Source organism: Astatotilapia calliptera, chromosome 3 (assembly GCF_900246225.1).
Source record: "Astatotilapia calliptera chromosome 3, fAstCal1.2, whole genome shotgun sequence".
Taxonomy (NCBI): Eukaryota; Metazoa; Chordata; class Actinopteri; order Cichliformes; family Cichlidae; genus Astatotilapia; species Astatotilapia calliptera.
Window position 1 is genome coordinate 39,685,455 of NC_039304.1, and position 72,089 is coordinate 39,757,543.

The following is a 72,089-nucleotide window of genomic DNA, read 5'->3' on the forward strand; positions in this document are numbered from 1 at the left end:
TGGGTGATCAGAAATGAGAAGGTAATAGGCCTTAGCCTTGACAAGGTAAATAGCATCATAGAACCTTGACAACCACTTGTTTAAACACTTTAGTATATGTCTATATTTGAGCCCTTATGTACAATTTTGACTCTGTGGACCAGAGAAAATCTAAAATAAAAATTGTGCACTACAAGTCATTCAAGATATTTGTGATGCAATCATTCCACCCTGGAAAAAGAATAGTTTAAAGAAATCATTACCAAACCACAAAATTACACAAAATTAAATGTTAATGCTTATGATGACCATATGTAAACTTACAACAACAGTATGACAGTAACTGATATTCAAATCAAGAGTTTCTTACACATTAGTTGTAAGGTTGCATCCGCAAACAAAACCCTTTGATTCCCAGTCTTTCGAGTCTCCCTCCACACCAGCACACTCAAAATGCAGACATTTTTTGCAGACAGTGCACAGTAGCCACATACATTGATTTCTGTGGTCATGAAAAACACTGTAGAAAATCAAAGTGAATTTTAAATTTCTACCATGTTTTAAAAAAAAGAATAACTTTCATTCTGAAATGTTTGATACATAAATAATGTTTAGTTGTCAGTGTTGTTATGCACACCTGGTTTTCCCAGTCACTCTCTGGAACAAGCATGCCTTTATTTGCATGGCCATGCAATGAATCCCTGAGTCGGTCTGTTCAACTCCAGCTTCTTGTATTTCCATTTCTTTCTGTCGAATCTTCAACATGTCTTCCATAGTCGGTGGGAAATCCTAAATAACAAAACCCTTAATATTATCACACAATATTTCATATACTACCAGTAAAGATTTTGTTATACTCAGATATCTATTTCTCTAACCTCAGCTTTCACATTTTTCAGCATTTGTGTAGCGTGGTGCAGACGAAGAATCCTGCACTCACTAAGGGTCAGAGCATCATCAGTGACCTTGTGATGTAGGACTTCATTTTCTGCAGCCTAGTTTGAAATAAAATTAACAATGATGACCCAACACGTGAGCAACCAATAAATCATGCAAAAGTAGCAGCTCCCAGGACAGCAAACTCACCGAACACACAAAAACACCACAATTAACAGAGTCCTCCTGCTTCCACTGTGGAGGATATTTGACTGTCCAACCTTGAAGCCCACCAGAAAACCTGAAGACGTTTCTAAAAAAGAGAGTGGCAGCAGTTCAGCTCCATCAGTATCGCATTCATTTACCTGCAAACTAAAACTGTAGCACAAAATCTCCTTTTACCTGAGCAGGTCCATGTCATCATCACTGATGCTGCTGGAAGTCATCAGTGAGTCGTATATTCTAATCTGTTTGGCTTTGAAGTCAAACACCTACAAACATATATAATCTTAAATGCTCAGAAAAATATAAAAAGAGTAAATGTTATAGGCTGAAATCTCTTTCCTAAAATGTTTTGGCTCACCCAAAGGATGAAATGGTTGCCTGTCTCTGGTGAAGAATGACCCACAATTCTGGGAAGGAATATCTTTCCTGAGTCCTGTAGCACAAACGTAACAGTTGTAGGTGCACACGGGTCATGTAGCATGTAAAAAGCAATATTGTTTTTGTAAATTTATGTTTGGGATTTTTTATTTATTTATTGTTTTTATGTTTTTAATTATGCAAAAAGGACCTACCGGAATGCATTTGGCAACTTCATCACTGACTGCTCCAGATTCGGTCCATTCCCGGTGCCACAAAGTGAAATCAAAGGTGCCTAAAGCACCACACTGTCAAATAGAACATCTCATTAAGCATTTCATAAATACTCATTGACCAATGAAAATATCATAAAGGAAACAAATGAAAATGAGTCACCTTGTTTTCTTGAGCGAGCTGCCCCACCCGATAGTTAACAGCCTGGAATGTTTACGAAAACAAGATTTGTGGCTGGCAGATGATTTCTTAAAAAACAAAGCTCTTAATTGTGGTAAAAAACAAAAACAATTTTATTTTTCAGCACTTACATCATCTGTCAACCACGGCGATGACAATGATGACTGAAGCAACAAGTCTAGTGGGCAAACGCTGCTAATGTCTTTTATTGAGACTGGAAATATTCGTGAAACATAAGCCAGGGCTTGAGTTTCATCACGGGATCCAGAGAGTAGCTGATTGAGTTTCTCCTTTATGCGCACAGAAAGATAGCATACTAACTCTTAAGAACTTTAATAATGTTCTGTATGTCAACATCAAAGTGCAATACGAGGGTTTTTTTTACCTTCTCATCATCACTTGTGGCATATAATTGTGATATGGATGAGGATTTCAACACACTGTGTTCCTCCCCTTCTAAAAAACAAAACAAAACTGAGCAATGATCTATCGTCTAAACAACGCATTTCATGTTTTTCAAGCACTCAAACTGTTTGCTTACTACAAGGCTCGAACTCAAAAATTCATACAATTTTTTTCCCCAAACACACTAACACAAAAAACCAACACCATTGACTGAGGGAGCCGGGGAATAACACAATAGCCTTCTCACTAGTAGATGACATCCTCTACCTTCCCAGCCAAAGACACCTGTGCTTACAAAACTGTGATATTTTTATGAGTTATTATTATATCATATATCAGTCAAACCTACCAGCAGTATGAAATCCCAACATCCCATGCAGTCCAACAGACAATTGTGTGTTGCCCAAAGCCTCCATCTCAGCCTTAAATGTCCTGTTAATTTTTTCATTGTGTAGTTCAATCAACACTCTCACAGTCTGTTTGAAGTGGGATTCATTCATTTGGCACAAAGATTGCCAAATGGATTCAAGCTCTTGATTGAACTGTTTTGCTACTGCAGAGTTGACCTCTCGTCGAAGTGTTGGGCAGATGACGAGGCTTCTTAAATCATCTTCTGGATGTCTTGGATTTATTTGGTGGAATTGATCATACAGTGAATACCTGTCAGATGTCCTTGTGATTGGATGTACTGCTGGTGTTCCATTTATATTTTGCTGTAACTTCACTGGTAATGGAAATCTGAGGTTCTTCACCCATTGCATTTCAACCTTTAGTTCATTTTTGGTTGCTAGTTTTAGATTATCTGTGGTTGGTGCACAAAGTCTTCCATCGTGTGGCTTAAAAAACATCTGATTAGTTTGGTCATTAGTGTGGCTGGCAACCTCACCGGCCATGTCAGAAATGTAACAGGTTGGAATGTGCTTAAAACTTAGCAAGCCATCTGCATGGTCCCTTGCTGACTCCATCCAGAAAAGAAAATTGATATAATAAACAACACCATGGACACAGGAGAAATGAAGTACACCACCTAAAAAATATATAAATTACAAAAAATTATATGTCAAAAGTACTTTTTTAAAAATTTGAGGATGTTCAAAGAGAAAAAAAAACTCATCACCTGTTTTTTGAAGTTTCTTGGAAAGTTTTGGGTGTAGTTCCTTGAATCCATTAATCATACCCAGTGCATTCTGGGATTCTTTTTTCTGGTTCTATAAAAAGAAAGATCCACAGTAACAATGACAAAAGTAAATGTTAAAAAAAACAACAAATAGAAATTTGATTAGTTTTACCTTCTCTGAGTCAGTGGTTTGAAGTATTATGTCTTCAATTATTTGTTCTGGTGAATGTTTGTTCTGATCATTTTTTTCTTTCAGTGCCTTTTTAATCTCAGTTTTTGGAAGGATATCCCTCAATCTAGTGTGCTTTCCCATCCATGGTGCCATAGTAGACTGGTGAACAGATTTGCAGTATGGGTTTGCAACAGATGTTCCTATTTGGAAGACACAGTCTTTTGATTTGTACAAATATTCATAATAGAGACAGTGTTGTGCTTTATAATTCTAGACGGTCCTAAAACTATTGTTGTGTAAAGTTCTCACACTATAACAAACCTGCTATAAGGCCTTCTGCTATGAGTGATTTGTCCAGATCTGTCCATGCCTTGACGATATCCACTTCAAGATCCTTGTCAGATATGGTATCTGGATCTGGCCTTTCAAATGATCCAACTTCAAATGAAATTAAACACAGTTAACAATGCAGTTTTACCAAATTCTTCACCGAAATTTAGTAGTTTACACATTTCCAAGAGAAAAGACATTGTCCTTACGAGGTACATCAAAGCCTAGTTTCCAGTTGCCATCTGCCACAACCACAGCTGGGTGGTGTCCACACTGGTAGCAAAAGAAGTTGAAGTCAAAGTCTGATAATGACAAAAAGTGGTGGAATGCCTTCTTCACCATTTGGTGGTGGTAGCGATTGTCATTAAGTACTGACAGAGTGTCCAGCATACGTCCACTGGTTGTCTTGTTCTGCAATTAAACAACATATAGAATTGGCTTTCAATGTCCAAACATGTTGAGATTAATTTTCTCAAAATATGGATATGTTTTGTTATTGTTGTTATTTGTAATAAACTTCCTTAATGCACTTTCCAAATAGTGGTTCCACAATTCATTGTTAGTTGGCTTACCTCCAAACCTGACAGCAGGAGTTCACATAGAGGTAGTGTTAATAAGATGTGGTTGTTAAAATTGTGGAAACCAGAGGAATACTCCTGAAATCTCACAGTGTTAGCACACCGTGGGCACTCTTTCATAGCAACGGAGACACCTGATAATTAAAGAAAAGTACTTTGTAATAGGTTGAAGATAGTTGTATGCCAAAGGCATACACATAACACTGTTTGCATGTTTTGTTGTTGTTGTGACTTACCTTTGTGGAAATTGCTAAGACCATATATCACAGCTTGGTTGGTGATAACTTTTGGGGCGTTAAGCTGAGGAGGGGTCGGCCCTGGACAGTAGGGACAGGTGTTTTCCCAAGGAACAAAAGATGGCGGTGGTTTTTCCTCTTGAGTGCCTAACTTCAGGTCCTTCGGACGTGGAATACGCTTTTTGGTGTAAATATATTCTGTCATCCTACATATTTTTGCTGTGGATATATTTTTTGATGTCTCACTAATAATGCTGTTCTCTGATGTCTCCTGGAAAATCCACCACATTCCCATCATTACGTGGATACATTGCTGAGATCGTTCTGTTCCCTGACACTGGCAATTCCATTTTCTAGTTACTGAATCAAATGTCACCCTTGTCCTCTGGAACTGACACCAGTGGTCAGTTTCATTTGTAAAAACTGAGAAAAAATACCACTGTTGTGAGGGCCCCTGATCTTCATAACACACAGGAAATACGCTATCAACACCACATTGTTTGGCAGCACTGTCGAGTGCCTCACATTTTGCGCCCCACTCAGATGACATTAGCCCTCTGCTCAACATGTCCTGAAGTGATTTTGATGTAAGGACTGCTGGCTTAACATATGGCTTGGCATTTTTTGTTCTTTCTAAATGAACACATTCTTTTCCCGGATTTCCCGAAAATCGAGCCATCTGCATGAACCTGCGACACTTCTCAACCTCACAGTCTATTTGTGGTGGATTAGCAGACTTCATGACGTGAATTGGAAAAGCTGGACTGTGTTGTGTTTCTGTGTGTTCTGGTGTGACATAAATGCCATTTATAACATCAATACATGTCATCGGTGCAGAGTCCAGGTGATGTACTTCTCTGATGGGTCTTTTTATGTGTGGCTGTTTACTCATCATAGCTGTGCAGGGGGTGCATAAAAATTGTTCAGGCTTTGAATCTGAGTCCTCTGGGGAATCATCACTAATGTTTTCAGCCTTTCTTTTTAAAGAGCTTGGGGTTTCTATGCAAAAAAAAAAAAAAAAAAAAACAGCTGTTAATCACATCATTCTAAAATCTAATAAAGATGCTTTTGTTTCATTCTGAAAATAAATTATTGCCATGAACTGATGTTGCTTTTTTCAAGGTATAGGCACAAGAGTGGGTTCAAAGATGGGGAACAACTATGACAGTGAGGTAATTGCATCACTGTTATCTATCTATCTGTATATCAAAGTATAACAGTATGATCATAAAATAAAATAGTGTTAAATTACCTTGTTTTTTGCTTGATTTGATACCTGCAGAATAAAGAAATTGAAAAAATAAGGCACAAAGTATGTTATATATTGGTATAATAATATGGATGTCTTTTCGTGTAAATTTAACTTTAAAGACCTCTATAAAAAAGAACATGCTTTAATGATGTCGTGCATCTTCACTAAAAGACAGCTATTCTCCCCCTTCTTGGTAGTTATATGCTGAGAAGATCTGTGGATATTTGCGGATGCCATAGCAGAACTCTTACCATGTCTGTCTTTTAAATGTTTCGAGAAGATAGAAGATCGTGTTAAAATTGCAAAGTTACACAACGGACAATGATAATGGCTTCTCTTTGCTCCTTTGACATCCTTGCAATAGCAGGCCACCACAAATTTCTCTGAAAAACAAGCGAGTAAATGCTTTTCAGTACATGAAATGGTTAATACAAAGTCACCTAGTCAGTGACACCTTGGGGAGAAAGGCATACTGGCAATCCAGGGACCAAAAAAGCCAGTTGAAAAGAAAAAGTATTCATACTGGATATTTGCACTGATATGGACTAGGCAATATGTTAGGAATGAAAGGCTGGCACAACATTTTAATGGCACTGAAAATAATCAACTAAGGGCTCTACTCTGATACATATTTCTTTAATTATTTTGAGCAACGCACATAAACTAATACACATATTTTATCACACACAGCATGACAAACATCCAAATTGGCCAAAAGATTTTTTTTCTGGAGACACACATACACACACTAGACTAGACTTCGAAAAGAGACATGCAAATAATAAGAGCAGAATGAGATTACGTGGGTTTATCCATGTGGGGCAGACCTACAAATAATTAAACTAGACTAAACACACATCATTGGACTCTGTAACTTTTTATACACCACAATTCATATTTACACAGCTGTGCACCTATAATACCTGGCATATGATTTAGAAATAGCACTGTTAATACTCGTGTCCCTTTTTTCTTAAGAGAAGACTAAAAAGGAACACAAGCAGATTACTAACAGCAAACAAATTAAGCCAAATAAACAAATATGCCTCGAGAAAATCAGGGGAATTATAAACTGATTTAAATAATGACAAACTAATAACCAAGACAAACATTTAAATACTAAATTGAAGAATAGTGTAGTGTGTAGTAATCCCCAAGTCCACTTTGTTTACACGTACATCTAGTCCTTACCTTGTTTTTTTTCCAAAAAATAAATTCCATCTTTGAGATGCTTTTTGTGAAGGTGATCCTTGTTTGCACGTTCTTTCTTTTGACAAAACACACATTTATCACCAGCAAGGGCCATCAGTGATGCAACATCACTGAATACCTGATGTGCACCTGTGAAGAACAGAAACGACAAAATTTATACAGAAAGTAAACGCTCTGAAACATTTTAGGTTTTCAAATACCGGAATTTTTTTTTTCAGGTTTGATGCAAATGACTCAATATTGCACTTTAAAAATGTGAATTTGTGTTCTGTGTGAATTATTATGTGTTGAGCTTCTCACCTTCCTTTTTGTCCATGTTTTAAGAAGATGCAAACACACCCAGGAATCAAGAGAAGAGCCTGGAGACACATTAAACTAATTTAGAGAACAATGTTAGACAATTGGACTTAAGAATAAAAAGCTTGGTGTAGATGTAGATCAGCAGGCAATGCACCACTTATTCTATGTATACTCAGTGTTTGTGTATTTGGTTACATTCAAATTTCAGTATAAAATTCTGAACTGGTTAAAGCAATTGTAATTGTCACTTTAGAAAAAAAAAGGTAAGTATACTAAGGTGCATGTTTTACGACATCTTCAAAATTAACCTTTAATGTTTTCTAATATTTTTCTAACTGGGTCAGTATTTAAGGCACTTACCGTTGTTCTGAAGAGATCTCATAAAACACAAGCACTCTTCTAAGCATCAGGATGAAAAAAAATTGTCCACTAAAAGATAAGAAAGTTTAAATTACTCCAGCTGTTTCCCTTTTTTTAAATAAATAAATAAAATAAATAAAAGATGTCAGTCTCTTTAAGAACCACTCAGCCGGGACAGGTACAGTCAGCTGTTTTGCTATAGAATACCTGTCCAAACCTGCCAACAGTTTAAGCACCGTTCAAGCAACCACTGGGTGTGTCTATAAGGAGTGGCAACCTCTTTCATAGCAATACACACACATTGATTGTGAACCAGGAAGAGGTTTATTAAACAAAGAACAAAATTCTTCCTCTCTGACTGTGGGTTGTAGATGAAGCTTCTCTTTCGCTTTATTTCTGTGCCTGTATTTTTTATGTATTTATTTATTGTCCATGGACCAGCAGATGGAGCAGAAGCGAGACGATCCGAGTAGGTACTAAAAGAAAAGGACTCAACGCTCTGTTTGTGATCTATTGTACTGCTATGTCAACACATTGTGGCTTTGTGCTTTGTATGTATGGCATATGTGACATTGAGACAAGGGTGTTACATTACCCTTTACATTGCCTTTACATTACCTGTCAGATTTTCAATGTGGTTTCATAACATGTGTTTTAAAAACTGACTTAAGATATGCTAATTATTTAAATATTTATATATTATTTAATTATTTCTTTGCACATTTATAAAACTAAAGAAGATCTTATTTCTTGGAAGTTGTGTTTATAATTTGCTCTCCTTCCACTAAATGGGAATGTAACATTTGCCTCTCAATAGTACTCCATAAAGCTCCATAGCATTTTTGGGTTTTTTCTGTGTTTTAACCCTGTCCAGGCAGACATTGCAGATTTGCAACAGTTAAAAACTAACAACCTGATTACTCCACATACATATTTTTTGAGTTTCTTTTACTCACAAGTACCACTGCAGGACTTGGTTGTGCATTAGCAACAGAAAACTTAATTTGGGCCTGAGAGGGTTAACTTCAAAATATATGGTCGTGAAATTTATCAAGCACCAAAACTACAACTTGTCAAAATGTCCTACAGTTCCTACCGTTCAGTTCTTTGAAGTCTTATTTTCCTAATATCATGGAGCAAGGTTAATTCTAAAATTGAGTGCCCCTGGGTGCTTACTTTTGCTAAAATTCCCTGTTAGTGTTGGCATAAAAGAGCAGATATTAAAATAACAACTGTAATAATTGTTGGAATTCTGTAGTTTGGTTTATTGATACATATTGTCACATCATCATTACGAAACAAAACTGGAAAGACATTAAGACATTATTCTTGTCCAACTGAATTTAATATGTCATTTCGTGTCATAGCTAGTGTTCCTCTTTTCATTCGTTTATTTACTTTCAGAATATTAAACAGGAAAGATAAAAGGAATACGTGTGAATAACTTACACTAAAACAAGGTGATGCGATATATCTGTGAAGGTTCTCAATCATCCAGGTCATCGTAGTCTAAGAAGCTTGGAAAGAAAAGTGTCTGGACTTCTTTAAGTTGCTTGAAGACGTTTCACCTCTCATCCGAGAAGCTTCTTCAGTTCTAGGGTCAAATGGTGGAGAGTCCCAGATTAGCTTTGAGATCCCTTCGCAGACGCCTCAACGCCCACTCACATCCTGGGCCATCTGACCTCAGGAAATAACATGATAGGGTGGGACTAGGTTCCACAATGAGCTCACCCAAAACCTTGGCTGATTGTGACCCACACCCGCTTTCACACCTTGGCTCATGTGATTAATTAGAGGATCATTTAGGGGATCAAATCCCTCTCGGTGGGTTACTCCCACAGGGCTTATAACTGGGACTCACCACCATTTGACCTTAGAACTGAAGAAGCTTCTCGGATGAGAGGTGAAACATCTTCAAGCAACTTAAAGAAGTCCAGACTTTTCTTTCCAAGCTACTTGGACAAGGTGGATGCGATCAATTCCTAAAGGTTATGTCATATGACACACAAGCACTGATGCACACTGAGAAGCACCGAGAAATCTTTCAATTCATGCTGTGAACATGAACTCAAGACCCCTGACCTCTGAATTGTCATTCACTGCCCTGACAACAACTAGACATAACACAGAAGAGGAAGCACTTTCTGCACTCACTCGAAAGAGCACCATCAGCAGTATTAGTTTGTTTTCTAACAACAAAATCTCAACTCAAGAGGAAAAACTTCAAGGCCAATATCAAAACAAGGCTTACTTGTTTTTACATTGAAAGTAGATTTGTGTGTGTTAGAAGAAGCTTTGTTGGAATTTCTTTGATGTGTTGGTCACAATCCTAAATAACAGTGCTTTGATGTCACTTGTTTCAAGTATGTCTGTTTTACACTATAATTTACGCCAATAAACATAAACAGCTTCTGAGTGTATGTCGGGAAACGGGGAGAATCCCAGAGATGGTGGAGTCTGTTGTTTGTCTTTGAAGATGGGGAAGAGGCAAAATGCTTTCTCTGCAATTAGAACAACACATATTTTTAGCCTATCATTTAGAGCAATGCCTTTATTTCTCTTATGTCCTGCATGAAGAAAGACAGTGAAGGTGGCACTGAGAGCGGTCTCTGAAAATGAACAGTCCAGGTACCTTTTAAATACAGTCAACAGAATAATTCCGCAGTTGTTGTTTGATTTTTTGTTCTTTGATCTCCTCCTTCAAAATCCCATATTACCTTCTATATGTTGAAAATATGCATGACACTTTTGAGAACCATACTTTCCAAGCTATAATACTTTTCAACCAATTAAGTTGACCTTGAACACCTTTGTGAGTAGGGCAGATTTTAATGAACTGCTAACACGACCCTGCTCTGAAACGCTACAGTTTTATCAGAATTCATTGAAAACTTTTGTAGCTATTGTATTTACACACATTGCAAACTCTATCAGAAACATAACCTTCTTGGTGAAGGTAATAAAGCTGAAAGCCACTGAGTGTGAGAACAGGGAGAAATAAAGCAGGTCTAAGTCACTTCTGAGGCTGTTTTGAACCACTTACTGTTGTTCTGAAGAGATCTCTTAAAACGTCCAAGACTCTTCAGAAAAAGAAATGTCCACTGAAAAGGTTTGAATCCATTCCCGGAGTTGTCATCCCTCTTTGCATTAAATATGTCAGTCTGTTTGCGTAGGACTCAGCAGGATGCCGGTATACTATCTGCTGTGCAGGTTCATTGAGTAAGTTTCCCTTTAGTTCGAACCATTCTGATCAGACTTTGTAAATGACTGCTTCCTGAAATGTTGTGTATCCTTCTGATTGGGTGTGGAAGATATGAAAACATCCCTACGATAGTGTCATACTCTCCATACCTGTCTACCACCAGGCATGTCTTTATTTTTATGTTTCTTGCTTTCATTTTGTCCACGTTAGATACTGTCAACCGTTCTGCACCATATCTCTGATGTTTTGTCTAACCGGTTGAGCCAGTTGATACAGGTTTTATCTGAGCTGGAATCAGTCCAAACAAACAGCTGAATATGTGATTCTACTGGCACGTACAACAAATCTAATCACTTGAACATAACGAGCAAAAGAATAAAACCTGGCTTTCTCAAATTGTAACTTTCTAGCAAGAGACAAGAGATGATTTAATTATCATTATTTCAGAACAAGTATGACTGCAGGACCTAAACATGTTTAAATTGTGACCCTAGAACCATTTGTGTGAACCAGGACGATGTTTTAACAAAGAACAGAGTTCAGAGTTCTTCCTCTTTAACTGAAGGATCAGATATATAACAGGTGACTGCTTTTTGCTTTAACTGTGTTTTTTTCTTTTATATGTAAACCAACAAACAAAACCATTTTTAACTCAGTTTATTATGTTTATGTCTCCTAAATGTCCTTGTGGTTATGCCAGATAGGTGAGAATTCCAAGGAATTTTCTATATATATATGTATGTGCCCTTATCTTAAACACGTCACTTGCAGCCCAGTGGATGTTAAAAACCCAAGTTCCTGATAGCCTCTGCTGTTGTTTTAAAAAGTGCAAGGCATGGTATTCGATTCAAAATTCAAGAAGATAAAAAGAACAAAAACATAGGCATAAATAATCACCCAGTAGGAAAAAAATATCTAGGTATAATAACATAAGTTAATTAGTAAAACAAAAATTAACAATAGAGTATAACGTGTGATTGTAACAGTAGCAGAGTGCAAACAAAGTGTTGTAGTTTTAAGAGTCCATTTTGGCAGAAGCTGCTTATCAGCTTTTTTGGTGTGTCAGTGGAAAATCCTGAAACGCCTTCCTGAGTGGAGTCATCAGTAATAATACCGGCGCTACCACCTAGACCACTGTTGTCTTCAACAGGACGCATTTATGGGTCAATGATGACTGTTTTCTGCAGTCCTTTCGACATCTGTTTGCCTTGTGTTGCTGTTTACTTCAGCTGTCATACCATACCAAAGCTGTGATGCAAGTGAGAACACGGTCTGCAGTATATCGGTAAAAGCTGAGGATGTGTTGTAACAGTCCGATTCTCCCCAGGGTAAATAAAAGTAGAGGTGTTGTGCTTTGCAGATGTCAGCAGAGGTGTGATTAGACCAGGGGAGGGCCTCTGTGATGTTGGAGCTCTCACCAGAGTTATGAAGCTGAGGGTTTGCTGCCCGTGGTCGCTCAGGTCGCTGCTTCTTTCTGAAATACGCCACAATCTCCTTTATTTTCTGGGTGTTGAGGATAAGATAATTCAGAGCTGCCAGATTTAGCAGTGATCCCAGTATGGCATCTCATTATTATAGATGATCAAACCACTGACTGTTGTGTCATCTGCAAATTTGCTAATGGTGTTTTCTGCATGGAGAGCTTGGTAGTCATGGGTAGAAATCATACAGGGAAAGGCTCAATGCATACTCCCAAGGTAGGCCAGTTTAACCTGAAATTCAGTGGACTCTTCGTCAGGAAGTTATGAATGGAAGATGCTATATTATGTAAAAATGTCAGTGTTTGTTATCCTTGAAGACTTCAGGTCACAGAGTGTTTGTCTCATTATAAGAGACAAAGGAAAATGTATACATTTCTGTTCTTCTGTTAAAACATTGATAAAAAACGAAAATGTAACTTTAAGACAGTGAAATTAAAACAATGCGCAAACATAAAGTACTAAAAAAGGAAGTTTAAAGATCTTGTTTTTATGAAATATAAACAAGACAATGTTTAGTGTCGGTGAATGTCTCTTTTCCTGTTTCATTCCTGTCAAGAGTTCACAATTGAAGTCTACTTCAAATTTGAACTTGAAGTAGACTGGATGAATGTTTACTGATGGATGAATATTTACTGATGAGACGGATAACAAAGGTCATAGGTGTGTACTTCTTCCCACTTCTTTTCAAAACTTAAACAAAAGCAATAGGTGAAGCGTTACTGGTCTTAAACACTGTTGTTCTGAAGAGATCTTGCAAAACTGGAACTGATTTTCTGAGCTGCATTCCTGTTTTTCAGTTAAGCCTGTTTGAGCACCACTCAGCATCAGTTTGGTTTCTGGTCAGACAACTTAAGCAGTGACGGTTTATAGATAAAGGCGCCTAATTTGTTAGTCAAACATCATTATGGTGCATATGTCATACTTCCTGTTCCTGTATCTCGGAGCCAGCTGGGATGTGACATAGATGTAAAGTGTTACCTAAGGCTTGCCCAGCTTAGTCGCCTTTATCGAATTCACAGTATGATCACTTTTGACCTACGTACAAGAATTGCCTCCGAATTCATGCTATTTAAGATAAGATACGATAAGTCTTTATTGTCATTGCACAGTTATACATAGTACAATAGTACAATGGAATTGGAAAACCACATCGGCACTGCGTACAACACAACACAGTAAACTAATTTCAGTTATGAAAAGAAGAAGAGTGTATTTATTGCACCTTGTTATTAATATTATTATTGTTACTAGGAAGCAGTCTCGACGTTATAATTTCCATTATAGCTTTAGGAAACAGACTGTTCTATTCTATTAAAGTGCAAGACTTCACAGCTTTAAATGTTCATTTGAGATATGACCTATTGCAAGTTCCTGTTTTATAGTTTAGTGAGATGCTCGTTTCTGCTCTTTCAGCATACCTCATACACCTGTTAAGTTCACGTTGTTTGGTCCTGGAAAGGTTGATAAGGAAGTATGTCTATGTATGGTATGGCTGAAAACACACACACATGCATCCACACACACACACTGAATACAGATAACGATGTTGCTCAGATATGCCTGCTTAAGACTGTCATGTGTATTTGTAATTGCATATTCATGTATGACCGCTTGTTGACAATAACAGGGAGTCAGTTGAAGTTGGCTAAGGACAGGTGAAGAAAGGAAGGTGAACTTGGCCTTGACTGACTTCCCACGCGGCCCACGAGACAAAGAGCTCTGACTTGTGTCTTGTTTTTGCCGTGCAGTTGGTGGTCTTGTGTTCCAGTGGGGTTTTGTACTTTAACCCTTTAAAACCGATCGGAGCGGGCACGCTCTGTTTTGCATAACTATTTTAAAATCCCGGTAGCACTGCAACGGCGTAAGCTAGCGCAAAAATTTTTTTTGCATATGAAACCGGAGGAGTTGTACTTACATCTTATGCCATCAGCTTGTCCTAGGTCACGGTTTCCTTCCACATATAGCTTTGCAAAAACTGCATAAAAAGCGCTTGCAGCAACAAAAACATAATATTCCAGAAACACGCTTTGCCGATCCGATCAGCTGTTCGTAACACTTCCTACGTTGGAATAGACGTCAGCGCGAACTTTCACATGTCCGCCATGACCTGCCCAAAACCGGAAGTGATGTCATTTTTGCAGAAATGTATTTTTTACCATCATGGCCTCATAACCCTATACTAGTGTTTTTTAAAGTTATGTTTGACTTTCTGACTTTCTGTGTTGTTTCTGGGATGCTTAGGACTCATATTGCACTGCTGGAAATAGTTTATTTTGATGCATATGCTGCTTTTTTGCAAATTTGCACTATAATATTTATTTTTGTTTTTCCTGCAGTATATAAAAATTGGTGTATTTCAAAAATAAAACTATGAAGACACTCAAAATAAATTTTCTGTGGTGGGAAACTATTTTGTGCAACTTTTTTGTATTTACAGTTTTGAGGGATAAGCCTCTTAAATTTCTCTAACTAGAAATATATGTTAAAAAACAAAACGATTTTCAATTTTTTTGTAGTTTATTGCACTTTTTGCAATTTATGTAATTACGATACACTTAATGCAGACATATTAAAATCTGGGTTATAATTGTTGTATTGATGTATAGCAACTTGAAATGCTCCCAAAAATGGCTCCACAGCATGTAAAAATATAATATAAGCTCTGGCGGACTTGGTTCTATGGTAGGTCTTAAAGGGTTAATAAACCCAACAATGTGATTTCCTGAGGTCAGATGGCCCAGGAGGTTAGTGGGCATTAAGGCGTCTGGGAAGGGATCTCAGAACTGGATTATAGATAGCAGAGAGTCTGTTCTGTCTCTTTGTCTGTGAAGGTTTTCAGTCATCCAGGTCATCGTAGTCAAAAGAGCTTGCAAAGAAAAGCGTCTGGACTTCTTCAAGTTACTTGAAGACGTTTCACCTCTCATCCAAGAAGCTTCTTCAGTTCTAAGGTCAAATGGTGGGGAGTCCCAGATTTAAACCTACACATCATTTTAACAACTGTGGTCCGTGTGTTGGGACAAAACTTGGCCCGCAGATCTGTGTGTACACTGTCACACACACTTTCTATGTTTTCTAATGTCTATGTACCTTGCACTGGCCTTCACACTTGCATCCTCTTACTGAGCCCTCTTGTGACAATTTTACATCTAATTTACATTCAAGTTTGCAAGTTTAAATCAAATCCTTCTTCCTGTAAATGCAACAAAATTTTGCAGCCAATCAGGAAACAGCAACTTAGCTTGTAGCTAAAACAGGGAATACCAACTAAAAACAAAATCCACGAACAAAGAATTTGTAACAGTCTCTGTTTATAAGACTGTGACTGGCTCACTGATGGCTAATAATTTCTTTCTTTTTTTTTTTTTTTAATAAATTGCTGGTTGTTTTCCAGTGTGATGTTTTCCGTATACATATATCTATTTTTAAGTGAACACAATATTTTAACATATAGATATTTAGAAGTAATCTTTGAAAATTGCATGAAGTTCTCACTAACAGTGAATACTGTTAGTGAGTATTTTAACATGCTGCCAATAAAAGACTCAATGAAAATCTTTCCCATCCAGGCAGTTTTAAACCAAAACTCTAGACCTGGTCAGGAACAAGTTATATTAAGTGTTCAGCGTAACTTACAATGATGATTTATCCAGGTAAACAGAGATATACGTTGTACCTTGCTAAGCCATTGATCTGAGTTCATTGTACACCCCTCCGCTCTAATTACACTCCCTGCAATTAAAAAACGAAAGAAACACTCAAAATAGCAAAAATTCTTCTTGATAGTTTGTGTTTTTATTTATTACATGTCAGCACGACTCCAGTCCAGCTCGAGCTTGTACTAACAGAATATACATAGTTAAGATCAATTAAAAGGTGACAGAGTGATGCTTAAAAATGCCATTATAAAAAGAACATTAAACATGACAAGTACACTCGAAACTTTACATGTTGCTGAAAAATAAAGTGATTAGATATATACATATATATATTACACTGTGATTAATGATGTGTCTGTGCTAATGATTTTGAAAACATACAAAAATACAAAATATTTGCATAGAAAAATAACACAGATTAAGGCTTCACAGGTTTAAACATACAGCGCTGGTCCTTTTTACTCTTGATATCAGCAACATGTCCTCTGATAATGAACCTGTGCTGACCTTTATTTCACTAAAATAAACTTATTTTTGGTAGTGATTGATTAATAAAATGTGGTATGTGGGTTTAAACACTTTAGAAGAAGTAAACCACTGCCCCGTGCAGACGAGCTACAACAGTGACCTCTGTAATAAACTGAGAGGTAGCAGCTTTGACAGCAGACTCTGAGGCTTTAGCCTTTTTGGCAGAACTGGACTGATGTCAGGGAAGGGGGCAGGCTGACTGGCTGTAGAGGTAATAAGTGAAGATCTTCAAATACTTAATAATGTGCGTAACAACCTGTATAATTTACAGGTCACGACCCATAACGATAGTTTGCCCACACTACTACCTTTCCTAACTTGACAAGAGAATCTGATTTGTGAGAGTAACCTGTGCAGATATTTATTATCGTGGTTAAACTGCATTTTAAACCATCATAAATGGACAAAAACAAGATTAATGCAGCATGGATCTCTAGTAGTCTTACAAAGATGTTTTCATTTCTGTGCAACAGCAGGACCCACAGTCATTCAGGAGGAAAGAAGTAAGGATTCAGATCTGCTATTTAGTGGCTTTTCAGGACTTTTCATGCATTTTTTTAGTCTTTTGTAGATAATTACACCAGCAGGTATAGCAAAAATAAAAAAAGTGATCGGCACACCAGTTATCAGTGAAAGATACCAATTACTCTTTCCTCCATCCTTCTCTACTCTGACCTTCTCTTCTCGAACCTTTTCTCCTCCATTCTCGGTGTCTTCGTCCGTGAAACCTGCAGAGCAGAAAGAGTGTGCAGACAGAGTTAGCAGACACTCTAAAATATATCTTCAGGTCATTCAGAGGCTCTGGCAGCACATGGGTTAGCCTCCCTTTATTCATAATAACTCTGAGTACAGCCAACCTCACTCCTACTGAAAAAGCTATGATATATTTTGGTCATTGCTGGATAATGTGCTTTGGTAGTTTTGAAATAGCTTTTGAAACATCATGCTTTCATTAAAAGATTAATTACTTTGGGATTCTCCTTCTTCCAAAAAGCTTTCTTAGTCATCAAGCTGAAGTAAACCAGAACCATCCTAGGAGGAAAAGATTTTGGTAGATCCAAAATTTACTTGATCTTTTAATTTGTTTTCATTTTTGTTGGAAGCCTAACATGTAGAATAATCTGAAAAATCGGATTATTCTGATAAGAAATAAATGAATGTGCAGCTGCACCAGTAATAACTGCTGAACAACACAGGAGCGTGATCACAACGTCTTTTAGAATAAGAGCAACACAAAAACATAAATTATACAAACTCACAGTTAATTAAGTGTTAAAAATCAAGTGACCACAGAGAGGAAGACCAGGGCTTAATCGCCAAATACTGAATTTTGGGAATGTGTGGGTTAGAAAAAAAAGAAAAAAGAAAAATATGATACCAAAAACTGCCAAGGACGTCATTTTGCCTCTACAGATGTGAATGTAAAACCACTAATGCTGCACACCAGGTTGCCTAGCAGCACAACTGTTTGCACACATTTTAAAGTGAAGGCTGCTGTAACCAGAGCTAGCTAGATGTGGTTGATAAATAAATATATAGAGTACTGTATTTAGATAACAGCTGAATAATTACTGCCGGGCTGGCAATGGGATGTTGAGCCAGGGGAGAGTGTGAGAAATGTGTGAGAACCGAACAGGTTGCTGGCTGTGCTGCACAGCAGGGGAACAGACAGACCAGCATGTGGAGAACTTATCTGAGCAAATACAGAATGAAATCCAGAGCAGAGCATCGAAACAGCTTTCAGACCTGAGCAGGAGAGCTGAGGAGGTGAAGGTGCAGACTTAGGCAGAACAGTGTGGACTGCTCTACTTTACTATTATCACTTAGAATGTGTTTCTAATGTTTTTTTAAGCCACCTGTGACGTCACAGCCCCCAAAACAACCCTTAAATACTCATTTGTCCAATCTTACTTAAAATTGGATAAAAATTAACAATTGACCTTATTTAAGAAATAACATCTTTGCCATTACTTCTGTTACTGCTGCACTGCTATTAGGGCTGGGCTATATCACGGTAATACCGGTGTAATGTTGGGCAACGATAGGAAAATGACATATCGTGATAGAATATGGGTAAAACGCGCATGCGCAGTGCCTATGTTTACATACGCACATGGCGGCGACGCAGAATGAGAAGAGCGAAAGCGGATCGTTGAATGAAACAGATGAACCAGAATTGGTTTGTAAAAATGCTGCAACTTCAGTGGTGTGGAACTGCTTTAGCTTTCATCCGTCAGATACACAACAAAGCACTATTTTTGGTAGCGTATGCTAGCAGGCCGTCGTTATTACCGTGTTTTTTGGAAAACACGGCACACTTAAAATCAATCCTTTGATTATTCTGAAAATCGACAGTGCCCCTTATAATCCCGTGTGCCTTATGTATGAATTCTGGTTGTGTTTACTGACCTCGAAACGATTTTGTCGTACACGGTGCTCGAAAATCTGTCAAATGTTTAGCACGACTTTGCTAAACTATGAAGCTGCACCGCTTGATGGGTTGTCGGAGCATTACGGCTATCGTAGGCAGGAGCCTCGCGGAGTGATACAAACTGTGCTTCAACATAATATTACCGTGTTGTGTGTGTATAACCTCTTTTTAAGTTTTGTGGATATTATACATGGTTATGCTGAGGATATGTCGGCCAATTTCCACTGGAAATGCCTTTTGGTTAAACTGTCAGCAAGGATTTTGCATTTACACTGTTAAATTTTTATATAACTTTAATGCAGATAAAAAACAGCTGCTTGTTTAAGTGAAAATACATTGATGTTTTTCTTTTTGCACTAATAAAGTTGTGGAGTTGTAAAGTGTTTTGTCTAGTGTCAATTATATCGTCAGTTATATCGTTATTGCAAATTTTTAAATGTATATCGTGATAAATATTTTTGGTCATATCGCCCTGCTCTAACTGCTATCATTTGCCACCAGGAGGGGTCATGTTATTATCTGCCCTCTCTTGTAGACTGTCTGATCTCACCACAGCATCAATTATGGAATGTGCACAGGAACTGTAAAGGCTCTTTTAAAATGTATTCTGTTAACGTCTAATCTGGTCTTGCTGGTCTTGAGTGTAATCTTCATTTGCACCTTGTTGTAAACACTTCTATTTCCAACATAAAGGCTTGCCTTCATTGCAGAACTTGACATTGAGATTGCTGTCTCTCCTTGAGAGACGGGCCAAGGCTTTTTTTTTCTTTTTTAAAAACAATTGAAATAATTCTGTCATCATCTACTTTAGTTGTGCCTCAAGACACTTCACCCGTTGCCTACTGGTGGTGGTCAGAGGGCCCGGTGGCGCCAGTGTCCGGCAGCCTCGCCTCTGTCAGTGCGCCCCAGGGTGGCTGTGGCTGCAATGTAGCTTGCCATCGCCAGTGTGTGAATGTGTGTGTGAATGGGTGGATGACTGGATGTGTAAAACGCTTTGGGGTCCTTAGGGACTAGTAAAGCGCTATACAAATACAGGCCGTTTACCATTTACCATAGTTGTTTTCTGTGGTCTTTCAGGCCCTTTGGTGTTGCTGAACTGGTCAGTATAGGGCTGCGCGATATGACAATATATATCAGATGATTAAATTAAAATGTCTATCGCCTCATATCATAAGCTATCGCTTGTTTCGTGGTGTCGCATAATATTGTTTACGGCAATATTTTTTCATTGTTTCGATGGTCACCATGTGGATGCAGGCACAGAGAATACCAGCATGACCAGTTAAGATGAGGCAGAACCAGGTAGCTCCAAACAGAAGGACCAGTCAAAACAAATGGAGGACTTATTCCTAAAGGCAAGAGGCTACCTCTGTAGCATGGACATGGTTTGGTTATGCAACATCTGACAGAAAACTGTACCATGTACTATGAAATCTATACTAAATTTTACCGCAAAATGGTCCCCACCACAGACTCAAAGACAACAAACCTCTTCTATCACCAGAATCACATGAAAGAGTATGGAGAGAGTTTACCGATGAGAAGCAAAAAAGAGCCGTCAAGTGCTCAAAATAAACCTTAGACTCAAACGTTAGAACAGGCTTTTCCCTGCAGCACGCCATGTAATAAATACAAAGAAAATGGCGGCCGTTACAACTTATGTCTAAAAATGTATCGTTTCATGCATCGGTCAAAACACTCGACTCCAGGTACACAACGCCCAGCTGTGTTCAATGAATTTTCAGAAAAAGCACTATTTTGTGATATATATCATTATTGGGATGAGAATTGTTTGTATTGAGATGAGACTTTGGTCACATCTCACAGCCCGAGGTCAGTACATTCATTCTTTGTAACAATGCACCAGATTTTCATTTATGTCACTCCTAAAGTTTATGCTCTCTCTCTCCGATTGGTTTATGTGAACTTTTAAGCCCAGTTATTGGCTCCCTCACATCTTTGTAGCATCTTTCGGGCTTCCTATTTAAGGTCAAAGTGAAAAACTATAAAATACACATCGAACACTTTGAATCAAGTTTAGGAATCATGTATAAATAACAGCACTTTCTGAATTTAAAGCTGAAGTTAAATGCAATGTGTTGGTGTACAGATAAAAAAACAAAAAAAATCTGATGAAACTTTAGATCCCCATCATGCAAAAACAAACAATGGAAGTGGGAAATAACTTAATAGCACCAACCACAACAATAACATCACATCTGCAAAATGTAAAACTTCCTATGGAAGAAACTGTAACACTTCCACAAACTCACCTGAGGATTTGACTGTGAGCTTGATGGAGTGCTTGAACTCACTTTGGACGCCCTTACTTCTTCTGGTTGTAATGCGACACTCATATGTTCCTGCATCCCTGATGCTGGCATTCCTTAGAATCACTGAACAGTCCCCATCTTTCATTGATGGATCTCTCAGCTCCACTCGGCCTTTAAAGAACGAGTGCTGGTAGTTTTCATATAGACGCTGGTTTCTGTAGAAGTATACATAGCCATCGGACTTAAGCTCAGGTTTGCTCCACTGCAACAGGGTGATCTCCACATCTCCGGGACCCTGACACTGAAGAATGGCATCTTCTCCAGGACTCGCAGTTACCTCTGAGTGATATAAACACAAAATTCACTGTTTACTATGAGTAACAAACGGAGAATACAGATGAAAAAAAATAACCATACAAGTAAAATTAGTATTGTAATTATTATTATTTATTTTCCGGCTCCTTTTTAAAATGACCTTCAACGAACTTTTGTGTATCCTTTATTTATCCATCCAGGTAAAAAGTCTCCCTGTGATTACATATGCATTTCAAGAGAGATGTGTTTGAGAGGGCAGCAGAAACTGCAACAAAAACATTTCTATCAAGATATTTGACGTGTCAAATAAGACTGTATCTACTCTCTGAGTCATAAAGGCTCTTGCAAATCAGGTAATTTCTATATTTTATGTATAACAAGGCTGTTCTGAGCAGCAGGGGAGCTGTAGCTAAACTGAACTGAGTCCAGAGTGAAATCCGACAGTCTTCAGGCCTGAGGAGCAGAGCTGGGCAGTGCGGACACTGGATGAGAGGCTGCGGGCTTGGTGATCAGAAGCAGAAGTGGACGTGATGATAAACTTTGATTACTCGGATTTTTACAGTAAAAGATGTATAATCTGTTTCTTATATTTTTGTAGCCAGTGTAACAGGGTCATAAATCATATATTGTTATTACACAAAATGTATTGTAAACCCCAAACTGTTCCTGGTATAGCTGACTTTTAGGACCTGCAAGCCTGTAGTTATCTTCATTATTAGTTAGAGCCCCTCTTCATCCTTTTCTTCTTCTTTGGTGCATTCCTATAAATTTGGGGTACCCCTATGGCCTCTCCCCTTTTCTATAATTCCCCTGTAGGAGAGGTCTATGTCATTTCTTTTCCGAAATTAATTATATCTTTATCCACTCTGATGTTTCTGATCGTGTGTGTGTTAATGCTAGCATGAGCAGATAATTCCTGGTAGCTTTGAAGGTGTAGTGGGTTGAGCTAACTCTCATCCCAAGTGTTTGTATTGGGTATAGGAGCTGGAGCGGGCAAGTTGTTTCCGTGGAAGTCTTTCTTTTTGCCTTTCATTGTCAGGCACAGTGCAGGAACACACGGTTACATCAGCTGAGCAGTCTGTTTTAAAATGTAAGCAATAAACTGTTGCTAACGCGGGCTTGGTGGGGCTTCTTCGACTTTCCAAGTTTGAGAGTTCATTAAAGATGATAAATCCGACTTGTGATTTTATCTGGAGTTTGCCCAACACTGTCGGAGAAACCCTGCAGTCATATATGTTAAATGTAGACAGGGCTGAGATATCGGCTGGGTTTAAAGGCACCGTTATGGCGTAGAGAGAAAGTTAGATACGTGAAATATGAGACCCATCCGCTGCTGTAACTCACCTTGATCCAGAGGAGCCGCAAAGGGCACAAAATAAAATAAAAAGAGTGCAATGTTAGCAACAACAATCCTCATAGCAAAGAGGCGGAAGCGGAGCTCGTTGACGGCGACGACGTAGGCGTGGCTGTGGGGTTGGGAGGACCCCAAAAAGACAATAAACTCCAGTCCACATTTAAAATGGCATTTATCAATTTACAAAACTAAATAAAATCAAAAACTTAAGAAAAAAATGGCACCACTTTAGCGGGAGGCAATTCACACTGCATACGACCGATCCCACGCAAAAAAGTTGATAAATTGTTCGGAAAATCACACACAGCTTAACAGGCGGTCCGAACCTAGACCCGGAAGCTGTCCCATAAGGACCCAGCTACAAAAAGAAAAACAAACAAACAATAAAACAAAGGCAGAAGTATGATTTAAACATTGCGTTTCTTTCATTTAAACAAGCTATCTTCTATACGGTAGCTGTTTAATTGCAGATGCCAACTGGATGTGAGTTCAGGAGTTAAGCTATCCCACGTGATACCTAGCGCATTTTTCTGGCACTGATCCAATACTAAATAAAAACAGGGCCATTATTTCCAGTAACAATAGTGACACATACAGTTTGAACCTTTACATGCAGCTTATGTAGGGGTCAACAAAGCAATAACTACGGTAATGTTATTAAATAAAATATACTGGGCAGTGAACGTCTGACGTTTTTGTTGTTGTTGTTGATTTTCAAATAAAATAATTAAACATGTTTCAGTGGGTTGAATGAATTATTTGAATGTCTAAACTGATAGTAGTCATATCAGTAATATATTAACATGATGCTGAAAATCCAACATGACTGAAACATTACTTTCACCAGTGACCACGTGCACTACCTGATTATTCTGTCCTTCTCTGAAAAGGATTGTGACAGTGACCACTGTGCTCAGGATCTGGGTTTGTCTCGGGATTTCTTTCCTCCTCTCTTTGTTTCTTTTGCTGCTTGTTTTGGGACGTTTTTTTTTTTTCATCGACTTTTATGTCTTCAAATAAGCTAGTAATGTCACAGAAGAGAATTTTACAGCAGTGCATCTGAATTACAGAGGCAGCATTCATACCAGCATGATATCAATATTTGGATTGGCCAGAGGATCCCTAGTAAACACTGCAACTCCAGAGTGCAGACAGATGAGAGTTGGAGGCAAGTTGCAGTACACATGCAAAGATACAAACAACTGCATCAGAGAAAGCTGAGAAAAGACAGAGGTGAAAAATAATGAAGAAAGGGTATTCTGCAAAAAGGAAAGTGAAAAGCAAAAATAGAGGATTTCATGGGTAAATGATGACACCGCAGATGCAACTGGTGTCCAAGCAGATACAACTATTTCAAAGCAATTTTAATACCCGACACGGTTTCCCAGGTCTGACCTCCACACGCAACAGTGAAACAGTTTTCTCAGTAATGGAAATACTAAAAATTAAATATTGTTTCAAGCTCAACAATAACCACCTTCACATGTGTATGAGAATGGTCCTGACTCCATGCAAGCACATCAAGCTGGTGTTTAATTCTCTGTCCGAGGAATAAAAAATAGGGGGAGTTGAATAAAAGAGGGGAAGAAAGTGAGCCTGTAAAACTCTAAAACAAATTATCAAGATGTGTTGAGATGTATTATCTGTAAAATTGTTCAGTCAAGATGTGAAACAGAAAAGGGGGAACTGGGAGCTTCTCCTCATTTTATTTATTTTTTCTTGATTTGTGCTTCAAGAAATTTCTTCTAAGTGGACCTGTTTAAATTTTACCCTTGATGTGTTTTGGCTATTGCCTTTATGTATAAACCAAAAGGCAACTTTAACAAATCTTATTAAAATATTGTAATAAGTTTTTAGAAAAAGAACATCGACCAGTGTGGAAAAATATCACATTTATTAAACAAGATTTATAAAGTCTTTAATGTTGAACATTTTTTTAAGGAGAATTTGTACAGTAAAGCAACCACAATTAGAAATAAAAAAGCAGTTAGAATGAAATACATTGTTGATTAATATCATGTGTACAAACAACCCTGTACATGATTGTCTTTTCTCAGTTAGTTTGTATATTGTGTTTTGTATATCAGTCTTGGGTAAATGTGGGAAAGGAGGGTCTAGTCTGGGACTCTTACTGGACGCGTGGATGAGGATTCCGACCCTGACCATGGCATAATCTCCTCACATAGTCCAACACCCTGAGCCTCTATGATCAAGAGGGAGGATGAGAATTAGTAAGTGTCAGGGGGGTGGGGGGGGGGGGGGGGGGGGGGGGGTCTGTGAAGGTTCTCAGTCATCCAGGTCATCGTAGAAGAAGTCCAGACGTTTTTCTTTCCAAGCTCCTTTGACAATTGGCCCATAATTCTGCAGTGGAAGAAAAAATAGTACATAGAGTTCAGTTGTTGTTTTTTTACATATAAGAATCTGAAAAATGTTTCTGCATTTGTATTCAGACCACCTGAGTCAATAATTTGTAGGCAGCATTTTGCAAGGTCAAGACGTTAAATCTGACCAGAGAACCTTTTTTGACATGTTTGCTGTCTCCACTATGTGGCTTGTCAAAAGCTGCAAATAGGAAATATGGATTTCAGTTTGTAGAATGTTCAAATGTGCACTCATATAAGCAACGTGTGTGGTGTGTGCACTTGTGTGCATGCATGTGCGTCTTAAATGTCCTGCAGTGAGACATCAGCCGTGGTGGTTAAAGCCTTTTTACCAGAAAACAGGAAACTGGGCTACAGACCTGTTAGTTTCTTTTACTGTCAGGCTGGAAAAAAAAACAGTAAAGCATAAAAAGAACACCCACTGTCATTAAAAAAGCCAAATACAGGAACAAAACTGTATAAACTGTATATACTTAAAAAAAACAGGTGCATTTTTCAATGACCGACAACAGTCATAATCTTAATCAATTTCTCTGCTAGTGGTAAAAAATCACTGTAGATGCTGACAACAAGTTTCTTTGTGTCATCAGATAAAGGGGCTTTGGCTCTGCACTTTACTGGAGTCCATTCATGAGCTGAAAGTGTGGCTCCAGACAGAGCTACACTTAAAATAAAAAACAAAACAAAAACAAATAAATACTGTTATTTTATTGAGCAAATATCTGTTGCTGTTTTTTTTATTGACAGCAAAGCAAGGAAATGTGTGGGAAGCAAAATGCAACATCTGCACCAGTGAAGAACTTCTTCTGAACTTAGCATAAGACATTTGACTGAAGAGTAGGAAACATAGTGCATACTGCTTTTAAATCACTTGGCAGCGTTGATAAAACAAACAAAATGTTTGCATTAGTAAACAGTGTATTGCAGATTTCTTTCATTGGTTAACCACGGTGATGTGACATCCACCTTCTGACTGAATGAACAGGAACTCTTACTGTGCAACTCAGAAGTGATGCTCAGTGGTCACCTCCACAATGTTATCAAAGTCCTCAGTCTGTCTCTGCTCAGCTTGGGTCGGCAGGGATGCTAGCATAGACAAGGGGTAAGATGAGACATTTCTAATAGAAACAAAAGGAACTGATGAAAAAAACCAGAGGAGACTCGGAGTGTTACCTTTGGCTCTGTGTCGATATAAAGACACCATGAGCAGAGTGGAGATGAAGTATGGACAAATTACCACCAGGTGAGAGACAACGCTGAACACAAGGTTGAGGGAGGTGGGGTCAGGAGGTGGTGCTGAGGATGGGTGTAGGATTGTGTTTGCAGGCCTATCTGCAGAGAGAATCTCACCTGTTCAGGTGAATTTGTAGGTGAAATGGTAAAATGTGAGTGAAAATCCTCACCTGTGACAGTGATCCAGCTGGATGGAGACTCTCCATGACCGCTGATGTCACACTTGTAGAGGCCTTCATCAGACCTGGAAACATGCTGGATGGTCATGTGACCTGTCATCTCGTTGCCGATAAGGGAGCCATCTTTATAGAAAGCAGCTGGGAGGCTGAAGGAATTCTTTTCTTCGCAGAGCAGAATGACGTCATCTCCCTCCATCACAGGGAGGACAGGACTCTGCAGGATCACTGATCCACCTCAACACAGAGACAAACTACAGCATTTCATCCATTTACACACAGCTTCATCAACACTAACTCCACACACTCAGCTTACCAGTGACTGTCAGGTTAACCATGTTACTGATGGGACCCTCTCTGGACTCACACCAGTAAACTCCACTGTCCCACGGGAGGACACTGCTAATGTTACAGGAAGAATCAGCTGCTGCTCCCCACTCCTCACACTCAGCTCTGATTTCTCTGCTTGTGTTTCTCCTCAGAGTCCATCCAGCAGAGCTGTCGTCCTCCTCACAGCTCAGAGTCACATAGTCTCCGTCAAACATCTGAGAGCTGCTGGGACTCACAATCAGAAGAGCTGTGATGAAAATCTATATTAGTATATTTATATTATATTTTTCATAAACACTTAGGGCTGAAATAACATTCCTGGTGATCATCATTAACTATGTCAAACAACAGCATCTTCATCGTGATCAAACTTTAACAGAACTTTTGGGTTGAAAATATTCATTCATATTCACGAGAGTCAATAAATTTTAATCTTTAAAATGTGTCGTTTATTTCAGGTTTAAAATAGGACAAGAGAAGGTTACCGACCTTGGTTTGTGGTGTAGCTCAGCAGTGAGATCAGAACTAAAGAGAAATGAAACAGAGGTTGGTTTAGAGGTTTTACACAGTTTGATCGAGCTACAGACTCATGCAGAATAAGCAGAAAAAGCAGGAAGTAATTCTCTCTTTGTTGTCTTCTACGCAAACTCGATATTTATGTGGAGAAACAAAAGAAGTGGCATCTTTAGGCCTTTTCAAAGATGAAACCCATTACAGTATACTTACAAAGCAGAAGAAATGATTTCTCCATTCTGTCTTTTGTTGATACTGAATTAATTCTTCTTGCATCAGTTCACTCACATAACACATGAACCTCCTCCTCCTTCCTCTGTTACAGGGTGTTAGTTTGTGGTTTCCCCCCCTCATCATTATTATGAGAAAAGATTCTTTGGTTTCAATACATGAGGAAATACACTTTTAATATGAGGCAGTGATCAAAAAGATGAAAAAAGGAGAGAAAAATACACAGAAATGTTCAACAAAGCAAACCTTTGAGGAGAGAAAGACATCTACTCCAAATTTTACAACCAACGACACTTTAGAAAGCACTGCAGCACTCAAGATGCAGGCTTGTGGGGGACAGAAACGAGGTACACTGTAAAAACTGTGATTGGGGTTAATTAGAATCTAATAGGAGAGTAATAGTAATTATTACTCAGTAAAAACGTGTATGAGTAGTTTTAATCAAATCTAAGCAAAATTCAACAATTTTGAGATGTTCAGTTATTTAAATTTACACAGTTTTGTTTGGGGTAAATTCAGCAATGGTTTGTTGAGTAGATTTTAAAAAAATGTTTGAGTACTAAAAAAATTTAAGAAATCTAATAGATTTAACTGATGAAAGCATTTTCATTTTAATCATTGTACACTTCCGCCCATAATCCTTTGTGCCACGTGCAGGACACACGCGCTTCATGAGTGGACGTCTCCATTTTGTCAGAGGTAAGACTTCTTAATTTGTTCAAATATAAGACACGGTTTAAACAATAACGTATATCGGTTTTGAGTAAAGGTTTTAGACAGTATGATACGTCGAAATTTTATTAATAATCATCACTGTAATGATAGTATCGTATTTTTACACAAATGGCAGTTAGTGGACTGCTAGCACAAGGTCACTTTCCAAGCCTTCACGACTGTGTTACTGAACAGCTTTAACTAACCACATGTTTTACCGTATTAAAAAATATCAACGGTATATTCCGATGAGTTTTAACGTCTTTCATCCACGTTTAAAAGTTCATGAAAAGGTTTTGCGGTCAGTCGTGAGTCATTTTGTCAGCCACAGTCAGTTTTTCGAACTCCAGTTTCCAATAATGGCGGCCGCTACTAAGTTTTAAAATTACTCTTAGTAATCTTTCTGGGTCACAAAATAAACTTTTAACATATTTTCAGGCGCGAAAGTAGCTGTGTAAACATCAAATATCTGCTCGGTTTATCAAGATATCGGATGTTTGCAAAAGTGCTTCGACGTTTTCGGAGCATCTGCTACCCACCAGCTCGATAGCAAGCCGGGAGCTCGAGTGTCACTGAAGCCGCTGAGAACGGCACAACTCCCCGCACATCATTTTCAGATCACCGCGGGGTTTTGCTACTCAGTTTAAACGTAATGTATAAGTCACTTAGACAACCTAAAAATGTTATTGTTGGGGTTTTTTCAGTGTTTTATTTGTTCGTGAGTAAATCGGTTTGGCTGAGATTAATGATAATGTTGCTTTCCTTTCAGGTAATGGAAGATCCCTCAACTTAAATTCACCTGATCAGCATCTAGACTGTGCATTATAAAGTAAGTTGTGATAACATGTTATATTAAATTAAACTAATGGTTTTGAAATTGAAGCGGCATGAAATTACCAAGTTGACCCCACTTAATCTAACTTATTTGTTTTTGTAAAAACAATAAGTAGAAAATAATTGCTTATTATTTGTAGGATTTTTTTCTTCTTCTCTATAATCTCAACATCAAATGTGTATAGATACCCATGCTCTTACATTTGTCATGAAAAACTATTTAGATTCTTAGATATATATTTTTCCATCACTTTAGGACCTGGCAAATGGGATGGCAGTGTAAGATATGCAAATCTTTTTCTACTACAAAGGGGAATCTTCTACGTCATTACAGATTGCAACACGCAACATTTGGTCGTGGACAGCACCAGCCATGTCTGTATGGCAGTTGTCCTTGCACATTTAAAACACAAGGAGCCCTTCGCACACATTTGTCCAGATACCATACCGCTGAAGAGAGTCCAAGGCCTGGAGTGATCACTGCATTTAAGTGTTTGGCTTGCACTGCTTTTTGCTCTACTCAGAAGGACTATTTTCAGCATATAGGAAATCACTTGAAGAGACACGAAACTGTATTTTGCATTTTTAATGGATGTGACTTTCGCACAAATATATACAATACATTTCTAAAGCACAAAGGCAGGAGACATACATGTTGTTCCTTAACTGATTTTAAGAAAGAAGTCTTGGAAAGTCATCCTAGTCAGAACACTGACCATTCTGATGTCCCTGAACTCAACAGTGATGAATGCTCTAGTGATGTTGATCCAGAAAGTGCATCTTGTACTGTTCTTCAAGGACTTGGCTTACTTCTACTCAAGTTAGAAAGCACTTACAATGTTTCAGTGAGGTGCATTAATGCTTTGGTTGAAGATCTCTTCTATATTTCTTCTTCAGCATCTGTGGAGGCGGTTAAAAATATAATTGATTCAGCACTGAAATCTAACAAATGCACAGTTGACCACACTATCATAAAGGACTTGGCTGAACAGTTGTGCAGCTCTCATCCCATTAGCAGAGCTCTTGGAGCAGGCGGGCCACTTGGTTCAGCTTTTAAGAGAAATAAGTACTTTAAGGAGCATTTCCAGTTTGTGGATCCTATTGAATATATTCTTGATGCTGAACAAAAAAAGAGCTTTCAATATGTACCAGTTCTAAAGACTTTGCAAGAAGTACTGAAGAACAAAGATATTGCAGTGGAAGCCTTTTCGAGGTGCTCAAGTAGCACTGGGCATTTTGAGTCCATTTTTGATGGTACGTGTTTTAAGGACAATGACTTTTATGCTGTAGAAGAAACAAGACTCTCTATAATAATTTATGTTGATGAATTTGAGGTGTGTAACCCATTAGGAACCTCTCGAAAAAAACATAAAATAACTGCAGTTTATTGGGTTTTGGCCAATTTGCCATTGAGATTACAGTCTGCCTTAACATCAATACAACTAGCTTTACTTTGCAAATCTGTTGATGTGAAACAGTTTGAATACAAAGTAGTATTGGATCCACTTTTGAAAGATCTTGTCACTCTTGAACAGGAGGGGGTTTTTATTTCATGTTTAGGGAGAAATATTAAAGGCGCCCTACACTGTGTTGTAGCTGATAACCTTGGTGCTCATGCAATTAGTGGACTTGTTGAAAGTTTTAACGGGCCATATGTTTGTAGATTTTGCCTTGGACATTCTTCAGAGTACCAGACATATGAAGTACGGTCTGGGGTCTTCCCACTTCGAAAAAAGGATGACTATGATTTACACGTACAAGCTGTCAAAGAAAATCCAAATTTAGTGCCTCATTTTGGCTTAAAGCGGTCATGTCCATTAACTGATCAACTTAATAATTTTCACTTTGTGTCTGGATACCCACCAGATGTCCTTCATGACCTTTTTGAGGGAATAGTGCCAAGAGAGTTAGCATTGTGTTTTCAAGTTTTTTTGAAGAAGCACTACTTCAGTTTGACTGAACTGAATAATATAATCACATGTTTTCCATATAAGGGCTCAGACAAATTGAACAGTCCACAAGCAATCCCTTCAAATTTTGCTGGTCGCAAAACTGTGGGAGGAAATGCTCATGAAAACTGGGCCCTAATACGTTTGTTGCCTCTCCTTGTTGGTTTACGTGTACCTGAAGATGATCCTGTTTGGCAACTTCTTCTGACTTTGAAGGACATTGTTGAGTTAGTGGTTGCCCCTGTTCACACAACACAAAGTATTGCCTACCTTGAATTTAAAATATCTGAACATCGTGTCAGATATTTGGAAGTTTTTCCTGATCAAAGGCTCACACCAAAACACCATTTTTTGGAGCACTACCCTGCTGTAATAGAAAAATATGGGCCATTGGTTGGAGTATGGACAATGCGCTTTGAGGCGAAACACAGATTTTTCAAGCAAGTTGTGAGACACACTAACAATTTCAAAAATGTGTTGCTGACCCTTTCTACAAGGCATCAAATGATGATGGCATACCACATGCAATCAAAAGAGGTGAAACCTGCCCTGCTTGTCACAAAAATATCCAGAATGCCTGTAGATGTGCTGCATCCAGACATACAGGCAGATTTAAGAGCAAGATCACCATCTCTGACTTGTGTGCAGCTTGCCACCACTGTCACCTACAGTGGAACAAGATACACTGCTGGGATGATCCTGTCTAATGGTTCAACATGTGGACTACCAGACTTTGCTGAGATAATACAGATAGTCGTTTTGGACAATTGTGTATATTTCATTGTGAAGTTACTTGCTGCATGGTATGTAGAGCATCTGAGATCTTTTCAACTGGAGGACACTGGCAAGATCAGTCTTTTGGAGCAGCAGAAACTTGGTGACATGTGGCCCTTGGCTTCTTACAATGTGGGAAGAAAACGCTTGGTAACCCTGAAACGTTACATCTGCTGTGAATAATAGGTAAAAAAAAAAAAAACGACAACAACAAAAACTTGATAACATGTACAGCTCCCAAGTATTTGTTATTTGCAACATTTGGTGTGTTGAAGTGTGCTTTTTGTTTTATAGTTTTATATCTCAACTATTGTATAAATGAAAAGTAATAACTAATTTTATTTAATTGAAGGGAAATTTAACTCTGCCCATTTACATTTTATTCTAGGTTGAACAAGATGGAGGCAAAGCTTCGTGTAATTATTGATGACCAAATCGAGAAGTTGGTTCTTCCATCAGGGATCCCACCAACATTGGAGGAGCTGCAGAGTGTTGTGAAGGATACTTTTGGGATTTCAAATGACTTCAGTCTTCAGTATTTTGACCCAGAATTCCAGGACTACTTCACTCTTCACAGAGCTGACCAGATAAAAGACAAAGACACTGTGAAGGTTGTTGGCATCACCCCGGTCATGATAAGCTTGACTCCGGTTGATGACAGTTTTGGCAGCCCCTCTGGCCAACTGTCTGACTATGACTCCTCATATGCTGAGTCAGTTGTATCCAATGCAGACTCTGCTGCAACTACTTCTTCTCAGGACACCATTATTCTCAAAAGGCAGAAGACCACAGAACGTTGTGAGCCCTGGCCGAAACAGTTCCCCATTCCACAGTTTGCATATGAAACTGAGATGTACCTGGAAAGAGCCACTGAGGAGTATAAAAAGAATGGAAATCTTCTGCCCACCTCCAAAGTAAAGACTGATATTCTTGAGAAGTTGGCTGAAACTATATTTACATTTACGGCCTATCCTTCAAGTGCACAGGTTAGTTATGTTGCTGAGGCACTTGTGACAAAATACCCTTGTCTCAAGGAACCTGGCTCTTTCTCAGGTTATTATGGTTGGCAACAAAGCATCAAATACAAGATGGCCAATTATCGTACAAAACTTAGAGGGTTTGGTGTTCCTGAGTTGACATGCAATGCCATGAAACACAAGAGTCCAGGTGACCAGAAGTCTGCAAATAAAGTGAAAAAGCCTCGGAAAGCAGAGGTAAATTACCTTCCGCCATATCCAGCAGGTGAAGATGAGGACAGTCAAGAAGAAGAGAGAATTCAGTTGCTTACTGAAGTCAAGAAAAGAGACAACAACAAAGTGATAAAAGAAAAAATGGCTAAAACATTTGCACATAGACGACATGAAATTGTCAACCTGTCCCCCAGCATTGAAGACATCAAAGCCAGATGGCCAGCATTGTTTGAGGCATCTCATGTGAGTTCCAAATTCATTTTGGGTGGGCTTTTGGTTTTTTTTTTATGTAATCTTTCAAACTTCAAATAATTTGAGGCTGCATCATGTTTTTTTTTGTCGTTCAGCTGCAGGATGAGTTCTACAGGATCACCCTGGTACACCTTGAACCCAAATTCATGTCCATGCTGGATGAGTACACTCCCAAACTGTTGGCCCTTTTCCATTCCAAGGGGGGAGCCATGGGATTGAAGTTGCAGGCTATCATAGCCAAGGTATTTTCCACTGACATTTCAGCTTGGAATTTTATTTAAAGAATTTTTTTGTCAAATTTCATTTGCATGGTGCACAGCTCCACTAATTTGTTTGCATGTTTTTGTCAGTGCAAGAGGACGCCAGGACGTCACTGATATAATTAACAACACAATTATGGGTTTCATGTTTTAATTGTATTTTAAATACATGTCTATTCTTAGTAAAAAAACAAACAAAAAACAAACAAAAAAACACAAGTACAGGTATTGCTGGGTTTTTGTTTTGTCCCAAGAAGGAAAAACCCTTTCTGACGAACATAAACTAAATTAGATAAAAAACTAAATGACTAAATTAATGTAATTTACTAAAACGACACATTTAAAGATTGAAGCTTACAAGCATGTTGACAATACCTTTGTGTTGACTGTCAGCACCCAGGCATGTGCATTAACATCAGCTAATTATCGCACATAATGCTCCATGTGATGATAATTTGATATTTAACAGTTTTTTTTTATACTGCCAATTCTCACAGTTTTGTCTTAATAAATGGTCACTTATCTGATGGTAATTTTTGGAATTCTTGCTCATTTTCAGTCACCAAGCAATCCTAGCAATAACATAACCAGAAATCTGGTTATTCAGTGCTTGATGGTGTACCTTGGGGAGTCCATTGATCAACTGATCAAAGAGTACAGTGTAAGTGTTGAAGTAGAAACATTATTCTGTTTTTGTTATTCATATGTGTTTGTCAAGTTTCAAATAATTTGAGGCATTATCATGTTTTATTTGTCATTCAGCTACAGGATGTGTCCAGGAAATATTTCATGTGTGCAACTACAGTCAGAAAACCCATGTGTTTGTTGTTTCAGGATGCTGATGAGGATGGTGGGTCACAAGATCTTTCTGAACAGAGGATGAAAATCTACAAAATCAAGGCTGTTGGATCTGAGGAGGATGACATTGGCATTGTGCTGGAGGGTGTGAGAGTTATGCCTGCTCTGGGCAATTTTCCAAGAGCATGTGCAATGCTGGTTGGATTGACATATGCAGTCGATCTTGCCTATCCCAAAGAGCTAAAATACACCTTGGAAGTATTCCAGAAACTTTTCCTTGAACTGGATTGTGCTAAGCTCTCACCAAAAGTGAACAGCCTCAAGAACAAGTTATTGGCTTAAACGAGGACTCTGAAAGAATGAAAGGGAAGTAAGCTCACTGAAAACCTTTGGTTTGTCTTTTTTAGATGCAGCTATCTTTTCAGTTTTCAAGTTAAGCAGTTACGAGCAGAAAAATGTTATATTATAAATTACTGTGTGTTATTTTCCACAATAAAACAAATTACTGTTTTGATGTTTTCTTTGTGAAATTGATTCATTTTACTCAGAAAATAAGTAAAATTCATTTCATTTTCTCTTATTATTCAGTCATTATTTTTAAGGTTTATTTGGAAAATTATTGAATCCAATTTGAGTTTTACTGAAAAAACAAGATTTCATTTCTTTATAATGGATATTTTAGGAAGTTTTTACTAAACCTTTGCCAGATAGTTAGTAAATTCAAAGTAATTTTTCTCAGAGACTTATTTCATATCAATTATTTTTTTTGGTAAAGTTGGGCAATTTCAACCTTCAGTTTGAGATTTTGACCCTAAATCCAACACATATTTACAGTTTAATTCTATTAATATCTACTTTTGTTTTCTATTTGAAATTAATTAACATTTTCTCTACATTTTACATAAATCTTTTGAAATTAAAATCTACTTAATTATTTCAAGTGTCACTTTGTTGCCATAACTTTTTTAAGTAACCTCTAGTCACAGTTTTTACAGTGTAGGAACAGGCAGCAGAAGCAGATTTAAGATGAAAAATGAATTTAGTGCTGATGTTTGGGGAGCTGCATTTGCCATCATCAGTTAATATTACATATTTAAATAAATTATATCAAAACTATAGCAGTAATAACAGTTTGGAATTCTTCAGCCAGGGACGAGTGCAGAAAGGTGAAAGTCCAGAATGCACCAAGATGAAAGAAGCTGCCTTACCTTGTTCTCTTGTGCTTCAATTCTCTCGTCACAGCTCCACTCTTTGGCTCTGCTTGCTACTCCGACACCTTCTCTCCTCAAATCACCTCTGACTCCACCTGGAACGTACGCCTTACCCCTCAGTTAAATGTACACCTGTAGGAGTTCTATAATACACAAACTCCCTTTGTTCTTTCTCCTCAGTGCCACCACACTTGTTACCAAACATGCCCTGTCCCTGCCTCAGAGCTCCACACTAGTTTTCCTAGACACGAACCTCGTGCCAAGCATGATTTTATTCTGTGTTCACACTAAAAATTTTGCCACATTCCCATTGTTGCAAAAATAAAAGCATTGTGTAAAACTAACTCAACCATCTCTTCACTTGGTCCAGCACTTGAGCCCAGTTTTAGTATAGGCCTCTGGTCCTTTGTGACACTCACAGGGTAAGGACTAGGAAGCACTGACTGCAAGCATAAAACAATCTGGCAAAGACTGAACCGCAGCCTTTTCCTTATGAAGTGGTTCCATCAAACACAGAAGCCTTAGGCTACAAAATTGGCAGGTCGACACAATGGGCGACCATGAAAATTTCATTTTATATTCATATACATCTCCATTTGTCACGTGGACATATTCAGTTCAATTCGATTTTATTTATGTATCACCAAATCACAAAATCAGTCGCCTCAAGGCGCTTTATATTTTAAGGTAGACCCTACAATAATAGATACAGAGAAAAACCCAACAATCATATGACCCCCTATGAGCAGCACTTTGGCGACAGTGGGAAGGAAAAACTCCCTTTTAACAGGAAGAAACCTCCGGCAGAACCAGGCTCAGGGAGGGGCGGGGCCATCTGCTGCGACCGGTTGGGGTGAGAGAAGGAAAACAGGATAAAGGCATGCTGTGGAAGAGAGACACAGATTAATATGCACCCATGCACGTGTACACACACACGCACACACGCACACACGCACACACACACACACACACACACACCTTGGGTTCCCTGGCAACCGTTACGGGAACTTAAGAACTAACCCCACCTGAGAATTAAGTTAGGCTTTCAGCTGAAAATATCATCCTGGATGACCACGGGATCTTCAAACTGTGCTGTATCCAGGACTGATGACATCAAATCCTACTTTCAACAGTTCTTGAGTCCATCAAAACCATAGTGGTAAACTTGACCAATTTCGAGGGGACACAAACTTACAAAGACGATTGGAAAGAGGTAACCCAGAAAAGACACCAAAGCATACATGAGTCTTTGGATGCTGAGTGCTGAGTACACATCCAGAAATGAATTTAAGAGCAGTTTATGGGATGCAGATTTTAGTCAGACAATTTTTCAATGCAGAATGTCCCTCGAGAAATTTTGCCTCCCTTTTTTGAACCATGATACAAGACCAGTTAGCCCTCAACAAGACAAGTGTGTGGGGTGACAGCAACTCATCTACATCCTCCAAATGTCACTGTAGATGAGCATCTGGTGGCTTTTAGAGGAGACTGCCCTTTCAAACAGTATATAACAAGCAAGCAGTCTAACTATGACATAAAGATATGGGCAGCATGTGATGCCCTCACAAGACAAGCTTGGAAAATACACGTTTATACCTGCAGACAGAGTTCCTGAAAATAACCAAGTGATGTTTGTGGTTCTGGAGATGATTGCAGACATCAGGGGACATGAGATAATAATTTCTTCATCTCCTCAGGTTAGGAGCTGTGTCAAAACTAGAAGTCTTAATGTTCACAAAAATCGCTGAACACAAAATGAACACAATATGAGGATTAATAAAATTCAAAGGCAGCAAAATGTAAATGGAATGGAAGAAACAGAATAAGCTTAAATTGTAAATATTTTTTTTTTAATTTAAACATCAAGTGACAAAATAGCCAATAAGTGTCATGTAGATCTGTTTCAAAAGACAAAGTTTTCATGCTTCATGGTTCTTTAAATATCAGATAAAACAAACAACAAGTACACAAAAAACTGAGACTTGGTCCCAGGCCAGTGTTTCCTCTACTGACTGGATCCTCCTTCCCTCCATCCTCTGTGTCTCCTCCTGGTGGACCTGCAGGTGAGAAACAGGTGTGAGGTGTCAGCTGTCAGGTAGGTGATGAGTGAAGAACAGAACAGAATCCATTTCCTCTTCAAACTGCTGTCAGACACTTGCTATGTTCCAATTCAGAGGCTGCATTTTAATCCCGATTACATCACAGCCAGGTGATGAAGGCTGTCCCAATTCAAAGACTCCTCGAAATGCGTCCTTCTTTTCCGTGGATTTGAAGGATGGGTCAGATGTGTACGTGGCCCAGTTTCCAGCAATGGTGGCAGCTACTTAGTTGTATTACTCTTATCAATACTTTACTAGTTAAATTATTATTTATAATATTTTATAATAATATAAAAATACTTTTCAATTGTGGCAATGTGGGAGGAGTGGGCTGGTGAGTTTGAAATATTAATCTTTCTGGGTCACAAAATAAACTTTTAACATATTTTCCAGCTAGAATGTAGCTGTCTAGCCGGACATCAGGTATTTGCAAGAGTGCTCCGACACTTTCGGAGACGTCTGTTACCCACCCGCTCGATAGCTCACTGGGAGTTCAAGGCTAACTAGAGCCGGCAAGAACAGCGGCTTCCCGGCACATTGTATTCAACCCCCCCACGTTCTTTCGATACTCAGGTTAAACATGATACATAAGTGACTTAGATAACTTAAAAATGTTATTGTTTGGCTTTCTGTGTTTTATTTGTTCCTGACTAAATCGGTTTGGCTGAGATTAAAGTTTTCACACAGCTGATTAAAAAGAAGTGTGAGGTGGTTGAGAATTTACTCCAATTTCCTGTTATATTTTAGATGAGGAGCAGACAGCTGAGTTTATTAAAGTCCAACTGTGACGCAAATGTTAAGGCTTGGCCGTCCAGCCTCCTCGGTCTTTGGAGGACCTGGCCCACGTAGACATTATATTACATTACATAAATCATTATCTACTGCACTCTGATCACATCACTCAGACCAGCTGCTTTCTACAAAGTCTCATCAACAACATCTTTAGAAACAAACATCAACAACCAGGAAGCAGCTTCACCTCTGATCACACACACACTCAACTCTACTCACTCACCTGGAGCAACAACACGAAGGTAAATAATGTTGAGCTCCCACGAGTGTATTTCTCCCATTAAGACTCGACACTCGTATGTTCCACTATCAGCAGTTGTCACATTGTTCAGAATCAAAGACACGTCTCCGTCCTTCATCTGTCTGTCCTGCAGATCCACCCGGTCCTTAAAAGATGGATGCTGGTCGTCTGGAGCAAACTGCCCATCCCGGTACACAACAACATGCTGTGTCCCCAGATCAGCTCTGCTCCACTCAAGAATTATAATGTTGTTGTTGTTCGAAGCTCGACATGGCAGAGTGACGTTCTGTCCAGACTCGGCTGTGATGATGTTTGGGTCTGAAAGAGAAACCAAGAGAGCAGCGAGGTTAAAGGAATCAAAGTACACAATGCAGCCTTGCATTAGTAATGGTATAACCTAATAATAGCAGCCTATACTGTTTTCTTTGGTTAACTATAATTTTTATTTATAATGGTGAAGAACAGTTAAAACTGTCCTTCTGTCTGGACGTTTCTTTCCTGTCCTGTTTGTTTTCTACACCTGTTGCTGCCTGCCAATGAAGCCTGTGTAAGCCATAAAGACCTGCTCACTGTCCCTGCTGACGATTTGTTCGAGACTGTCGAGTCTTTGCGTCCCAAGGAAGATGCATATGTAGCAAAGAAATATGATTCTATTTACCAAAAAGAACAAGTAGCATGGACGGAGAAATGTTTTAAAAACAGTAAAGGCACAGTGGTGGTTTTATCATTGTGAAGAAGAGTCTATAACAGATGAACTGAATGAAATCCTGGCAGGGAATACAGCAAAGACGAGCCATGTGACGCTGTCTGATCATTTTATTCCTGTCTTCAGAACAGAAATGCACTTCAGTCTACAAGTGGGGCAGAGCTAGCTCAGCAGGTAGGGTGTTCCCCCGTAATCACAAGGCTGGGGGTTCAAATCCACCAAACAGCTACCCTGAGGTATCCCTGAGATACCGTGTCTACACACTGCTCCCCAGAGGACTAATTTCCTACGGGATTAATAAAGTATGCATAATTACGCAAGTTGTGGAACCGAGTTACATAAATACTCTTCCTATCTTGAGGAAGAGCATCAGAAGGAAACAGTGTAGTTTGTAATAGCTAAATCTCACCTCCGGAGACAAACACGACGAAGCCGACAAACAGCAAAGCCGAGCAGAGCAATGACATTTCCATGTTATCAACTCCTGCTGATCTTTCGGATGTTGTTTTTCATAAATAACAGAGCCTCAGTTCAAAAAAGTGTAGATTATTTTATTTAAAGTTTAAATGAACCCATCAGGTCATCAACGATTACAAGGGCCTTGAGCGACAGTGTCGCGTTAGAGTGACGTTCGGTGGGATGGGTTATGCAAAATAAATTAATCGTCATCGAAAGCAGGTCTGAAAGCTTAGCAGGTTCTATTCTTAAAAGATCTCCAGAGAAAAACGCAACATAATCTCACCTATCGACAATCAGCTACAAACTAAAGACCACCAAAGTACTTCAAAATTATGTCACTATATAAAAATGTATATTCCACTATGGAGGAGACAGCATTTAGCTCTAGCCTCCAGAAAACCTCAGATATTCTGGAGAACTTTGTAAACCTTTGCTTTATAGAGAGAGACAAAGAAGAAGGAGAAACAACTACTCAACATGTTAAAGATTAGCAGCTGCAAATGGTTTGCAGGGAAGAGAACACGTGTCTCCTAATGTGGCTATCAGCCATTTCCGTGTTTCTGTCTGCTAAGATTGTTTTAAATGTCTGAGGATATTTTAAGTAAACGTCAGAACCCAAATTTAAAACCTGTATACATGAGATTACATTTAAGGTTTAATAAAGCTGAAAGTCACTGAGAGAATAGATCTCGGCCTTCAGCCTTTTGCTGTAATGCAACCCTTTACTCAAGGGGAAGTACCTCAGACTGATCAAAAGTAAGGGCACACTACAAAAAGATGTGATATATAAAGTAGGCCAAAGTTTTTAACAGGCTGTGTTCTTAAATAATCAAAAAGAAGATATTTAAAGTAACTTAACTCAATTTCTGTCATCCTGGATGGACTTTTAATTTTTAATTTTTTTTCCCCAAAGACTATTAAAATGGGGCTGTCATGAGTCCTATGGAGATAGATTTTGCAGGACTTATGGGCCTAGTTGACTCCTCCGCTCCACTGACATGTGCAAACCTTAATGTTGAGGTTGACACATGTACATAGTTAGAATGATTGATGATTTTCTTTCTTTCTTTCTTTCTTTCTTTTTTCTTTAAACTTACCCAAACACCACCACTCTATAACTTTGATTGTCCAACCAGCCAACACCAAGCAACACCGAGCTTAACGCCTGTTTAGCATTGGTGGATGTTTACAGGTTGTATAAAACTGAATATAAAACATCTTTCACCTCAAAGTCTGAAAGTGACTTTAGGAAAAGCAGAAGGTCATTTGGAAACACCTACCATTGTTTTGAAGAATGTCTTAATTCCTCCAAAACTATTTGAAACATGAAGAAGTTTCCACTGTTCTTTTCCAACCGGTAAAAGGTAAGAAGCAGCTCCAGCACCACTCAGCAGACTGCTACAGCCTGCAGTTCAGAATGTTCTGATCAAACTGATATGTAAATGCATATCTATAAAGGTTTTGTGTCAGCTTTGTGTGGTGAGTCTCTCTGACTGGTTGAAAATAACTGATAACATCAGTATAACTGCCAGACTTCCTGCACTAGTTTATAGCTTAGTAAGCTGGTGCTCATGATGCTGACTTTCAGTTTTAACAATTTTGGTACCGTCTGAGTCACATTCATGTGAGTGTTTGCTCGAGTGCAAATTGTATTTGAGCTGGAATTGGTCTGAACACAAACGAAAAACAAAACAAAAAACAAACAAACAAACACTGAGCTAGTGTGCACTAAACTCCTACACACAGAACCCTTCCATCTTATCTGAAAGACCTCAAAGTCAGTCACCGCATTAGAGCACTTCGCTCTCACTCTGCAGGCCTACTTGTTGTTCCTAGAGTATTTAAAAGTAGAATAGGAGGGAGAGCCTTCAGTTTTCAGGCCCCTCTTCTGTGGAACCAGCTTCTAGTTTGGATTTGGGAGACAGACACTATCTCTACTCTTAAGATTAGGCTTCAAACCTCCTTTTTTGATAAAGCATATAGTTAGGGCTGGACCAGGTGACCCTGAATCCTCTTTTAGTTGCGATAGGTGTAGGCTGCTGGGGGATTTCCATGATGCACTTCTTTACTCAACGTTTTTCAGCCACTGTGTGTTTATACACCTCTCTGCATTAATTATTATTAATCTCTCCTACAACGTGTCTTTTGTCCTGTCTTCCTCTCCCCACTCCCACCATTCACAGCAGATAACCGCCCCTCACTGAGCCTGGTTTTGCTGGAAGTTTCTTCATGCTAAAAGGGAGGTTTTTTCCTTTTCCTTTTTATTCTCAACAAATTCTTGCTCATAGAGTGTTATCTTATTGTTGGGGTTTTCTCTGTATTAATGTAGACTATTTCAGTATCAGGAGCCTTGAGGCAACTATTGAACTGGTGCTGTATAAATAAAATAAAATTGAACCAAATTGAATAAAACTGACAATACAAGAGCTTTAAAGAGAGAGAGAGAAACGTGCCACCACGGGGTCAAACTGATACACTCCCCTCCATAACTTAAAAACTTCATTTATTGCTTTGATCACATATTACTTATTCCACATAATTTCTGAACCAAATGTTAAAAAACAGAAGATTTAATCATTTTTGACATTTTGACTAATAAACACTGTTACAGAGAAAAAATCTGAGGAGCAACATAGATATGAGAAGAATAATAATTGAATGAATACATGATGGTAACAGACAAACAAAAGCAGACAAATTTACCTTTCATTTGAGATTATGTTCCTAAGGTACAGGTTCACAAACTACAGGCCTGTCTCTTTACTACCTGTCATGTTCGGAGGCAATAAGACGCAGGGTTCTCAAGCACGAACCACTTTTTATTCAATTGTAGCAGCAGCGTACGTGGCTACATCAATTTCTGGAAAACACATATACCACCGGTCTCCTAGCGACCTCTAGTGGCTGCCCTCATGGTAGCCTTACTAGGACAACATAAACAGATTTCACAACACTACCTCAATTCTCAAAAAATCTAAACTGTTCACTAATATATATATGCATATGCTATAACAGCTATAGCAGCTGGATAGCGTAGTGGTTAGACTACAAGCCATTATAATACACACACTGAAAGAAAGAGACACATAGTAATAAAAATCGGGAACATAATAAAATGGAACGTAGAGGAATAGATAAGAGCACCATAGAACAGAGAGAGGTGTGGTTAACTTTTAACTAAGATCAACTCTGCAGATTGTAATGAGTTGGCTGAAAGAAGACCTGCGCAATAAAAGATTTATAAAACCATTAAGAAGCTTGGCTAAAGTTATCATTTCCCCACTGTACATATAGGAAGATTAGAATTCAGAAAAAGCCTTAAAACATAATTACCAAGTCAGAGAAACATTACCACACAATATTAAAATTCCAAACAGTAGTAAAAGTTTGAACCAGCACTGCCACTTTTGCGTATTTGTGACTCACTAAGAAAGCCATACATCGAGCACTGGCTAGGCTGCATCCATGAGTGTGCTGTAGATAGAATTTTTTTAAATTATTTGATTTCTAGAATAAACAGAATCAAAGTTCATTTCATGAGCTGGCGAAACAGGTCTGAAAATGTCCATGGAGGCAACTCAGTTTTGAAATGTAGATGTTTTCCTAAAACCACCTTTGTACAAATCACCTGTGAGTGATTTTTGTTTGTCTTTGCTTTTATAAGACACAGAGTCTCAAATATCTTGATGCATGCTCAACCAGCTAAGAAAATCCCCAAAGGTTGATTCTGTTCATCTGGACACATTTTCAGCGGGAGAAATATTTCGTCACCCATCCAAGTGACTTCTTCTTCTCCTATAGTAATGATTAACTGAGAATGCCTACTCATTTTATGAATCATAAACCACCAGACAGTTAAACTGGGCACATAACCGCATCAACATATGAGGTAAAAGTACATAAAAAAAAGCTGAGTTAAAGCGAAGTGTTAAGAAAGGTGAAGCACTAGAGCGACATGAGGAAAAAGCTCTCGATTGTGATCAATCTCCTCTGTTTGGGGAGTCTGCTGACCACTTTTACCTGGTACGCGTTCGAGGACAGGTGAGTAATCACCTTTGTATCTTACAGATAAAAACCAGAGGTCATGAAACAAAGTATTCTGATCAAAAGTAGCTTATGGCACTGTGATGAACGCTTCCCAACAGTTGGGAAGCTGTGTAAAATGCTAATATAAGCCTGAGGTTGCAGAAATACAAACATGCTTAATTTAAGTAGAAATACACATTTCATGTTTGTTAAAAAATACTCTGGTAAAAGCTGAAGTACATGTCTTCATGTCTTTGTCATTCATTCTTTCACACGTAACCACAAACCTCAGCTCTCACTCTATATTTCCTTCTAAGGGAATAACAGTATTTGGTATGTTTGTTTTGTTTACATTGTTCTTTTGATACGAGTTTTGTTGTGCAGTGAAAATAAGGTTAGAGTCACATGACCGGTTTACTCTGACTACACAACATTATTGGTACTGATTTGTAAATAACTGGACATGAATAACTTGTATATTACGTAGTATTGCACAAAAGTATATTTCTAATTAACTTGGCTGCACTTAATTTCTTTTGACAATACTTTTTTTTTTTTAGTTAGGATTCATTTTGAAAGAAACGCAGACGTAAAATGTAAAGTGAAATACAAACTCATATATAGTATGGTGTTGTAAAGAGCTGAGAAACCACAAAGTGGGGAATCTACAAAGAGGTACTGAACCTTCAGATGTTGCTGTAGCTCAAGAGTGTGCAGTCATATTCGTTGTGTTCCCACTAGTGCTGTCAGCATTAATCTGAAATGATGTTAATGCCACAACGCGGCAAATCGCCCCATGCGTGGCGCTGGACGGCCAACACGTTAATGAGCAAACTCCGTTAACGCGGTAGCTCGTTAACGGAGATTTGCCGTGTTGTGTTAACGTCATAACGCTGACAGCATTAGTGGGAACAAAATGAATATGACTGCACATTTACGCTGACAGCATCCTAGTGCAAAGACAAGTGGAAGCAGACAAAAACAACAAGCACGCATGCTACAAACTTTACCCGAGTCATTTAGACAGCTGTTAGCACATGATCCTCCTTATGGGGACCTGATATGTTTAATATGCTGCTGAGAATATAGCCCAGAAGAAGCGTATAGTATAGCTTTTATTTTGGAAAGAGCCATTTCTCTGTAATAAACTCTCTTTTCCAAAGATGAGTGATTTCTCGATCAGATAGATTTATTTTTTTATTACTTTGTTGTTTCAGCAACACTAAATTTAAAAACTGTACTTTTCAGTTAAAATATATATTTTAATAAATGAAAAATTAAAAAAGCATGAACATTTTTTTTGTATTGAAAAGATATTGAACCGTGACACCAAAGTATCGAACCAAACCATGAATTTTGTGTATTGTTGCACCCCTATATATACAGTATATATAGGGGTGCAACAATACACAAAATTCATGATATTCAATATTTTTTCCCCATTTAGCATTCCTATATGGCTATATATAATCAATATCAACAGTGACAGTAAGAAATACAATTTTAAATAGCTCAACATCAACAACAGCAATACTGCAGACTAACTAAATTTCCCCTTGTGGAGACAGTTAAAGGATTATTCTATTCTATTCTATTCTATTCTATTCTATTCTATTCTATTCTATTCTATTCTGTTTAGCCTGCACCAAACTGTCTGTGTTTATAGCACAGCAGCTGCCAATAACACAGTTGGCATATTCGAGTTGACATTTAAGACTATTAAAAAACAAAACAAAACAAAACAAACCAAAACAAACAAACAAACAAACAAACAAACAAACAAACAAACAAACAAACAAACAAACAAAAACCTCATTGTGTATAGATACAATATCTGATACAAACATCTCTCAAGTGAATTAAGGCATTACTTGTAATCTTTAAATTTCCAACAACTTTTTTTGGGTTGTATGGAAGCCCCAAACGCAATTTCATTGTTCTTGACAATGACATTAAATAAATACTACTACTAACTCATATACCCCTCTAATAATATCTTAAATATTTAACATACATAAGAACAGGGATCAGATTTAATAAATGAGTTAAAATCACAAATTACCTCCCGTGAGATGTAAACAAAACAAGACCAAAGAAGGGTTCAAGAAAGAGTCATAATTTTATCTCTTATTTGTTTCTCACAGTTTTGTCGAGCTTCACCGACCAAATCCTCAAAGAAGTGCTCCAAAGCCCTCTGAACTTTGTAAAGGCTGCAAGTAAGAGCAAACATTGCCATGACTTGATCATTAAGAAATTAAAATTTTTATGTCAAGATTAAGTCATGTAAGCCCCCTGCAGGAAGGAGTAGGTCTAAGGAGCTTGGAAAGAAAAGTGTCAGAACTTCTTTATTTTTCTTGAAGACGTCAACATGGTCAACATGACCCCCCTTGGGGGACACTGCCACCACATCCACCATTTGCTCTTTGAACTGAAGAAGCTTCTCGGGTGAGAGGTGAAACGTCTTAAAGAAAATTTTAAAAGTCCAGACGCTTTTCTTTTCAAGCTCCTTAGACTACGATGAGCTGGATGACTGAGAACCTTCACAGACACCCAGTGCAGGAAGGTTACTAAATGTACTGGAATGCTTGTGCATTACAGGGAAGTCATTGATGAAGTGAAAAAGCTCTACAATCAAACGTGGGAAAAGCATGAGGAGAATTACCACAGATTCAGGTAAGACTTAACATCCTGATATTATTGATTGATGATTCCTTCCAGCATTCATGGAGGAGAGGAAGGCGGTCGTGTCGCTTAGTGAGGACAACATAATCGTCATCTGACAGACAAGAGTGTGCCCAAGGTTTTACAAAATTGTTGGGTTTCTGAGGAAGAAGACAAATATGCTCAAAGTACATTTTATTTTATTAAGCAGTTCAAGGTTAAAACGGCTGCCTTGTCTGTGCTCACTCAGGAGACCCAAATGAACAAAGAGCACCACACCCAGGCAGTGTACGCCTTTAAACAGAATCTTAACATGCTTGGTTGAAGCAACTGAGGGTGGCCTTAGGTCTGATATCTGCTCAGGTTTCTTGTACCTCTCTCTATACGTCTCCTTATATAGACATGAGCCTTTTTCAAGAAAAAAAAAATCCCATTACCATAGCAACCACCTCTTGCACTCTGGTCAGGCCTGCATACAGAGATAGGGAGGGGGGAAGGAAAAGGAAAGTGGGGAAGAGAGCTTCTTTATGTGCCTCTTTCTTCTAACAGAGTCAGTCTTAAAGTTTTGAACCTTCTGGTGCCATCAGCAGTCCAGGCAGACCATCCCCCTCAAATTCCTCATAGAAGGAGCTTCTGTCTGTGCCTGTTGTTGTCAGTGTTATAGACTACTTCCAACACTTCTTACTAGTCTACAATACATAGCTGTGTGTGGTAAAGGATAAAACAAACGTGTGATGTTAATTTTGACATAATAGCCTTAAGCATAAAAATAAATTCCAGCTGGATCTAAGGGTAACTCTTTGAGACTATTATAATGGTGTGATTTCAGCCATTCCAGAGCTCCGTGTGAATGATTCTAATGCCTTTGGTCTATTGGATCATAACAATCATTAAAGTGTTTTGATATTTATGCAAAGGTACTGATAGGTTTGTAGCTTGAACCCATCCGCTGGAACGTTGAAGACAATATAATTACACTGCAAAGCAAGACACGAAGTAGGCAAAGTTCTTCATGTTACTCGTGCACGGGAGAGACTGGACAAAGCGCCGTCCCTTCGCTTGACCCCAATTGCTCTCGTCCGTTCTCCCGTACCACTGTCCTTTTATTGAGGTTACATGAATATGCATAGGTTCATTAACATATGACGTCTACATACACACAAAGAGTACCTTGCCTGTGTGTGTGTGTGTGGTGGATGTGTGTGTGTGTGTGTGTGGGGTACTGCTGATCAAAGAGTCATAAAAGCACACAAGCAATCATCCTTGGTCAGGAAGAGGGTAGACCCCCCCTCATCCTAGATAACACAGTAAGGAAGTCCAGCAGTTCATTTATACACAAAAAGCACTTAGACTAGAACAGACGTAACTACGTTAATCCTACCATAACACAATTAAACAAGGTACGAACTTTCCCATGCTCCCAGGATATAGGTGTGCATTCCAGTGTGGAATACACACCAAGCCTCTGTAGCCTGTTAAAGATCACACAACTTATCACTACACAATTGATTATACACCTCTAAGCATCTATGGTTAAATATTTCTAAGCATAAATGACAATCAACAATACAAACTCTAACAGGTACTGTTTACGTTTGAGGAAACCTGCAGTCAGCTGAGAATGAAGAAGTCACTTGGATGAGTGGTAAAATGTTTCACCAACTGAAAAGCAAATATTCAGATGAACCCAATTATCATCCTGGGACTTTTGAGTTCACACACACATCCTGTTCCCACATCACCATTGCAATAACAATGATCATGCATTTTTTGACAGATGGCTGAGTGAGGCATAGAGAATTTAAGCCCCATGGGAGTGTTCCCTAAGAAACCTTGGCTAATCGTGGCCTACACCTGTTTTCACAACTTGACTCGTGTGATTAAGTAGAGAATCAATAGGGGGTCCATCGTCCCTTTTGGGGGTTCACTACCATAGGGCTTAAATCTGGGACTCTCCACCATTTGAACTTAAATTAAAGAAGCTTCTCGGATGAGAGGTGAAACGTCTTCAAGCAACTTAAAGAAGTCCAGACGCTTTCCTTTCCAAGCTCCTCAGAGCACCTCATAAAATATATGTCTCTTAAAGTAACACCCTTATGACCGACATTAAAGTACACTGGTATAGGCCTATTTAACACCACATACAGTTTACACAAGACAATTTTATCTCTTATATGAATGTTATTTATTTTAACTGTCATAAACAGGATGTAACAAGCGATGTTAATAATAACTGTACGGCATTAAAACATTCACAGCAGGTGGGATACCCAACCTTTAATTGATGATGTATGAACTCTGCTTCCAGGTCCAAACTACTATGCGTGTTTTTAACATATTTTAATGTTTTGGTTTCTTGTTCTATTTAATCTGAACAAGCCCTCTTTAGAGGAAGCAGAGATGAGTTTGAGGAGGGCCAGAAAGTAGAGCAGGAACGTGAATGCTCAGAGGAGGAAAAACCAGCTTCTGGGAAGCTTGAGCAAGGGCAAAATGAGAACACGCAACATTCATTAAGGATAAGAAGTGATATGTAATATGTCTTGATGCAATGCTCAGTCATCCAGGTAAGTAATTCTGTTCACGTAGTGTTTTCATTGGAAGAAATGTTTTGTCACTCATCCAAATTACTCCTTGAGTCTCAGCTGACTGCAGGTTTCCCCAATCTATAAACAGCACATTTGCACAATGACTGAAACTAGCACCACTGAATGAACAATGAAAACGGGACAACCTGCAATCAGCTGAGACAGAAGAAGCCACTTGTATGAATGAAGAAGCATTTCTCCCACTGAAAGCGCTACGTCCAGATGAACAGACCACTCAGAAGTTGTGATTTGGTTCAGATGTATGAAGACAGTCATTCTTCCATGGTCTCGGCAGACTGAGTCCGTCTTGTCACATTTAAGAGAGCTCTCACTTTCCAGAGGGCATCATTTGTTTACCCTGATCAGAGACATCAGGATCATTTGCTACTTTGAAGGACTGCCTAAATTTAAGGAATCTGTCTTGACTTCTTGAATTGGCTGGAACTATTATATACAGATCCTAGAATATCTGAGTCATGCTGTTAGCAAAGATAAGTTGAAAAATATTTTCAGCTTCATTTCCTCCTGTGTTCCTCCAGTTTTCCTCCAGTGACTACCTCCTCGTGTTTTCTTCCTCTGATTTTTCCACGCCTTAAGTTTTTACTGTCTTGCAAATCTTTCATCTCAACACCAAAACTAATTTTACACTTTTTTATGCTTAGTTTTATTTTTTTTTCTCATTTGTTTTTAATTTATCAAGATTACAGCTGAGCATCAATTGCAATGGATCCAACAATGGCATTGTCACTCAGGAAAACACTCCAGTGGGATCTAAGATTATTTGTGACAAGGACAGGAGTGTCATCTCTGTGACCCCGGAGCTTTTCAAAATCTTTATAAAAGTATGTTATTCCTAAACACAGGAACCGGTCTTGTAATTTGTTGTTTATGAATGAACTAGTATGAAGACAAAATTTGCTGCATGTTTCATGCCTCTGTTGTTCTTCAAATTTTCAAACATGATATGACTACGTTTTGTCATCATCCTTAAGGGATTAAATCACATCAGTTCCTAAATACAATGAGTAGTTGTCTTTCACACACTGTATGTTACAAGCACTGTAAATGTTGCTCTTTGTTATTTATAATCTGTTGATGTCACTTCCAGGAGAATCCTTTCTCAAAAAAGAGATGGGACACTTGTTCAATTGTTGGGAGCGGTGGGATTCTAACAAACAGCGGCTGTGGAAAAATGATTGATTCAGCTGATTTTGTTATTAGGTGAGAAAGATGTTCACTGTAAGGAATGGAAATCGTGATGAGGACTCTTCTCTCTGAAAGTAATATTTCATGTTATTTCAGGTGCAACCTTCCTCCTCTGGAAAATGAATTTCACAATGATGTTGGCAGGAAGACTAACCTTGTGACAGCAAACCCAAGCATCTTCATGCAAAAGTGAGCAATTAATGAACCCGACATTGAACTGACTTGTTAGTTTATGTCTTGTTGCTTTAAGTCATGCGTTAATTTGCAGGTATGGGTCACTGACGGGACGTCGCCGGGCGTTTGCAGACAGTCTCCAACAGTATGGCAACTCCCTGCTTCTCTTTCCTTGCTTCTCCTATGGTGGTACTCGCCCAGCGTGTCAGCGGGCTGTGTATGCCATTGAGGACATGGATATCCCTATCCAACCAATTTTCATAAACCCTAGGTATCTCGAAAGACTGGTCAAATTCTGGCAATCTCTGGGGTTAAAGGAATATCGACCTAGCACTGGATTATATCTGACTAGCCTGGCACTGGAATTTTGTGAAACGGTGCATTTGTATGGATTCTGGCCATTTAGTAATCACCCAGATAAACTCTTTCCCCTGACTAACCACTACTATGATAATGTACCCTATGATAGGAAAGTCCATGCAATGCCAAAAGAGTTTTCCCACTGGGTGGAGCTGCATAATAAGGGCGTGCTCAAGCTTCACCTTGGAGACTGTAAATCAGATCAGGTCTAGTTTGAATTTTGCAATAACAAAAGAATATGTTCAAGTATCCAACTGAGAGGCCAAGACATTTGCACTCAAATCCAAACGTATTAGAGAGATGTACACTACTTATTATTTCAACAGTCTTTCTTTTAATTATTGTTCCATTTCATGTGTTAGAAATAAGTTTTTTTTGCTAAAGTTTCTTTTTAACAACATTTGCAGTGCATGGTCATGATAAAGTTGATACACTCCTCGTTAGGAGGAGGGTACAATACGCTACAAGAAAATAAAATAGAGACTTTAAATAGAAATCACCATTTGCTTTTAAGCCACTACTTCTGTTACAACCTTTATATTACTCTGCTAGTGGTCACTTTTGGTTCTGCCGGAGGTTTCTTCCTGTTAAAAGGGAGTTTTTCCTTCCCACTGTTGCCAAAGTGCTGCTCATAGGGGGTCATATGATTGTTGGGTTTTTCACCATATGTATTATTATAGGATATACTGTACAATATAAAGCGCCTTGAGGTGGCTGTTGTTGTGATTTGGCGCTATATAAATACAATTGAATAGAATAGAATAGAATAGAATAGAAGAGCATTCATAACTTATGGGGATTTAAGTTCAGTTCATGTCTTCAAACAAGGTAAAAAAAAATGGACACCCCCGTTATATTTTTTTGTGCTTATTATGTCTTATTATATTTGCTGAATCACGGTTTTCCACTACACTTTACATGTTCTGTGGCATTACTTAAAGATACCACTAGATGGCGCCTAATGCTCAGGAGGAGTAAACCCCCTTTGGAGGCAAATCTGCAGAATAAATCCTGCAGTTGAAACTGTAAACAAGCTCATGATCTGTGCCTCTTTATTTTAATGCACAGCTGCAGGATCTAGGATTGCACACCTCCCAGCCACCTGTCAGACCAGGGGGCACAACACAGTCAACTTATCAATTCTAAATCCACATAAGATTTACAGTTTTAAGACTTTGAAAGTACTGATAGAATTGTTTACCTGTGAGCCTGCAGTACATTGCATTTGTTATGGTGCAGCTAAAGAGTCAACTGTCACAGCAAGCTAGCTTTCACTAGATTGTTCTTTAAAACATACAGATGTGGCTCTGATCCATTTGTTGTCAGTTTTTATGACAGGCACAGATTCATCATTGTCTTTATGGAAACTATGTACAAAAATGCAGTTTAAAATTTGTCTAAAGAACTAATATATATGATAAAAACCTGATTTATATCTATTAAAGTAGTACTTTACCCTGAACAATGAATTTGTTTTGTATTTGTATCCATGAAATTAAGTCAGCGAAAAAAACACTTTATATTTGAATTTATTAACTTTGCTGCTTTACATGAATTTTGTTAATAATACGCATTACATTTGTTTTTCATTGTCATTTAATCATACACAGCAACATAATGACTCACAATTGTGCAACTTACAGGCAAATATCACGATCAAACACGACACTTACAACTGCATCAAAAACATGACCTGTTTGAACATTTATCCTCACAATATATGTAATATTTACTTCTTTTTCTTTGATCAAACTGACATAATAGCAATAAACTGAAGAACAATGTAGGAGCAAAGCAATCAGCCATAGAAGTTTAAAAGAAAATCTATACCCTGTGTCCACAAACACTGAAAAACACGCTAAGATGAATGTGTGCAGCTGCATAAGTCGAAAGATATAATACTATGGAGGCATGCTTAGTTTGAAAAACAACTGAAGTAAAGTCTCATAAATTCAATTTCCTTGAATCAAAATGTACAAATAGACACGTACAGTTTGTTCTAAATATATTCTGTGCACTGTCGACCTTCTGAATGATGTTCATGCTGTTTACAGCCTGGTTAAAGTGAAGAGAAGTGCGCACGGGTTTGCCACAACGCCTCAAATTTTTGATCAGAAATCTTTGTAAAACCCACAGAACCACACAAATAAGAACAAAGAAATGAGACCAAAGCTAACTGATCCTGCAGCGAAACCAGATAATTGCTGTGGTGATAAAGACAATTATTATTATTGCTTTTTGTTTTAGTCTTTTTTTTTTAATAAGAAATCTTTTTCACTGTTGAATTGATTTTCTTGTCTCACAAAAGTTGTGTGACTGTAACTCCATGTAAAGAACAGAAGATATAATAATAATGGATTGGATCTATATAGCGCTTTTCAAGGCACCCAAAGCGCTTTACAATGCCACTATTCATTCACTCTCACATTCACACACTGGTGGAGGCAGCCACACCTGCCCGGGGGCAGACTGACAGAAGCGAGGCTGCCATATCGCGCCATCGGCCCCTCTGGCCAACACCAGTAGGCAAGTAGGGTAAAGTGTCTTGCCCAAGGACACAACGACCAGGACAGAGAGCCCAGGGATCGAACCGGCGACCTTCCGGTTACAGATACGCTTCCCAATCCCCTGAGCTACGGTCGCCCCCGTCTACTATCTATCTACTAATCGGTTATACAAGTAATTGTTATCTGAGGTGTTGGGTGGACGGATTCGAGACCCTCAGCTGGACTGCAGTGGTTGGACTGGTGGACTACATCTTTTAGGGGGGAGATGGCATCTGGCTCTGATGGAAACTCTGAAAAGACAAACATCATTATGTCAATTTAACAGGTCTAAACATAGTTCTTGGTGTTTTCTTTTTCCTGCTCCACTAATTAAAGAAAGTGCATCTCAGCTTTTTCAATACTGACGCAAAACCCCAAAATATGCTGCGCCAAAAACTGGTCTGCCCCAAGAATCGAGCGCCCCGGCACAAATGCCAAAACGTCACAGTCTATATATGGCTACAGGCCAGTGGACACTCTTTCAATGATGAGGATGTACACATGAAAGCTGGTTTTAGCAGAAAGTCATGGACACCATTTATGTGAAAAGGGCCTAAGGGTACATCTGTCACCATCTTACAATGCTGTGATTGCAGCCATTCCCCAACTCTCTGTGAATGGCACTCATGGCCATTGATCAGTGTCCTTTTGATACTGACTAAAATATCAACGTGCTGGGATCTTGTTCTGATTCGGAACAATGACAGAGACAAAGGAGAGAAGCCGCACCTGTTGACTTTGATTTGTTTCTCTTTCACGATTTGTGAATAAGTGGTGTTTTTTTCCTCACTGTTGAGTAGAGTGCATACCGATTTATCCCTGCGGAACAAAACACACAGAGAACATCAATGCAAGTTATACAGCCTGAAAGCTACCTCTGCGGCTGATTTGAATAAGATACAAAAATCATTCATGTCCTTTATCTATATCTATGCGTTCTTTTTAGTATCAGTCAATTTACATCTGTATATAAAAAGCTGGAGAGGCTGAGGACGATGGACTAAATTCTGGAGGCTCGTGTCTATTAATAAAAAAGCACTGGAGTGTTTTCATCAGAAACTGGAATCCACAGAGCTGTTAGTTTCCTGTTAATCATAGGCTAAAAACAATAGATGCTCCCTGTTATGGTTCATCAACAAACACACAACAACTACTTTTGACCTGTTTAAAAAAAATACTTAGCACTTTATGCTCAAGTGGGGTCTGGAGACTGTCCCAGGCTGTGTCAGGCGCAGTGGCCCGTGGAAATGGAATGAACTCAAGTGCAGATTCAAACCCGGAGGCCAGGGGTGAAGTGTAACGAAACGAGATTTTATTTTACAATGTTCAAAAGCTAACAGAAAGTGCAGACTAGAATCAATGAACATAAACTAGATGTCTGAGGCGAGAGAAAATACTGTGATAATAACTAGATGGCAGGGATATGGAGTGCAGGTACTGGGCAGGGGAAACTGTGACGGGCCAGGGCACTGAAACAGAGGAGAGAGCAGTCAGGGGAATCCCACAGAAGGTTGCGAGTGAGTCTTAGGATAGTGCACTGATCTTTCTTACAAACTTGCAGGTGAGGGTTGCGTGGAGAGGGGAGGCAGGAGAGGTCCAGGTGGGTGCTGCATGCAATGCAGGGAGGCAGGCAGGAAAGAGTGGCAGCTCCGACACGGAGAGTGATTTCCGGCGGCAGCAAACTGGTATCCAGGAGAGCTTGGTAGGTGGGGTTCCGAGGCTGACGAGAAAAACAGAGATACGATTAATACGTATGATGAGTCACCAATGAATTGACGTGAGGCCGAGAACTGACTAAAGTTGGCAGATAATCTGGCGACGACCAGTTGAGTGCGCCGGTCATAAATACTGCTGGTATGATTGCCATCAGGTGAGGAACAACAAAGACTCCACCCAGTGGGGAGGAGCTGATGCTGTGGAAAACCACCCAGACCACGACAGGCTGAGTGTGAAAGATGCGATACAAAACAGACTGTAGCAAGACAAACTATCCACATTCAATCACAATCACTCGAGAATCACCAAATAACTTCACTCGTATGTCTTAGGCAGTGGGACTAAGCTGGAGCGCCCAGAGAAAACCCACACAGACACGAGGAGAATGATGTAAACAGAAAGGTCAAAGGTCAATTGGCAGTCAAAAGGTAGCTGAAGGATGAGCTATTTGTTTATTTGAGTGATTTATTTCTTCGATTCAGTAAAAGGACTAAATGTTGTAGTCCCTGATAATGCTTTAAATGGCTGTTTTGAGGAAAGGCAGCCCAGAGAGGCAGCCTCAACTTTCCGTCTTTAAGGCTAATCTGCCATTTTTAGGGGGATTAGATTTCTGATCTAGATTATCATATTAAGATTTGGGACACAGCGTCAGTACTGGACCTTGGATTCATCGGGTGTTTCGGCCATTATCACTAGACACCCTCATCAAGGAGGCCCTGCCAGGGTTGATCAGGCCCTGGAGTGTCTGTGGTTTATGTTAAATTGTTATTTCTCTTCTTCTTTCTTCTGTTTAGTTTCCTACAGTTCATCTATTCACTGCAACTGAGAAATAATACCTGACTCTTTAGCATTTATGGAGCCTCACTTATTTAAAGGGATAGAAAAGGTGATAGAGAGAAGTAAGACAAAAGGGACAAGATAGGAGAGAGCAGAGAGGAGAGCCAGAAGGGGGGCGCCTGATCTGGCTTCCCACACCTCCCCGCTGGATCGGTCTGTACGCTCTACCTCCCCACTGCCTCCCAGAAAAGGGAAGAAGAGCAGATAATCATTTTTTATTCATTTATTTGTTCATTAGTAGAAACAAAGAACATGAACACCACCTCTGCTCTGTCCGATGTCACATAAGACGTCACCGATTGGATTGTCTTCTATAGCTTCCACTTGATTAGCTGAAGCGAAACCAAAAGGAACAGCAGTATGACGCTGTGCAAGTTTTGATGACACGTTTAAAGTCATTGATATACTTTTACATAGTTCTGAAAAAACCAAACCTGAGACAAATCCAGAGGTCCGAGTGTCACCTTCAGGTTTTCTAACATCACAAAGTTTTATCAACAGAATTATTGAAATGAGTAGAGCTGCAACACAGACTGTTAAAAAGAATGACAACACAGAGACAACAGGCGGGGAGAGTGATGTATCACAAGAGGTGCAACCAGGAGGAGGTGTGGATGTAGGTGGAGGTGTGGTGGTGGGTTTGTCTAAAACAAAGCAAACACAGTCATGAAGTTGTCGTCACATTGTGAACATTGAAACCTGCAGAAACACAGACAGGTGAGTGTGTCACCTGTGACAGTGATCCAGCTGGATGGAGACTCTCCATGACCGCTGATGTCACACTTGTAGAGGCCTTCATCAGACCTGGAAACATGCTGGATGGTCATGTGACCTGTCATCTCGTTGCCGATAAGGGAGCCATCTTTATAGAAAGCAGCTGGGAGGTTGGAGGGAGTGGTGTTTGTTTTACAGAGCAGAGTGACGTCATCTCCCTCCATCACAGGGAGGACAGGACTCTGCAGGATCACTGATCCACCTCAACACAGAGACAAACTACAGCATTTCATCCATTTACACACAGCTTCATCAACACTAACTCCACACACTCAGCTTACCAGTGACTGTCAGGTTAACCATGTTACTGATGGTACTCTGATTGGACTCACACCAGTAAACTCCACTGTCCCATGTAAAGAGATCAGTGATTTTACAGGAAGAACTATTCTTTTTTCCCCAGTCGACCCCACACAGAGTCCTGTTTTCCATGTTTGTGTTTCTCCTCAGAGTCCATCCAGCAGAGCTGTCGTCCTCCTCACAGCTCAGAGACACAAACTCTCCCCCAAACATCTGAGAGCTGCTGGGACTCACAGTCAGAAGAGCTGTGATGAAAATCTATATAAATATATTCATATTAAATTTTTCATAAACACTTAGGGCTGAAATAACATTCCTGGTGATCATCATTAACTATTGTAGGAGCCATTCTTGGGTTAATACCTTATGTGGTCACTAGAGGTCACCTTTTTCTGTTTTGATTATGTAATGTAAAGGTATTTAAGGTAGACTCACGTAATCGGCGTCAGGTGTGTCATTAAGAAGGCAAACAGTTTGTGACCGTTGCGCTGTTATGCTAAGTCAATACGGAATAAAAACAAGATACATACTGCTGTATTTATTGGACTGTTAAATTAATTCATGCATACCAGGACATCGCGTCACCCCCCGTTAACGACCACCTCAGTGGCTTCAAGCGTAGGCTTAGCCTCTACAACTATGTCAAACAACAGCATCTTCATCGTGATCAAACTTTAACAGAACTTTTGGGTTGAAAATATTCATTCATATTCACGAGAGTCAATAAATTTTAATCTTTAAAATGTGTTGTTTATTTCAGGTTTAAAATAGGACAAGAGAAGGTTACCGACCTTGGTTTGTGGTGTAGCTCAGATCAGAACTAAAGAGAAATGAAACAGAGGTTGGTTTAGAGGTTTTACACAGTTTGATCGAGCTACAGACTCATGCAGAATAAGCAGAAAAAGCAGGAAGTGATTCTCTCTTTGTTGTCTTCTACGCAAATTTGATATTTATGTGGAGAAACAAAAGAAGTGGCATCTTTAGGCCTTTTCAAAGATGAAACCCATTACAGTATACTTACAAAGCAGAAGAAATGATTTCTCCATTCTGTCTTTTGTTGATACTGAATTAATTCTTCTTGCATCAGTTCACTCACATAACACATGAACCTCCTCCTCCTTCCTCTGTTACAGGGTGTTAGTTTGTGGTTTCCCCCCCTCATCATTATTATGAGAAAAGATTCTTTGGTTTCAATACATGAGGAAATACACTTTTAATACGAGGCAGTGATCAAAAAGATGAAAAAAGGAGAGAAAAATACACAGAAATGGTCAACAAAGCAAACCTGTGAGGAGAGAAAGACATCTACTCCAAATTTTACAACCAACGACACTTTAGAAAGCACTGCAGCACTCAAGATGCAGGCTTGTGGGGGACAGAAACGAGGTAGGAACAGGCAGCAGAAGCAGATTTAAGATGAAAAATGAATTTAGTGCTGATGTTTGGGGAGCTGCATTTGCCATCATTAGTTAATATTACATATTTAAATAAATTATATAAAAACTATAGCAGTAATAACAGTTTGGAATTCTTCAGCCAGGGACGAGTGCAGAAAGGTGAAAGTCCAGAATGCAAGAAGCTGCCAGCATGCCCGAAACAACAAAGCACAAAGTGTTGCTCTGTGTTGTCTGTTTTGTTTCATGTTGTAACCTGTTGTGGAGGTATTTTACAGCTCTAAATGAAAAAACTTCAAATAGTGATGTGCGTCATTGGATCTTCCAAGGAAATCCTGAATGCAAGATTGCAAGCATGTTAATATTTTTCACCCTGTCACAGTCCAGGTCAGTTCTCCTCTGCCTGTCCCAGGGAGGAACTGTCTTCACCTTATCTGGAGCTAATCTGGAACAATCTGCTACAGATATTTAAGACCAGTGTTGCTGTCTCGTCACTGCCAGTTCATTAACTAACCCATGTTGGTAACAGGCACTCATGCCTCAGTCTCAAGTCTATGTACTTACCTTGTTCTCTTGTGCTTCAATTCTCTCGTCACAGCTCCACTCTTTGGCTCTGCTTGCTACTCCGACACCTTCTCTCCTCAAATCCCCACTGACTCCACCTGGAACGTACGCCTTACCCCTCAGTTAAATGTACACCTGTAGGAGTTCTATAATACACAAACTCCCTTTGTTCTTTCTCCTCAGTGCCACCACACTTGTTACCAAACATGCCCTGTCCCTGCCTCAGAGCTCCACACTAGTTTTCCTAGACACAAACCTCGTGCCAAGCATGATTTTATTCTGTGTTCACACTAAAAATTTTGCCACATTCCCATTGTTGCAAAAATAAAAGCATTGTGTAAAACTAACTCAACCATCTCTTGACTTGGTCCAGCACTTGAGCCCAGTTTTAGTATAGGCCTCTGGTCCTTTGTAACACTCACAGGGTAAGGACTAGGAAGCACTGACTGCAAGCATAAAACGATCTGGCAAAGACTGAACTGCAGCCTTTTCCTTATGAAGTGGTTCCATCAAACACAGAAGCCTTAGGCTACAAAATTGGCAGGTCGACACAATGGGCGACCATGACAGTTTCATTTTATATTCATATACATCTCCATTTGTCACGTGGACATATTCAGTTCAATTCAATTTTATTTATATATCACCAAATCCCAAAATCAGTCGCCTCAAGGCGCTTTATATTTTAAGGTAGACCCTACAATAATATACAGAGAAAAACCCTATAATCATATGACCCCCTATGAGCAGCACTTTGGCAACAGTGAGAAGTAAAAAAATCCCTTTTAACAGGAAGAAACCTCCAGCAGAACCAGGCTCAGGGAGGGGCGGGGCCATCTGCTGCGACCGGTTGGGGTGAGAGAAGGAAGACAGGATAAAGACGTGTTGTGGAAGAGAGACAGAGATTAATATGCACCCATGCATGTGTACACACACACACACACACACACACACACATTTTGTATTCTAAGTAAACAACAGAACCTGAATTTATGCGGCTACATCAGCCATTTCCGTGTTTCTGTCTGCTAAGATTGTTTTAAATGTCTGAGGATATTTTAAGTAAACGACCCAAATTTAAAACTTGTATTCATGAGATTAAATTTAACGTTTAATAAAGCTGAAAGTCACTGAGAGAACAGATCTCAGCCTTCAGTATTTTGCTGTATTGCAACCCTTTAGTCTCAAGGGGAAGTACCTTAGACTGATCAAAAGTAAGGGCACAATACAAAAAGATGTGATATATAAAGTAGACCAAAGTTTTTAACAGGCTGCAGAAGGCCATTTGGAAACACCTACCGTTGTTTTAAGGATGTCTTAAATACTCCAAAAACTCTTCGAAACATGAAGAAAAAGGCTTTTTTTTTTAAAAAATAAGTTTCCACAGTTCTTCTTTTCCAACCAGAAAAAGGATCGAAACCACCTCAAGCACCACTCAGCAGACTGCTACACCCTGCACTTTTGCAGGAGAGTGCAGGCCGTTCTGATCAAACTGATATGTAAATGCTTGTCTATAAAAGTTTCATTTAAACTTTGTGTGGTGAGTCTCTCTGGCTGGTTGAAAATAACCTATAACATCAGTATAACTGTCAGACTTCCAGCATCAGTTTATAGCTTAGTAAGCTGGTGCTCATGATGCTGCCTTTCATTTTCAACAATTTTGGTTCTGTCTGCCATTCTGAGTCACATTCATGTGACTGCAAGAGAGTGAAATGGCTGGAGGGTGAGATAGAAATGCAAGGGAATAATAAGGTTGGAAGGGGAACATAATAAAATTGAACATAAAAGAAAAGATAAGAGCTGCATAGAATAGAGAGAGGTGTGGTTCACTTTTAAGATCAACTATGTACACTGTAATCAGTTGGCTGAAAGAAGACCTGCAAAATAAAAGATTTGTAAAACCATTAAAAATCTTGGCTAAATTTAACATGTAACTACAAAATCCATAAAAATAAGTGTCCATTTGGATTTAAATCTTTTTGTCTTAACTGCCTCAATAAACAAAGAAAAGAACTTATAAAGTTTATGAACGCCTCTACAGACTGATTAGCTCTAACAATGCATCATTTGTTTCAGAACAACGCATGGCAGCAGCCTACATTCACAAAGTACATATAGCTACCCCAAAAGGTTGATTGTGTTCATCTGGACGTAACGTTTTCAGTGGGAGAAACATTTCGTCACTTATCCAAGTGACTTCTTCAGTCTCACTGAAGTGGGCTGGTTTCAGTCATTGTGCAAATGTACTGTTTATAAGGTTGGGGAAACCTGTAGTCAGATGAGATAGAAGAAGTCACTTGAGTGACGAAACGTTTCTCCCAATGAAAACGCTACAAGCAGATGAACAAAATCAACCTTTTAGGTATTTACTTACCTGGATGACTGAGCATGCATCAATAAATGTAGCTACATTTATAACAGGAAACTTAGAATTCAGAAAAAAACTTCAAACATAACTGTAGCCCTGGCTATATAAATAGCTCATTTACTTAAATTTTTTTTTTCATATATTTTTAGTTAAATGCAAATGTCCACCGTGTTCAAAAATGTATACAAATGCCTGTAAGGTATCTGATGTATGTCAGTTAAATGCACAGCCTTTTTATTTGTATTTTTGAGGTGTATGTCATTATTTTTTGAAATGTTATTGATATGTACTGCAGCTCCAGTGAACCCTGAAGTAGTCTCAGGTAGAGGGGGTGGGAGTAAGTGGGGAGCCGTGTGCACTCGGCAGGCAGAGAGAGACGAGAGATGAACAACAGTGTCGTGTGGACGGAGAGTTCAAAGAAGGGCGACAAACTGATTTTCAGTTTGTCGGAGGAGACGGACGTCTTGCTGGCGTGTCAGAGAGGTCCCTTCTGCTGCTGTGCTGAACTTTCATGTTCACACGGGAACACATGGATATGCAACTGTGAGTGCTGCTGCCGTGCTCTGCTGGTGGCCTTGACCCAGTTTCCCCAGCTATCCCCTTGAACTGCCTGGAGGCGTGAGTACTGTTGTGTTCACATGCTTTTTATTTTAGTGCTTGGCAACAAGTGAAGCGGCCATGTTGTTTTAGGTCCCAACGCACCCGAGCCACGACTCAGGCCTGCAATGAGGTGTTTGTTAACAGAAAGACTGTAGCAGTTAAGGTGTGTGTTGGTGAGAGTGCGTATGGGCCCACAATATTATTTAATTATTTGGTTCTGTCGAGGTAAATACCTTTACAAGTTTAACAGTTTAACAAACTTTATTAATTTTACTTATTTTCTTTTGTGTTTTGGAACCAATCATTCACTGAAGTGGAGTTAACTTTATAATTGACCTGCTTGTGTGTGGTTTATTTCCATATAGCGTAGTTTAATGCATATTTTATATCATAAGCGTCAAAAGGGGAGTATCAGTAGTGACAACAGGAACCAGGGCCCCTCTCAATAGAACGTGGGATGTTTGTAACTTACTGTCAAGAGATTCATTACAACATATTAAGAAAATATTAATATTAGCCTATAGCACATTGCAGATGAAATCAGAATTTCCAACTGGAGCACTCTCTCAACTCTAATTTCTGTTTTGGAAAGTCGGAGAAGCACTACCAAACAAAATTTAACAATCCCAAGCAGCAGTAAAACTGTAAAACTTTTAACAGCTGCCACTGTTGCATATTTGTGACTCTCTAAAAAAAAACCATACACTGAGCACTGGCCAGGCTGTACCTATGAGTGTGCCGCATCGGAGTTTGTAAGTGCAAACAAACAAGCATTGGGCTTTACTGCAAGGAATGAATGAATGAATGTCTGTACCTTGCTAAAAACAAAAATGGAAAGTTTTTCCATGTTTTCCAGACTTTACTATTGGAATGCCTACCGTTTAGGTCACCCATTTTCTGAATTATTGTTTACTACTTATATTATATATTCTATTATACTTCTTTATTATTAGAAAATGACACACTGCCTGATGTCATTTGATACAGGAACTTAATTTAAGAATTTAATAAAATATACTCCACAATTAATATCATGAGGTTGAATATTAAAAGTTTTTGGCTTTAAAATCTTGTTTTGGATGTCATGAATGAGAAACAGGAAGTATAATATTTCCATGGATACAGTGGAACATGCGGTCAAGCCTCGTTTTGTTACTCTTTTTTTATTTAGAAAAATTGTATTCACCCAATTAACCAATAATTCAATTCAATTCAACAATTGCATCAAGATGCTTTATATTGTAAGGTAGATTCTACAATAGTTTCCTGTATTGGATATTATTGAACATTCACTGATATTTGTCAGTACACCCAGAATAAAATGAATAGAAATTTTTAATGATTTGATTTCCAGAATAAACAAAATCATAGTTCATTTCATGAGCTCATGAATTGGCAAACATGCATGGTCTCAAAGCATCCATAGAGGCAACTCGGTTTAAAAACGTAGGCCTTGTCCTAAAAACATCTTTGTATAAATGACCTGAGAGTGTTTATGTCTTGATGCATGCTCAATTATCCAGGTAAGAAAATCCCCAAAAGTTGATCTGTTCATCTGGACGTGACATTTTCCTTGGGAGAAATATTTTGTCACCCATCCAAGGGACTTCTTCTTCTCCTATAGTAATAATTAACTGAGAATGCCTACTTATGTTATAAATCATAAACCACCAGGCAGTTAAAACAGGCAGACAGACATATCAACATATGAGGTAAAAGTACTTAAAAAAAAGCTGAGTTAGAAGAAAGTGTTAAGAAAAGTGAAGCACTAGAGCGACATGAGGAAAAAGCTCTCGATTCTGGTCAATCTTCTTTCTTTGGGGAGTCTGCTGACCACTCTTATCTGGTACACGTTCGAGGACAGGTGAGTGAGTAACTAACTTTGCATTTTACAGATAAAGGCAAGAGGTCACTAGTCAAAGTATTCTGGTCAAAAGTAGCTTATGACACTGTGAAACTACAAAAAAGTAAAAATAGTAATAATAATTCTGAAACAGGGAAGATGTAAATTGCAAATGCAAGCCAGCAGTTGCAGAAATACACACACACTTATTTTAAGCAGAAGTACACATGTGTTGAAGTACTGATTTCACTTCTTTGCTCAAGTGAAAGAAGTGAAGAAATGCAGGCTCTGTAATGAACTCAAAGTATAACAGTAGAAGTAGCTATTTGGATGACATTTGTATCAGCGCTCTTTGTTCCAGGCAAACGTTATCATCTATGCGAAAGAGATTGTTATTGTCAGTGCTTGTGCCTACGTGTCATTCACACTGTTAAAAAAACATCCTAAAAAACCAGTAATATTCCAGCAGCTGGGTTGCCAAAATAATACCGTAATATAACAGAAAATAACTTGCTGCCCTAATTTTAGATGGGATTATGCCTTTTACAAATGCTTTTAAACATCAAATTAGGAACATTTTAATGTGATCAAACAATGAAATTGCCTATAAACAAGGTCAATGAATGCATCAATATGAATAATAATGCTTAAATTTACAGTAATATACAGTAAATGTTATTTACACCACTGTTATTTGACGTAAAAAACAAAGTTGTTTATCCAATTATATTTGATGTAATACTACAGTATACGACAAAAATAATTTGATTTCTCTTTCAAAACGTGTGAAAAACTTGTCAAAAAACTAGATATTGGATTTAAAATTACGATTTACTCTTGATTCTAGATAATATCACATATAAATTTAGTTTCTAAGTGTAATCTAACATAGATTTCGTGAATATGTACTGGACTTCCAATTTGAATTAAAAGTGCTCCCTGTAAGATTGTTGGTTTTATCTGCAACAAAACATCCAAAGAACCCTTATTAAACAAAACCCCTGATTATAATTACATCAAGATTATGTTAATTCTTGATCATATGTTGTGTATGAACACTTTTTACATGTTTATTTTACTTATAAGACATGAGACATGGTTTCAATCATTAACATGGATTTTATTGACAAAAAGATAACCCTTCCTGGAACAATCCAAGAAGAACTAACACTTATGCATGAAAAAAAGGCACATAGAAGAAAATATCCAATTCAAACGCACATTTGAGCTTAGGAGTCATCTTATCCTCAGGATAAAAATAAGAATGTATGGTATCGGAGAATGTGAATGGGGAAAGTAGATTGTTGAGTGAAATGGATGAGCCAGAATTGTTTTGTAAAAATGGTGCAGCTTAACTGGTTTGGTGTTTGTCCGTCAGATACACATATTTTCTTTTGTAGAACATGCAAGCGGGCCGTCGTTATTGCCGTATTTGTTGGACTAAGGTGCTTGTAAATCTGGGAGTAATCTGGGTCCTAAACTCCATCCTTTAAAGTCCCGAAGTCAAACGAACATCACTGAGAGTTTAAAACTGTCTAAATTCTTTCATCTTTAATAAAATGATCAGCATTGCTGCTTTACCAGATGTAACTATGAAGTTTAACATCCAGGCATCCATGAAAACAGAATTCATTACATTTAACAGAGTTAGAAGTTAGCAGGAAGTTATCGGAAGTCAGAGGAGATTGCAAAGAAAAGCGTCTGGACTTCTTTAAGTTGCTTGAAGACGTTTCACCTCTCATCCGAGAAGCTTCTTCAGTTCTAAGGTCAAATGGTGGAGAGTCCCAGATATAAACCTAATGGGAGAAACCCCCCACAGAGGGACAAAAGGACCCCCTGATGATCCTCTAATCACATGAGCCAAGGTGGGAAACTGGGTGTGGGTCCCAATCAGCCAGAGTTTCGGGTGAGCTCATTGTGAAACCTGGCCCCACCCTATCATGTGATTTCCTGAGGTCAGATGGCCCAGGATGTGAGTGGGCGTTAAGGCGTCTGGGAAGGGATCTCAAAACTGGATTATAGATGGCAGACAGTTGGTGTCGTAAACCCCCGCCTCTGTTCAAAGATGGTCGCTCACAGTGGACATAGATGGCTTCTTTCACTCCTCTTTCAAACCATCTGTCCTCTCTGTCCAAAATGTGAACATTGGCATCCTCGGAAGAGTGTCCTTTATCCTTAAGATGCAGATGGACTGCTGAGTCTTGTCCTGTGGAGGTGGCTCTTCTGTGTTGTGCCATGCGCTTGTGAAGTGGCTGTTTGGTCTCTCCAATGTAGAGGTCTGGGCATTCCTCGCTACACTGTACAGCATACACCACGTTGTTAAGTTTGTATTTTGGAGTTTTGTCTTTCGGGTGAACCAGTTTCTGTCTGAGCGTGTTGCTGGGTCTGAAATACACTGGGATGTCATGCTCGGAGAAAACTCTCCTGAGTTTTTCTGAAACACCGGCTACATAGGGGATGACAATGTTGTTGCGTCTGTCCTTCTTATCCTCCCTCGCTGGTGTCTGATCTTCTTTTCTGTGCCTCTTTGTGTCATGGTCCTGGGTCCCCTGACCCAGCGTTTTTAGTTCCTTGTGATGTTTGTAATATTGTACTTGTGTGAGTTATTTTATGGTTTCTAGTTTCGATCCCTTGCCCTTCATGTTTCTCTGTGTCCCCTCTGTTCTGTGTAAGTCTGTGTCTGCATGTTTGATTTCCCCTCTGTGTCTTTCGGTTCTTAGAGTCCTCTGCCTTATGGTTTATGTCTCTGTGTTTCTTAGTTGCTGTCTCCACTGTGTCAAGTTCGCGTCTCTGTGTGATCCTTCCTGTTTTATTTTGAAGTTCCGTGTCTTATGTGAATGTGTCCTGCTTTGCTTGTCTCGTCAGTCCTGATTTCTCCCAGCTGTGCTCTCCTTCTGTGTCTCATTCCCTCGCTATCCCTCTGTGTATTTAAGCCCTGTGTTTCTCTTTGTCAGTGTCGTAGTCTCCCTCATGCTGTGTGTGATTCTCCCCGTGGTTCCTGGTATACTTTATGTTTAGCTTTCCCAGTTTAGTTTAGTACTGTTTTTGTGTTTCACCTTTTGCCAGCATTAAAGCTGTGTTTTTGAGTTTACGTTTTGTCCCCGTGAGTTTGCGTTTGGGTCCTCTCCTGCCTGCCACACAGCTGAATCATGACACTTTGCTGACTTTATGTTAGGATAACATGCAGTTAGGATAACCGCATGTTTTGAGTGCTTCCTTTACATGTAAAAACATGCACCAAACAGCCACTTCACAAGCGCATGGCACAATATTAATTAATATTACAAATTGCAACAGATGTAAACAAAAGCAAGGAAACTAAGAAAAAAATGAGTTCAAGAAAGGGTAACTATTTTATCTGCACAAATCTGTCTCTTTTATTTGTCACAGTTATGTGGAATTTTACCGACCCTCTCCTCAAAGAGGTGCCCCAAAGCCCTCTGAACTTTGTAAAGGCTGCAAGTAAGAGCAAAAACTGTTTCTTAAGAAAGTACATTGTTTATGCTAAGATTAATTCATGTCAGCCCTGAATGGGTGATACTTCTAAATGTGTACCTGAATGCTTGTGCATTACAGGGAAGCCATCGATAAAGTAAAAAAACTCTACAATCAAACATGGAAAAAGCATGAAGAGAATTGCCACAGATTCAGGTAAGATCAGACCCTTAAAGCCTTCTAATATTCTGATATAATTATTTTTATTTTCATTTGAATTTCTGGAAAAAAAGAAAATTAAAAATGTTTGTGAAGGAAACACCTGGACACTGAAACATTGTTTTCAACAAAAAACTTACCATATCTGGGACTCTCCACCATTTGACCTTAGAACTGAAGAAGCTTCTCGGATGAGAGGTGAAACGTCTTCAAGTAACTTAAAGAAGTCCAGACGCTTTTCTTTGCAAGCTCCTTTGACTATGATGACCTGGATGACTGAGAACCTTCACAGACATCTTACCATAGTCACGTTTTGCTTATATTTATTATTATTCTTTTTTGATCAAACTATTGTGCATGAATGATACTCACTTAAACTTTTTTAGTTCCCGAAAAATTGAAGAGAATAAAGTCACTTGGATGGGTAACAAAACATTTCTCTTCCTGAAAACAAAACAGAATTGGCTTTCTGCAAGTTCCTTACAGCAGCGGTCCCTTTTTTGCGGACATGGACCGACAATGTTTTCATGGACCAGCCTCTAAGGCAGGGGTGTCAAACTCAAATACACAGTGGGCCAAATTTCAAAACTGGAACAAAGTCGCGGGCTAACATTAATATTTATTGAAAAAAAATATCTTCCTCCAGATTTAAGAATGAATCTTTTCTTATGGACTCAAACACGTTTTGCTGAAAAACTGAATATGGAACAAGCAAAGCTTAATACTAAACAATATATATATTAGCTGTATAATACCAGTAGGCCAGCTCTGATAGTAATTTGGTATGGCTTTGCGGGCCAAATGTAATTAGGCTGCGGGCCAAATTTGGCCTGCGGGCCAGAGTTTGACACCTATGCTCTAAGGTGTCGCGGATAAATACAACAAAATAAAACTAGTACCGGTACCGAAAAAAAATAAGATTTATTCATAACACACGTGAAAAGACCCAGGAAAACCGAGTTAACGAAAAAAACGATAACAAAATCACGCTAAAAACCGTGAAAACCATACATTTCACACCCGAGTCTCAACTCTTGCGGCCCGGGGGTTGGGGACCGCTGCCTTACATGGATGATTGAGCATGTGTTGTGTCTGCTTTAGCAGTCCTCGCTGCTTCTTCTTTTTTTAACTTGCGGTGCAAGGGAAGCTGGCTCGGAACCTCAGAGCAGAACCTCTGCACTCGACCTCAGACAACTCCAACTCCCAGTGTCCCCTTGCCGCCTTTTATTCAGCGACAAAAACACCCATTATAAAAGAAAACCCCGTGGTGCGTCATAAATCTAAGGCACTGTGTGTGTGTGTGAGAGAATTCCTGTTGGTCATAAAAAGGGTCATCTCCCCCACCCTGTATATGGCTTAATTCCTTTAACGGTCCGCCATATACAAAGACAGGTGAGGTCATAAATGGCAAGAAGTAAACATCCTTACTAAATAAAGAACAGAACCTTCACATAGGATATCTGTAGTTAAACACTATAGCTAATTGCCTCCCCCGCCTCCTAGATGCGCAGGGAAGGATTAGAAAAAGAATTTTTACAAATTTAAGTACAACAATGGCAATTATTATCAGAATCAACCTAAAAGCATGCATCAATACATTTTAACTCACTTTGGCACAGACTGCCTAAAGCTAGTATGTGAGTACAAGCAAACACCACATAAAATGGTAGATTATTGGAACCACCTGAGATTAAGCCTCAGATGCAGACAAAGCAGAATTACTTCTAAAGGTCTTTAAATGAGATCTTGTGCTAACTTTCCAAAGTCTAACCTGTTGCTGGTGTCAGACAACAGCTTTTTGGATTTTTTTCAATATCTATAACTCTATTAACTCCTGAACTGTTTGTTCAAACGAAAGAACTCCAACTGTTCCTGATTTTTTTCAGTGAAATATTTTCAGAAATTAGGGTCGTTACAGTAATCCCACACAGCAGCAGCCCCAAGAAGATGAAGGATGGTTGAAAGAAGAGAGAGTAAGGAGTTTGATGGTGCTCTACAGATAACAGAATATTTATCAGGCATTTTGATTCTTTTTATTGTTTTGTTTTGTTTTTTTTTTTTTAGTAATTTCTGTGTTATTTGCCAATATTTGGATTTACCCTGTCTGTAATTAGCATAATGACCCTACTATCGCTGAAAAAAAGCAACGAGTTCAAGGAGTATAAGATTATTTTTTTTAGGCCCAGAGATGGATAAATGACTGGCAGTGACATTGATTTTCACTGGATTTCTTCTTTTAATGAATGAACCAGTCTATTGATTAGTACATGCCTGAAGGTTTTGCTCTCTCTTTTTCAGCTAAACAATGGCCTCCTTTACTTGCACTGACATTTTGAAATGACAGCAAAAAAGATATAAAATAAAATACAAACACTTTGAGTTAGCTTCTGAAATTAGTACTTTTTAATTTTTCATGAATTCAGCGGGGTGTGAAACTGGTTGTCAATCAAATGTTAAATTATTTTTGATCAACTGAACAACTGGTTCCAACTGGAGCGAAATATAATGTTTCGAAGATTTGAGTCAATATTAGTCAAAAGAAAAAATGAAACAAAAAAAACTAACTGTAAATATAATGTACAACAATAGATAAGTTAATTTAAAATATAAAGACAAAAGTTGTCTGTCATGCATGTAAATGTGTGCTGTATCAGTACCTGCCTGTGGTTGAATGGCTTTTATTTTCAGTTTCCTAAAACAACATAACTGTTTTGGCTAAAACCACTGAAGCCTATTCAAATACTACATTATTAAAATTTTTGTTCCCCAAAGTGTTTTACTCTTACAGTGAGCCTAATTTACATTTCTAACAACCTTCTTTGGAAATTGATATGAAACTGTAATGATTATAGTGTTTTAAATAAAACAAAAGCTTTTTATACAAAACTAGCAGAAATGAAAATGACAAAACAGATGGACTCTAACTCTAGAAATTGCAAATCTGTCCACTTAACACTAAAGCTAACTTTATTTATTTATATTTTTGTCTTTTTTTTCACAAGATTACAGCTGAGGATAAATTGCAATGGATCCAACAATGCCATTGTCACTCAGGAAAACACTCCAGTGGGATCTAAGATTGTTTTTGACAAGGACAGAACCGTCATCCCTGTGACTCCAGAGCTTTTCAATATCTTAATAAAAGTATGTTTTTCTTAAACACGGGAACAGATCTTGAAATTTGTTGTTTATGAATGAACTACTACAAACTAAAACAACATTGCTGCATATTTCAGGTCTTCGTTATTCATCAAATGTTCTAACATGATAACCCTATGTTTTGACATCACATGTTTAGTCACATGTTAAATCTTTGATAAACAGGGACCTTTACCCTTAATGGATTAAATCAAATATAATTCTTTGTGTGTGTCTTCTGAAATTAGCTGCCTAGAGTACTTTTGCAGCAATTCATCTGTATTAATAACTTTGTGGATGCTCCTTGTTTCATCCTGAGTTCTGCCTCTTACACTCACTAGCTAATTTATAGAGCAGGCATCAGCTTAATTTTGAAATTTAGTTATCAGGCTGTGCGAAATGTAACACTGCTATAACTTTATAGCATATTTAATTGTAATACATTTTAATATATGTTAATGGACTGATTCTTATATAGCGCTTTTTTACTCTCCACTGTATACAACATGCCTCATTCACACCCACTCATGCAAGCACTTCTAAACGCAAGTGCACACAGCACACAGTACATTCACACACAATCACACTCTGATCAACGCATTGGAGGGAGATTTGGGGTTATTATCTTGCCCAAGGACACTTGACATGCAGACTGGGGAAGCTTAGGTATAAAGATTTAAAAAGTCACATTCCTTGAAGGTCAATTGTATGGCCTGTATTTGTATAGCACTTTACTCAGTCCCTAAGGACCCCAAAGCGCTTCACACGTTCAGTCATCCACCCATTCACACACTCGTGTTGGCAAGCTACATTGTAGCCACAGCCGCCCTGGGGCGCACTGACAGAGGCGAGGCTGCCGGACACTGGCGCCCTCTGACCACCACCAGTAGGCAACAGGTGAAGTGTCTTGCCCAAGGACACAACGACCGACACTGTCTGAGCCGGGGCAACCTTCCGATTACAAGACTAACTGCCAACTCTTGAGCCTTGATCGCCCCATGTAAGGAATTATATGGGGGTTTCACTAGGTTTCACATTAGTTTGGACCTTTGACTCCTTCTTCAAGCTCAAATAAGGTCAAACTTGTATAAAGTGGAGTTTTTCTTGAAAACTAACTGCTTGTGTTTGCACTTGCAACATTTAGGAA

The 72,089-nt window shown here is 38.7% G+C and overlaps 4 protein-coding genes across 4 annotated transcripts in view; 2 read left to right on the plus strand and 2 right to left on the minus strand.

The window, feature by feature from the left end:
• The window catches only part of LOC113019515 (uncharacterized), a 12,314-nt gene extending 4,828 nt beyond the window's left edge, over positions 1-7,486 (minus strand). The window contains exons 1-21 of the mRNA XM_026163272.1: positions 7,454-7,486; positions 7,133-7,282; positions 6,193-6,324; positions 5,942-5,965; positions 4,690-5,688; positions 4,448-4,587; positions 4,085-4,286; positions 3,867-3,983; positions 3,546-3,745; positions 3,374-3,464; positions 2,606-3,283; positions 2,237-2,307; positions 1,983-2,141; positions 1,834-1,875; positions 1,653-1,745; positions 1,439-1,513; positions 1,258-1,346; positions 1,066-1,168; positions 858-974; positions 617-768; positions 350-481 (exon numbers count right to left, since the gene is read on the minus strand). Of these exons, the coding sequence (XP_026019057.1) occupies positions 350-481; positions 617-768; positions 858-974; positions 1,066-1,168; positions 1,258-1,346; positions 1,439-1,513; positions 1,653-1,745; positions 1,834-1,875; positions 1,983-2,141; positions 2,237-2,307; positions 2,606-3,283; positions 3,374-3,464; positions 3,546-3,745; positions 3,867-3,983; positions 4,085-4,286; positions 4,448-4,587; positions 4,690-5,688; positions 5,942-5,965; positions 6,193-6,324; positions 7,133-7,282; positions 7,454-7,469 (3,782 nt within the window). The 5' untranslated portion in view covers positions 7,470-7,486. The remainder of the gene's footprint in view (positions 1-349; positions 482-616; positions 769-857; positions 975-1,065; positions 1,169-1,257; positions 1,347-1,438; positions 1,514-1,652; positions 1,746-1,833; positions 1,876-1,982; positions 2,142-2,236; positions 2,308-2,605; positions 3,284-3,373; positions 3,465-3,545; positions 3,746-3,866; positions 3,984-4,084; positions 4,287-4,447; positions 4,588-4,689; positions 5,689-5,941; positions 5,966-6,192; positions 6,325-7,132; positions 7,283-7,453) is intronic.
• Positions 7,487-16,266: 8,780 nt separating this feature from the next.
• On the minus strand, positions 16,267-23,316 carry LOC113019518 (uncharacterized). Its single transcript, XM_026163276.1, has 3 exons — positions 23,044-23,316; positions 21,385-21,723; positions 16,267-17,408 (listed from the first exon to the last, which is right to left on the minus strand). Exons 1-3 carry the CDS (start codon positions 23,114-23,116, stop codon positions 17,170-17,172), a joined length of 651 nt encoding a protein of 216 aa, XP_026019061.1. The 5' UTR covers positions 23,117-23,316; the 3' UTR covers positions 16,267-17,169.
• A 20,835-nt stretch (positions 23,317-44,151) lies between these two features.
• On the plus strand, positions 44,152-51,645 carry LOC113019516 (alpha-2,8-sialyltransferase 8F-like). The gene is made up of 7 exons (XM_026163274.1): positions 44,152-44,237; positions 46,367-46,438; positions 46,821-46,895; positions 50,169-50,310; positions 50,577-50,689; positions 50,771-50,863; positions 50,943-51,645. Exons 1-7 carry the CDS (start codon positions 44,152-44,154, stop codon positions 51,418-51,420), a joined length of 1,059 nt encoding a protein of 352 aa, XP_026019059.1. The 3' UTR covers positions 51,421-51,645.
• A 10,445-nt stretch (positions 51,646-62,090) lies between these two features.
• The window catches only part of LOC113019517 (alpha-2,8-sialyltransferase 8F-like), an 11,957-nt gene continuing 1,958 nt past the window's right edge, over positions 62,091-72,089 (plus strand). The window contains exons 1-4 of the mRNA XM_026163275.1: positions 62,091-62,250; positions 67,541-67,612; positions 67,727-67,801; positions 70,807-70,948. Of these exons, the coding sequence (XP_026019060.1) occupies positions 62,219-62,250; positions 67,541-67,612; positions 67,727-67,801; positions 70,807-70,948 (321 nt within the window). The 5' untranslated portion in view covers positions 62,091-62,218. The remainder of the gene's footprint in view (positions 62,251-67,540; positions 67,613-67,726; positions 67,802-70,806; positions 70,949-72,089) is intronic.

What these genes read in the sequence shown, in the direction of transcription:
- LOC113019518 (XM_026163276.1), bottom strand. Translation starts at nt 23,116, where the DNA reads ATGAGGATTGTTGTTGCTAACATTGCACTCTTTTTATTTTATTTTGTG. An exon ending in TGCGGCTCCTCTGGATCAAG is followed by an intron (nt 21,724 to 23,043) that starts GTGAGTTACAGC and finishes TATATCACTCAG; the next exon opens with AGGTAACTGCGAGTCCTGGA. An exon ending in GCTCACAGTCAAATCCTCAG is followed by an intron (nt 17,409 to 21,384) that starts GTGAGTTTGTGG and finishes TCTGCTCTGCAG; the next exon opens with GTTTCACGGACGAAGACACC.
- LOC113019516 (XM_026163274.1), top strand. Translation starts at nt 44,152, where the DNA reads ATGAGGAAAAAGCTCTCGATTGTGATCAATCTCCTCTGTTTGGGGAGT. An exon ending in GAACTTTGTAAAGGCTGCAA is followed by an intron (nt 46,439 to 46,820) that starts GTAAGAGCAAAC and finishes TGTGCATTACAG; the next exon opens with GGAAGTCATTGATGAAGTGA. An exon ending in TCAGCTGATTTTGTTATTAG is followed by an intron (nt 50,690 to 50,770) that starts GTGAGAAAGATG and finishes ATGTTATTTCAG; the next exon opens with GTGCAACCTTCCTCCTCTGG.